The following is a 72,089-nucleotide window of genomic DNA, read 5'->3' on the forward strand; positions in this document are numbered from 1 at the left end:
AAACCAAGTGCTGGATCGATCCGTGGATCGATCCAGGATGTGGATCGATCAGTGGATCGATCCAGATTCTTCCCAGCGAACAGAAAGCTTCTGGATCGATCCGTGGATCGATCCAGAGGTCCCGATCGATCAGCCGATCGATCAGGACGATGCTGCTTCGCGCGATAAGCGCTGGATCGATCCGTGGATCGATCCAAAGCCTCCCCGATCGATTCAGAACATTCGAATCGATCGGGATCCGACCGTTGCGTGGCGTCGGGTTTAAAGCCGCAGGCGAGCGTGGTCTTCGGCATCTCTTCACGAGCTCTTCTCAGATTCATTCCAGCTCCTCCACAGCTCTCTACAAGCACGTGATCGCCAGTTCTTGAAGGTTCTTGGAGGCTTTCCAAGTCAAGAGGCGGATCTATTGCAAGAGGAAGAAGTTAGGGTTAGGGTTTTTACTGCACATCTTGTAAGCTTTTGCTTAACTTGTATTTCCCTTTCTTCTTCTTGTATTGAGAGTGTTGTAGGGCTTCTCCGCCCTCGGTAGTTACCGAAAAGGAGTGTTTTATAGTGGAGGGTGTGTGCGTGGTGTGGATCCTTGGATTAGTCACCTCCTTTGGAGGTGGATACCAAGTAAAATCCTAGTGTTAGCGTGGTTGTATTTGTTTCTATATTTTCCGCTGCACATCCAAGAAGAAACAAGCAACGCCAAGCAACGAAGCGCACCGAGCGAACGCGACGAGCTATTCCCCCCCCCCCCCCCCCCCCCCTCTAGCTACTTTTTCTCCTAACAGTCGAATCTTTGAGAGGGGCATGAGTCCGATCCAAGCGCATCTGCAAATGAGAATCAATCGGGCTACGCAAAGGATTTGGTCAGTTTGCTAGTAAAGCATATTAAGGGTTCATCAATTCAACGACCTAATATTCCCTTTTAGCGCTTTGTGTAATTGTTGTCAAAGAAACTAAGGAATATTCCCTTTGTGTTCTTTATGAAGGAAGCTTCTACTCTATAAATCACATATAGTGAACCCATTTTCGGAAAGGTGTCAGAATGTCAGAAGTGTCAATCCTTTTTTTGGAAATGCATCGATGTTCGTGCATAGAGGAAAATTTACACTATATAAAGAGTCTTCTCCTAAAGGCGCAAGTACGCAATGCTACGCAACTTTAAGCACTCATAGCCCACTATTCATTTCTATTGTTCATTCTAGGCCATCTGTTTGACTTGAGCGTCGGAATGCCTGCGCCAAACACCTTTCCTTGACTCGGTTGCTAACGTTTATTTCTCTCTATTTCTCATTTTTGACATGCAGGGTCGCTCGGTGTGTTCTGCTTCTAGCTCATAGTCTTCGCATAGTCAACATCAGAGCCACCTATCTAGCGCATTGTCTTCCCCGATTTCAGACATGATCAAATTTAGTGTCGTCTGTAGGAACTTCTCATGAATCTAAAACGCAAAGATGTAGAACGATTCATTATAATTACTTTGTCGCAAGAAGACTTGGAGCTGCTAATCACAGCCCGAGCGTAGAAGTTAGTGCAGCAACAACAAACACCAGTCGAGTGCCCTTTGCCGAACGACCTGGCTGTATCGGTGATAGGCCTTCATACCAAGAGAGGGACCCAAGTGGAAGGGTCGATTGGGCTCCCACCGATCCCTCCTCCTTCGACTGGCTTTATGCAAGCACTTGTGTATCCGATCAGCCTGCCGCCTGTGCTGCCCTCCCTAGTCACGTATCACCGGACATTGTTCTACATGTCATTCGATAATATGGGCTAAGCATAAATACCCCAAGGATCATCATATGGAGATGCGCCCGGTTGGTTTCTTCGGAAGGGAGAAGCCCTAATGGCCAGTGACTCCCCCGAGCGGATAAGTATGTCATTCTCCTAAGAAATTTTGGAAAACAAGTTGACGAACCATTTTTTACCCTTAGCGATCGGAGAGTATGGGGGGGGGGGGGGCGACCAAGCCGAAGGATTATCGACTCAAATTTAAAAATGCAGCTACCCTTCATCAATATATGGATGACGTTAAGTGTCAAGTGTTCCTTACCACTCTCTCCAGCTTGACACAGAGATAGTTTAACCAGCTTCCTATTGAGTCCATTTGTGTTGGTTGCTACTCGGAAAACCTAGAGGTTCCACTGTACAAAAATTTTGTACAAAGGTCTGAACCTTTTCCTAGCTACCATGTGTTCTTTTAAATTAAATTTTGGATCGCATGCGGAACTTAACACGTTTGATCCAAAACTTAATCTATTTGTTCTTTTAGGTTTTGATTTGGATCTCCTGCGGAACTTAACACGTTTGATCCAAATCACCTAAGTTATTAATTCCATTAAATATTAATTTCCAAAATTGGTTCCCAGTACTGACGTGGCGAGGCACATGACCTTCTTGGATATGGGAGCAACCACCACCGACTAGGCAAAACCTTTTAAGGAAAGCTAATATTTAATTTCCTAAAATAACTTTAGGTCAACCGAAAAGAACAATCAAATCATAAGGAAAAGAAAAACAAAAGAACACTATATCGAAAACAAATTCGAAACACTAGAATTGTATGCCTCTTGTATTTAGTATTATTTCCAAAAATAACTAGTATGATGCGGAAAGAAAAATTACTAGTTATACCTTTTAGAAAGACCTCATGATCTTCTACCGTATTCCTCTTCTAACCTCGGACGTTGTGTGGGCAACGATCTTCCGAGATGAGAACCACCTAGGCACCTTCTTTCTTCTTCCTTCAAGTTTCGGCCAAGTACAAGAACTTCCAAAGGATGAAGATTTTTCCACCAACCAAGCTCCAAGGGATGCATGCTTTCTCTCCTTCTTCTCCTTCCTTGATTCGGCCACATCCTCCAAGCTCCAAGAGATGATAGATTTCGGCCACAACAAGAGGAGAGAAGAGAAAGGAAAGGGCCGGCCACCACACCAAGGAAAAGAGGGAGAAAAATAGAATAGAGTCCTTAGCCTTGAAGCCTCCTCTACCCCCTCTTTTATAATCCTTGGTCTTGGCAAATAAGGAAAAATTAATAAAAACTTCCTTAATTCTTTTGCCATTGAAAAGGAAAATTTATTTAATTAAAAATAATTTTTCTTTTCAATTTGTAATGGCCGGCCACCACATAAATTCTCCAAGCAAATAAAATTTTAAAGAAAAATTAAAACTTCCTTATTTGCTTCCATAAATTTATAAAAAATTTGTCCAATAATTTTTAATCCCTTTATGATTGGTTTATAAAAAGGAAATTTAATAAATTAAAATCTTTCTTTTAAACATGTGGATAAAAAGAAAGTTATCTCTAAAAATTAAAATCTCTTTTAATCTACAAATAAGGAAAGATATCAAATCTTTTCTTAATCTTTCGTAGAAACTTATAAAAGAGAATATTTAATTTTAAACTCTCTTTTAAATCATGAACATGGTTAAAAAGAAAAGTTTTCTTAAAATTTAAAATCCCCTTTAATCAACAAATAAGGAAAGATTTCAAATTTTAAACTCTCTTTTAAACATGTTAGATGATTTACAAATAAGGAAAGTTTTTACCAAAAATTAAAACCATCCTTTTAAACTACAAATAAGGAAAGAGATTAATCTCTTCTCTTAATCTTTTGTAGAAAGCTATAAAAGGAAATTTTTAATTTTTAAACTCTCTTTTAAAATCATGATATCCACATAAGAAATAATTTTAATAAAAATCCTTTTTAATATTCTAGTGGCCGACCACCTAAGCTTGGGACCCATGCTTTGGCCGGCCACCTACATGGCTCATCCACTTGGTCTTGGCCGGCCCTAGCTTGGGTTCCAAGCTAGCTTGGCCGGCCCCATTGGATGGGTAAGAAGGTGGGTATGCGGTGGGTATAAATCTCTATATACTAGAGGCTACGATAGGGACCGAGAGGAGGAATTGGTTTTGGTCTCCCGATAAAATTAAGCATCCCGTGCTCGCCCCGAACACACAACTTAATTTTATCAATAATAATTCATTCCACTAGAGAACTATTATTGAACTACCGCACCAATCCCAAATTACATTTTGGGCTCTTTCTTATTATGAGTGTGTTAGTCTCCCTGTGTTTAAGATAACAAAAGTCCACTAATTAAGTAAGTTACTGACAACTCACTTAATTAATATCTAGCTCCAAGAGTAGTACCACTCAACTTCATCGTCATGTCGGACTAAGTCCACCGGTTTAACATGACAATCCTTATGAGCTCCTCTTGGGGGCATTCTCAACCTAGATCACTAGGACACAGTTTCCTTCTATAATCAACAACACACACTATAAGTGATATCATTTCTCAACTTATCGGGCTTATTGATTCATCGAACTAAATCTCACCCATTGATAAATTAAAGAATTAAATATCAAATATATGTGCTTGTTATTATATTAGGATTAAGAGCACACACTTCCATAATAGCTGAGGTCTTTGTTTCTTTATAAAGTCAGTATAAAAGAAACGACCTCTAATGGTCCTACTCAATACACTCTAAGTGTACTAGTGTAATTATATAGTTAAGATAAACTAATACCTAATTACACTACGACCTTCCAATGGTTTGTTTCTTTCCATTATGGTCGTGAGCTACTGTTTATAATTTATAAGGTACTGATAACATGATCCTCTGTGTGTGACACCACACACCATGTTATCTACAATATAAATTAATTGAACAACTACATTTATCATAAATGTAGACATTTGACCAATGTGATTCTTATTTCTAGATAAATGTTTATACTAAAAGCTAGGCTTTTAGTATACACTCTAACAATTTGATGCTTCAAGGATTTTCATAGACCATTCCTCCACCACTTCGCTCATAGCCGCCGCTATTACAAAACCACGTTGAGTCTATTTTCCCTTAAACAAGGACCCAAGGAGGCATTGAGGGCGTACATCAAAAGATTCAACTAAGTAGCCATGAACGTTCCTTCGAGCACCCCAGAGATCCTAGTGAGTGCCTTCTACCAGAGGCTCATAGATGAGGACTTCTTTCAGTCCCTGATCAAAAAGCCCCTTAGAGATTTTGATCATTTGCTCGGAAGGGCAACTAAGTGCATCAATGTAGAGGAGACACAGTCCGCTCAGAAGAAGAGCATGTCGTGCTTGCTCTTGTCTCTACCCCCAAGCGTCGAGCCCCTCCCCCTCCTCTGCCACACAAAGGACCCTGATCGGGCCATCCATCATATCTCATGAGCAGAGGCTGAACGTAGTCCAACACGTAGAAGTCGAGTGAATGCGTTCCTCGTGCCCCACCGATGGACTCCGCTGTTCTACACCTACCATCGATCGGGAACCTATGAAATTGAAAACTATTATCAGACAACCAAGAGATGCGTCAAGTAACCAACCAAGGATTTCACCAACGTTCGCCATCTCCCAATCATTAACATAGTTGTCGACCGAGTGGACCCTTGAGGAGAAGCCCTGGGAATGCCGATCGGAATTAGCAGCGACCCTAACAACATAATAACCAAGCCTCGACACACGCACCTACAGAGCCGTTGCGCCAACTAGCTCATGAGGAAGAAAAACACAATAATGTCACTCGGGGAGATATAAGCATGATCGCGGGTGGCCCGACTGGTGGCGACTCAAACCAAGCAAGAAAGTCACACGACCGTCGATTGGAAATTCACGTGATCGGATGCAACTAGGAGCAAGCACAAGGGCCCGAAAATAACTTCGGTTCTAAGGACTTAAAAAGGGTGGAAGTACCGCATGATGACGCCCTAGTCATCAAGACTGTTGTAGCTAACTACAACATCCACCGAACTTTTGTGGACAAAGGGAGATCTATCAACATTATCTTCAAGAAGGCGCTCGAGTAGCTGTAAATAGAGAAGATCGAGCTTCAATGCATGACAACACCTTTATACGAATTTATCGGAAATGAGGTATAATCGATCTACAAATCCGATTGGCTATCTCTCTATGTGAGGAGCCCCTGATGAGGACTCGCCGATCGACCTTCATTATGGTAGACGCACCCCTCGACCTACAAGGTGATTTTGGGTTGATCGGCGTTGAAGACTCGCCACTTAGTTTCACCCAAGCTTCATCCTAGTCATGGATAGATCACCCAGGTTTGGGTCTATAAGAAGTGACAATCGCCCTATGAAGACTTGCTTTCGCTACGGCTCCAATGGGTTCCCTTAACCAAGGCACTGCCTATGAGTCGCCAGCTCATTCTTCAACAGGCTCACAGTCAGAAATCATATTTTCCTCCCACTTCTTGGGAGATCACGATTTCATGTTCTATTTCACTCCCTGATGGGGGTTCTTTTCACCTTTCCCTCACAGTACTACTTCGCTATCAGTCACCCAGGAGTATTTAGACTTGCAGGTGGTCCTTGCTGATTTACATGGGATTCCATGCCCCCCATGCTACTCGGGTCAGAGCATAAGCTTGGTTATATTTTCTTCATGAAATGGGGGATTGGTATTATTCTGGATATGTCAAAATGTTTTTATTTGATCTAAATTGAATAGGTATAATGTTGGATCGTAAAGACAATGAAGGGGGTAAATAGTGTTCGTTGCTTTTTCGAAAGTTGAGATTACGCAGCAGAAAAGAAACATAAAAATACAAATAATAATACAAGTAATTTTACTTAGTTCGGAGCCTTCAACGACTCCTACTCCAAGCTCCACACTCGTTGAGTGCTTTCGTTGGATAATCACTATCAGTTTGAAAATGAAAGATTATTGACAAGAAGAAAGTAGGAATAGAATTCCTTAATTATAGGTTGTCGGAGTAGCTTTTCAGGATCGTCGGAGCCTTCTTGGAGCAACGCGCAAGAACGAAAGTCATAGCAATTGTTATGTAGATGCTGCTTGGTCGAAGGATGCATTTATATCCCCGTTCGGATGCTTGGATCCCCTCCCGAGTGTCTAGATTGTGCTGACATGGCGAGTTCTCATTGAAACTTTATCTGGGCGCTTGGACCATTGACGTGGGTTCAGCCAACCGTTGTGCTCCAACTCAACTTCTGGATGAGTTTTCTAGTTCGAGCGCCTGGACCAACTCTGGGCGCTCGGACCGCCCGGGTACCTGGCCAGGCACCCGTTCGGACGAAGCTGGTCTGGGCGCTCGGATCAACCCTGGGCGCCAGGAGTTCGAGTGCCCAGATCACTTTCAGGTGCCCAAACAACTCTTTTCCAACTTCTCTTTAATTTCTACAAAAAAGAGAGTTAGTTCAGACAATCAAAATATGTTTATCTTGTAAAACAAAGTTAGCACAATAAGTTAGTAGTAGTAACTAGGTCCCGTCTCCTTGAGACTAGAATTTAGTCAAGGTCTCAGCTTTGATATTCTAAATGGACCTAAGTTAGACTGACGCCTACTGTTCCCTCATCTAAGAACGCATCCTCACTGGATCTCTCCTTCAGTTGCTTACCTTTTACTTACCAATTGCAGTCGCTTGACTTGTTTTGACCCACCAGGTCTTCCCGCCCAGTTGTCAGGTTTGTAGATCCAACTGGACTTCGACCGATTGTTAAGTCCCACGAATCCAACCAGACTTCCCGCCAGATATCGGGTCACTCTTTGACCTATCTGGACTTCATACCAGCTATCGGGTCCTGCGGACCTAGCAGAATTTTAGCTTGGTGTCAGGTCCTCCAGGTCTATCAACTTCTACACATTTGGTAAAGTAATTAGACCACAAATACTCTAACTTTAATCCACTTGTCATTCATTAAAATCTGAGTTAGATCATTAGTGCAACTTGCACCAACAATCTTCCTCAAAGCAATGACAATCTGGGTTAAAGTTAAAAAAATAATATTGAAAGACGATATACCAAATGTAAACAAATAATCTAAGTTAGTTTTGAATTTGATTTACTTGATCAGGTTTTTATTTGTTCTATTTCTACATTAACCCTTATCCTCCCCCGTTGACATTTATAAAAAAAAACAAGGTAAAAGATAGGTATAATATGGTATAAGTAATGTTAGACATTAATGCAGAAATATAACTGAAAGTATACACTTTGTATCGGACTTAGTGAGAGGTTTGAACAAAAGTTCAGTTTAGCAAAAAAAAATTGCAAATATTTTTAAGAGCATTTTCTAAGTTAAAGCTTTGTCAAAAGTGTGTTCCAAGTATGGCTTTGTTAAAGAATTTTCCAAGTAATCTTCTATAAAATTTTCTGAGTAATCTATTAGTACCCTGTGGTTGTTTTGATATGACCAATCAAGTTCAGTTAAGTCATGTTGTATTTGATCCTTGTGTTTAAGTGTACAGGAGCTTCATAACACAAGAAGTCGAGCAGAAGACGCAACTAGCAAGAAGGATGACACGGGAAAGGAGTCGACGAGCTCGGTGCATCCGAAGGATGAAATGCAGTGGAAGAGTACACTGACAGAAGAGAAAGACGTGTGCGGCGGTCCGAGGGATGAGAAGCCGGGGAGGAAGGGTTCTCGAGGAGAAGGTCAGAGTTGGGTTCGGGTGAGCTTAACTCCGGTTAGCCGGAGAATCACCCACACAAAGCAATCAGCTATTGAGCTGAGTTGCCCTGTGGAAGCCACCTTCCATGGACTGTAAGGCGCCTTCAATACCTCTTGGAAGGCGTCTTCGATGAATAATACAAGGGTGCATTCTAGCCTTTGAAGGAGCCTTCAGAAAGTCGTTAGCCGCGGATAGAGTTTTATCCACAGCGGATAAAACTTATCCGATGGAAGGCACCTTGGACCTCTTTGGAGGCGCCTTCAAGCTATGGATAAAAAGACTCCTAGACCTAGGCAATAATCATCAACTTGTGTATTAATTTCCTGGCAACTTTCTGAGTATTTAACGAGTGTAAGAGGCTTTTCCGCCTTCAACGAAGGAGTTTTTTTTGTGCTTTTATTTGTCTTGGATTAATAATCAGCTAGGATGTAATCAAGTAACTCTTTTTGCCTCTTTCCTTTAAGTTGTTAATTTATTTTGTAGTTTTTCAATTAATGTGTTATAATTATGTGATTGCTACTAATTTGAGTCGAGAGATCGGAAAAGGTTGTTTTTATTATACATGCAATTCACCCCCTCTTGCCGGCATAATCTTTTTCAAAAAACTCTAAATAAACTTTTTCAAAGATTTAAGGTTTTAAAAAATAATTGTAAGAAATTTTTTTTAAAGTAAATATTTAGTAAATACTTTCTAATAATTTTTTAAGTAAAGATTTTCATAGTAAGTTAAAAAAAATTTGCTAAGTAAGATTTTCAAAGAAATTTCTTTTTAAGAAAGATTGTTAAAGTAATTTTAAAGAAAATTTTGTAAAAAATATTGTCAAAGTAATTTTAAAGAAAACATTTCTAAGTAAGATTTTTAAAATAATTTTAAAGAAATTTTTTCTAAGCAAGATTGTCAAAATAATTTTAAAAAAAATTCGAAGCAAGATTGTCAAAGTAATTTTAAAGAAAAATTTTCCAAGTAAGGTTTTTACAATGATTTTAAAGAAAAATTTTCTATGCAAGATTTTCAAAGTAATTTTAAAGAAAATTTTCTTAAGAAAAATGCGCTCAAAATTTTTAGATAAACATTCCCCAAAAAAATTATAGTAGATGTTTTTTTAAAATTTTTTTTAAGTAAGACATATTTTTACAATAATTTTAAATTACGGATTCAAAATAATTTTTCAAGTTTTAAAAATTATCTTATTTTTTTAAAAAAATTTAAAATTATGTATTCAAAGTAAATTTTAAAATATTTTTAAGTTGTCCAAGCAAATCTTCCCCCTTAGCAAGATATTAAAAATAATAATATTTATCTAAAAATTATCCTTAAATATTTAACCATTAGTTACTAACTAAATATAAAAAAGATAGTAGTGTTCAATTGGTTAGTCAAGTTAAATAATAATATCAAGTAAGAAAGTTACTGAAAAAACACTACTTAACTTGATCAATGTATTGTTATATTTATAGCCCCAACTTATTTTGATATAATGATATAAACATTTGAAGTCCAAGCAAAAGACTTACACATCTCACGTCATTCTATGTTCTTAAATATACAATCAAGGTAGACTTAGTGTGTTTGTGAGATGCTCGTTCCCTAGATCTATATTGATCCGGCGGTAAGGAGGGGGACCCCCCTTTTAAGCAGAGTCATCGCCACGTGGAGGTTGAAAGGTAAAAGGCCAATCAGGGGTTTAACCGAGCGGATAAAGATTGGGGCGACCGACCAGACCGAACGGAAGCAAAGACAGCCCGGCGGGGAGTCGGGGGTTCCGATGCTCATGTTGAACAGGGTTGTATGGCTGAGCGGGCAGCGCGCTCGGCCGAAGGCTTAAAGTAGTAATACTGCGAACAGTCTCCGCAGAGCACACAACCGTGAATCTCCCGAGCGGACTAGTACATACGACCGACCGGACGTGAGGTGACTGCCGACCGGCCGGACGCTCGAAATAAGGTAAGAAGAGACAAAAGGACAAGGGAACATCCTCTGACAACGGGTATGCTCAACGACCAGGCCATACACAGGATCTTACGACAGAGGGTTCCGCTGTCCCATCAGAGATGTGCTCGGACTGTAGCAGTATGGTGTCAGGTAAGCTCTTCTGACAAGCCCATACTGAGATATGGTTAGTGGACACGTGTTCGCCTCGGTATACGTGCGTGAGCCTCTTCACAGCTCTATATAAGGAGCCTCACACCTCGCCGGAGGTAGGCATTCTCGCATATTCAGAGCCATTTTCTCGTTTTCCTCTTGCCTGACTTGAGCGTCGGTGGTCGTCACCGGGAACCCCCTCTCGACCCGACTTCATTGCAGGTTCGCCAGAGGTCCACGCGACCGGTCGAAGATCTACGTCAGCAGTTGGGAGAGCGCCACGTGCCTAGCGTCCGTTGATTCATCGTTCGGACATGATCATATATGATCATGCTTTTTATAGGTTCAATTCTAGACTAAGTCTAAAATAATTTTTGTAACACTAGAGAAATGAAAATTTTTTAGAAAACATAAGTAAATAATTTTCCTAAAATTTAAAAATTAGTTAAATAAATATCTTCTTCTTTAACATAAGGTCTTAGTTTTCAAGAAAAAAACTTACTTATAATTATTTTACTGATTTTGCAAATGTGATAAATTAATTACTAAGTTAGAATTATTCTTTTGTATTCATTAGTATTATTTCTTAAATTTGATTATTTAATTGGTATTACTTTAGTTAAAAGTCATTTTGAATTAATCAATTTTTAATTAAGTTTTAAATTTAAGTTAATTAAATTTCAATTGATTTATTTAATTAAGTTTAAGTTTTAATTTGGTTAATTTAATTAATTTAAGTAAACTTTAAGTTGATCTTTATTTAACTAATGTAAGTTGAATTAGTATTTTAGATCTTATTTTATGTTAGACTTAATTAATGTTTTAGTATAAGTTTTATTTAAATTTAAATTTATTTTATTTTATTTTAAATTTTAAATTTTAAATTTTAAATTAAGTTTAATTTATTTTTTAATTTAAATTTAAGTTTAATTTTATTTAAATTTAAATTGATTTAATTTTAATTTAAATTTTAATTTAAGTTTAATTTTAGTTTAAGTTTAATTTAATTTTAGCAGTGCGCAAGAACGAAATTTGTAGTAAGTGTTGTGTAGAAGCTGTTAGTTGAAGGTTGCTTTATAGCCTCGTTCAGATGCCTGGATCCTCTCCTGGGTACTTGGACTATGCTGACGTGGCGAGCACTCGTTAAAACTTGATTCTCGAAGTTTATCCACCTCCAGGCGCCCAGCCCCCCTCAGGGCAGCCAGACCGTTGACGTGGGTTCGACCAGTTGTCGCACACCAACTCAGCTTCTGGATGAGTTTTCTGGTCCGGGCACCTAGACCAACTTAGGCGTCCCGACCGCCTGGGTGCCTGGCTAGGCACTCGTTCGGGCGAAGCTAGTTTAAGTGCCCGGATCAACCCCGGGTGCTCAGACAACTCTTTTTCATCTTCTTTTTCCTGTAAAAAAAAAGTTAGTCTAGACAACCAAAATATGTTAATCATGCAAACCAAACTTAGCACAATAAGGTAGTAGCAGTAATTAGATCATGTCTCCTCGAGACTAGGATTTAGTCAAGGTCTCAGCTTAGGTTTCCCAAATGGATCTAGCTGGACCGATGTCTACTGTTCCCTCAACCAGGAAAGCGTCCTCACTAGATCTCTTTTCTAGTTGCTTACCTTTTACTTATCAATTGCAGTCACTTAACCTGCCTTTGATCCACCAGGTCTTCCTGTCAGTTATTAGGTCCGTAGATCCAACTGGATTTTGGCCGATTATCAGGTCCCGCAGACCCAACTGGACTTCCCGTCAGATATCGGGTCACTCCTGTCGAACCGTTGGCGGCCGGCTAGAGGAGGTGAATAGTCCTGATAAATAAAAAGAACCTTTCTCGAATTTATGACTTAATTAATCTAACACTTGCATAAATAAAATAAATGGCTGAAAGAAAAGAGGAACGAAAGGGTTACTTGGTTACAACTGGGGAGGTTGTTAATCCAAGGAAGTTGGAGCTCAGTAAACAATCTCTTTTAGGTGGAGAAGCCTCTTACAGCAGTTGAAGTACTCAATTACAGAACAAAACAAAACTAGAATGAATCACAAGTATTGTTCTAAACCTCTTGGTCCAGGTCTATATTTATAGCCCTGGTCGGGGCATCTGGAAGGGTTCTAGGCACCTGGAATGGGAAAAAATTCTATCCCCGACGTAATGGTTAAACGCCACGTTGATTTAGGTAAAGTTTGGATTTCAGGCGCTCGGATGGTCCGAGCACCTCAGACTGGTTTCGAGCGCCCCGACCATGTCAAGGCGCTCGAACCAGGAAAGTCAACATAGTTGAATTTTTTTGTCCGGGTCTTCCACTCCGGTTCTTCTCATCTCGGTCTGGGTCTTCCACTCAAGCTTTGCTCGCTTGGGTAATTTCGGCCATCCGAAATAGGGCTCACCCAAACCCAACTTCCGGCCTTCTCGAGCAACCTTCTGCTCCAGCTTCTCGTCCCTTAGAAATGTCACGCGCCTCCTTCTCGTCTGCCTGCATACTCTTCCGCAACACCTCATCTCTCAGATGCACCGAACCCGTCGGCTCTCTCCCGTGCTGTCCTTCTTGCTAGCTGCGTCTTTTGTTTGACTTCCTGTGATTCAAAGTTCCTGTACACTTAAACACAAGCTTAAACCCAACAAGACCTAACCTAACTTGTTTGATCACATCAAAACTACATTGGAGTTCCAACAACTCCTTGATATATCTGGATTTTATACCAGCTATCGGGTTCCATAGACCTAACTGGATTTCAACCTGATGTTAGGTCCTCTAGACCTGTTAATGGTGTTCATCTTTTTGTATGCCACGAGGCGCATCAAATTAATTAAGATTGGAAACTCACATTAACTAAAATAACACGTGTAGTAAGGAGTCCCAAGTCGTATTTTTTTCCAAGGGAAACTAATTAATATGTGAATACTCTAGAATTGATTCAAGTGAAGCTATAACATCAACAAGGTCTAAGCATGATCTAATTTCTTTCTCACAAAGTTAGTTTCAATTAAACTCGGATTTAAATGCACCATTGAATCAAGAAAATCATTCATCAACTCTTCAATTCATAACACAAATTTACTCAACAATTAAACTCATAGGCTCAAACAAAATCATATTAAATAGAGGTAACAATCAAAACTAAAGTTGATCAATCTTCATTTAAGCAAGATCACAAGTACAAAAACCAAAATCAGAGCAAAGAATTACTAACTAAATCACAAAAACCTACAACTATCAGTATCAGTAGCAGAATTCAACAGAAACTAGATCTAAGGTCGGGGTTGTAAGAAAGAAATCACAAATAGAATTACAGAAATTCAAGCAAGAATGGAATGGTAAAGACAAGAGATCAGATCTTCAGATCTGAGCAACGACATGGCAAATTCATTAACATTCAAAAAGAAAACAGAAACCCTAGCATTCCTCAATCCAAATCCGAAACAAATCTCATCAATCTGCTGTACAACAGAAATGCCATCGGAAACCTCCCCTCAAGCTTTCAACAACTAATCTCTAACCTCCAACTATTACCAGTAGGTGCTCATAGTCTTTGGAAACCTCCCCTCTAACTCCCATCCTTCTGATAATCTCACCAGCCGAAGAAAACAGAGCTTGACTATGTGAATTTTGCAAACCGGATCAAATGGCCAATTCATCCAAGTTATGCTATGGAATAGAAGTCGGAATGAGATATGAGACTCAAAGAAACCTCCCTCTGAGCTCAGTTGGATGTGAAAATCGCTGAACAAGAAACCTCCCTTGCACAGGATCGCGGCGATGAACAGAACCAAGACGCACCGAGAAACCTCCCTCCAGCACTCTCTGATCACCGGAAGATGAACGCCGACAGCTGGAGATCGTCGTCGTTGAAGAAGTTAGCTCTCGGATATGGTTTTGAGGAACGGGAGTTACGGCGCCACGGTGGAGAAGAAGACACCACTGTAGCAGAAAATCGTGACCCGAGCCCAAGTGTACACTGTAGCTTCTCAACGTTTTAAACAACTTCAGTTCTGATCGGACAGCTGAGGATTCTCGGCGCTTGATCAACGATGGAAAACATCTCAGATCTGGATCAAAAGTTACTGATCTCCATCTATGGTCCAGATGTACTCCTCATTAGGTTGGATGAGCCGGATCTTCAACGGATGGCTCAGATCTGCTTGATCTTCAATGGACGGTCCATAATGCTCCAAGGTTTGATCGCCTCATTAAGCCCTTGATTTGAGCCCAAATGTGGTCTGATTTGATCGGGTCCATGACCCTTTTGATGTCTACAAAATAATAAACAAATATTAGCATCAAATACCATGAAAATAGGCTAATTTGTAATTAGGTCCAAAATCATATGCAATTATGAAATATGGTGTAAATGTGAGATTAAGCTATGAATAGACCAATAAAAATATACATTATGATTCACAATAATATAGCCAAAATCATGGTTATCAGTCAACTCCTGCACACTTGGTAAAGTAATTAGACCATAAACACTCTAACTTTAATCCACTTGTCATTTATCAAAATCTGAGTTAGATCATTAGTGTAACTTGGACCAATGGTCTCCACCTTCTGCTAGAAGATAAAGTTCTCAGTCGACGACTTGATGGGAGAGGTAAAGGGTGATCGCTTGTAGCATGCAAGTGCTACGTATAGGTGATCAAGATCGAAGCCTATGCAGTTCGAAAGAGCCAACGAATGAAGGTTAACGTCATTCATGAAGCACCCCCAACTCTAGTTTATGAAGAGAAGGAGGAGGTGCAAATCTAGTCAGGCCGATTGAAACCTACTACTTAAATAACAACCGACCTGACCCTAGAACTCAAAGCAGAGCTTGTTCCGTGTTTAACACACAACCATGATGTATTTGCTTGGACGCCCCACGAAATCATAGGTATATCTATTGGTTGCTACTCGGAATACTGTTCTAGTTCTCCTGTATAAAAATTTGTACAAGCATAGAACTATCCTAGCTACCCATGTACTCTACTGAAGTTAAATTTGGATTGCAAACGATGCTTAATATTATTAATCCAAATTGTCCTTCAGGAGTTAAACTTGGATTGGAAACGATACTTAACATTTTTACTCCAAGTTTGATCGATGTGATCTTACTAAGTTAAACCATATTACAGAAGTTAATTAAACATCTATTTCAAAGATCGGCTTCCAGGTTAAATATGGCGAGACACTAGGCCTTCTTGGGTATGTGATCATCCACCATTTTCTAAACAAAGTCTTTCAAAGAAAACGGATATTTAACTTCTTTCAGTAAACTAGGTTTAACTACAGTGACCTCAATAGAAACACAATATCGAAACATGAAATCGAAACACAAGATTGATAACAAAAATGATAGCCTAAAATTGATAGCCTCTTGTGTTTGATTTTTCAAATTCTATACAAAGAAGATGAACTAGTTATGATGCAGAAACAAATAACTAGTTATACCTTTTTTGTAGCTTATAGACCTCTTGATCTTCTGTTGTATTCCTCCTTCTCTTGTACATTGTGTGGGCGACGATCTACCAAGATGAAATTCACCCAAGCTTTCTTCTCCTCCAAGACTTTCGAGCCACCAAGGGAATGCCAAAATAGGAAACTTCTTTTCTCTTCTTCTTCTCTTCCAAGTAGCCAGCCACCAAGGAAAAGGAACTTCTTGATGTGCCACCGGCCTTGAGAGAAAGAAACAAGAAGCAAGGGCCGACCACACAAGGATCAAGAGAGGAGACTAAGGTTATCACCTTATGAAGGCTCCCTCTCCCTCTCTTTTATAATCCTTGCTCAAGGCAAAAAAGGAAAGTTTTAAAACAAAATTAAAACTTCCTTTTAATCCTTGCTAATGACTAAAAAGGAAAGTTTTAAAACAAAAAAAATAAAACTTCCTCTTAAACAATACATGGTCGACCACACAAAAGCAAAAAAAGGAAAGATTTAAAATAATTAAAATCTCTCTCTTTTTAAATTTTCTATTGTACATGGCAATAAAAGAAATTTTTAAAATTAATCTCTCTCTTTTAAAACATGTAAACATCTACACAAAAAAAAAGAAGGAAAGATTAAAATTAAAACTTATCTTTTAAATCATGGTTACAAAAAAAAGAAAGTTTTATCAAAATTAAAATATCTCTTTTAAACATTATAGACAACTATAAATAAGGAAAGATTTTAACAAAATTAAAATCTCTCTTTAATCCTTTGTAGAAAGCTATAAAAGGAAAGATTTTAAAAATTTAAAACTCACTTTTAAACCATGTGGATGTCTATAATAGAAAATTTTAAAAATAAAATTTCTCTTTTAAATCCCTTCATGAATGACTATAAAAGGAAAGATTTTATCTTTAATAAAATCTCTTATTCTCTTCTTATCATGGCCGGCCCCATGCTTGGTTATCAAGCATGGCTTGAATGACCCTAGTCTTGGGCTCCAAGCTTGGCTTGGCCGACCCCTTGCTTGGGCTCCAAGCAAGGATGTGGCCGACCCTTAAGCTTGATAAGAAGCTGGGCTTTAGGTAGATATAAGACTTTATAAATAAGAGGCTACAACAGGGACCGAGAGGAGGAATTGATTTTGGTCTCCCAATGAGCTTGAGGTTCCCGTGTTCGCCCCGAACACCCAACTCAAGTTCATCAATAATAACTCATACCACTAAAGAGTTATTATTGCACTACCGCACCAATCCCATATTACAATATAGGCTCCTTCTTATCATGAGTGTGTTAGTCTCCCTGTGTTTAAGATATCAAATACCCACTAATTAAATGAGTTACTGACAACTCACTTAATTAATATTTAGCTCCAAGAGTAGTGCCACTCAACCTTATTATCATGTCGGACGAAGTCCACCTGCATGGTTTACATGACAATCTTTATGAGCTCCTCAAGGGGCATCATCAACGTAGATCACTATGACACAGTTTCATTCTATGATCAACAACACACCATATAAATAATATCATTTCCCAACTTATCGGGCCTATTGATTTAATGAACTCAATCTCACCCTTTGATAAATTAAAGAAATAAATATTAAGTATACGTGCTTGTTATTATATCATGATTAAGAGTACGCACTTCCATAATAACAGAGGTCCTGTTCTTTTTTACAATCAGTATAAAAAGAACAACCTCAAATGGTCCTGCTAAATACACATATAGTGTACTAGTATAATTTTATAGTTAAGATAAACTAATACTAAATTACACTATAACCACTCCAATGGTTTGTCCCATTCCATCTTGGTTGTGAGTTACTATTTATAATTTATAAGGAACTGATAATATAATCTTCTGTGTCACACCAAACACCATGTTATCTATAATATAAATTAAATAGATAACTGCATTTAACATAAATGCAGATATTTGATTAATGTGATTCTTATTTCAAAATATAAATATTCATACAAAAAGCTAAGCTTTTAGTATACATCCTAACAATATCACCAACAGTTATGGAGCACGTGCTCCACATTTGCCCAGACGCTCAGCTAGTCAAACAGAGGAAGCGAGATTTTAGAATCGAGCAGAACACAATTATCTAAATGGAGGTAGACAAGTTACTTGAGGCCAGACACATATGAGAAGTAAAGTTCCCAAGTTGGTTGGCCAATATGGTCCTTATGTCCAAGCCCGAGAAAAATGGAGCTTGTGTGTGGACTTCAAGGATCTGAACAAAGCATGCCCAAAAGACTATTATCCTTTGTCACGCATCAACCAAGTGGCAGATTCAACTTTTGACGCGAGTTGATATGCATACTGATGCATATCAGGGATACCATCAAGTCCTCTGGTCAAAGAAGACTAAGAAAAGGTTTTTTTTATTATTAAGGAAAGAACTTAGCCGTTTGTGCTGAAGAATGCAGGGGGACTCGATGAACAAGATAATGACTTCACACAATAGCCTAATGGAGTTGGGGGCTAACTATTGGAGGGGAATGTCTAAGTAGTTGCAGACTTCAGTGAAGAAAGGATGCAAAGGAAAACAAAGGCCGACTAAAAATTGATCCTTAAAGAAAGTTAGGTAGCCGGCAGGAGGGAAGTTAGGGCGACCGTGGCCAGGCGGGATTTCTATGTGGTGATTGCGGGGAAGATGGTAAGTAAGATGCATCTAGTCCACTTCCTTGTCATTGAAGTCCGAGGCGGTGGAAGTGTTCTAGAGTCGGTGGACGACAACAGGAGGAGTGGTAACCATGAGAAAGAAGAAAAATGAACGGAGGAAAGGAGGAAAATGAACTTACGATGGAGACAAGGAACTTGATCAATCATCGGCGATAACAAAAGAAGATGAGGAAGAAGGCGAAGAGGAAGACGAAGAGACAAATGCGAAAATGATAGAGTTGCGTTAAAGGATGCAAACCTTAAAAACCTAGTGGTAGCCTCTTGTAACTGTTTGCTCATAAGGGTGCAGGATAGAGATTAATTTGGAGCATTGAATTTGAACCGATAACAGTCATATCAAATCTCAACAGTCACCTGTCTTATCATATATTCTTTTCACAAGAGTATGACATGTGGTGGAAAGATACGAGCTGCATTTATTAGGGATGGGAGGCGTCAAGCACGCTTATGATAAAAAAGCGTGCTCATCATACTAAGCATTAATGATAATGATGTGCTCAATTTTCAATGTGCCAATGTGACTTCATCTTAATGTCGTACGACGAAACTAGGACCAAGCATCTGAGCGGAGAATGAGAGACACAAGAAACACAAGTGTCTAGTCAGTCAGGTTTGCAACCTCCTTCAACTATACTTGAAAAGGAGGCTTGTGATACAGCGAATAAGGTGGGGCCTCCGGAGTTAGAGTCAAAGTCAAAAAAGTCGACTGATGTGGTGGTTAAAGTCAAGGAGGGGTCAACACTAGGGGTTAGCACGGTCATGTGCCTCGGCCGAGTGGTCTAGCTGATCGGACTACTGGTTCGATGAATTCAGAGTTGAGTCATGTATCTCAACGAAGTGGTCTGGCCGAGTAGACCGAAGGTCTGATCAGACATGCTAGGCACACGGCCCGATCAGACTAGACTCTTAGGCCAAGTGGAAAGGCCGAGAGGAGGCCGAGTCCTTAAGAGTGGAGTGAGTCCGATCGGAGCGCGTCTACAAATAAGAGTTGATCGGGCTATGTAAAGGACTTGATCGACTTGCTAGTAAAGCATATTTTGGGTCCATCAATTCAATGACTTAATATTCCTTTTTGACATTTTATATAAATATTGTTAGATAAACAAAAGAATATTCCCCGTGTGTTTTTTTATAAAGGAAGCTTCTACTCTATAAATCACAGAAATTATGAGTTCATTTTTAGAAAGGTGTTAAAAGGATCGGTCCTTTTTTAAAATTGCATCGATATTTATACATAGAGAAAAATTTATATTATACATGGGGTCTTCTCCTACAGGCAAGTACACAACGCTACGCAACACAATACAACTCTAGGCTATGCAACTTTAAGCACTCATAGTTTACTGTTCATTTCTAATGTTCATTATGTTCCTTTTCTCTCTTGGCCATCTATTTAACTTGAGCGCACTCGGAGTGCCCGCTTCAGGAGAACACCTCTTGGCCCGGTTGTTGATGTTTTTTCTTCTTATTTCTCTTTTTTGATATGCGGAATCGCTCAGTGCCTTCTGCTTTCAGCTCACAGTATTCACATAATCAACATCAGAGCTACCTACCCAGCGCACCGTGTTCTCCGATTTCAAATTTCAGACCGATCAAGCGCCATCTATATAAGAATTCTAATCCTATCTCGCCATCCGATTGCCAATTGAAGAGGAATAATACATAAGCTCCCCAAATCCTCGGTGCCGGAAAGACAGTCGTTCCGGTGAAGATGCAATGGACCGGGTTAGTGCTTAACATGAGGTTGCTGTGGAAGGTTGTCGCCGGAGAAAAGCCCGCTTGGGTTGCAGATCTCGACGGCGTGGGCAAGGACGGAGAGGACGTCTAGAGCCCGTTGGCTCTCCTTGACGCCGCCGCCTTCGTCGAGCCGCTGGGGACTTGCGGCCAGAAGTTGCTTCGATCTGGTGGCTCCGCCCCCGAGGTTCGGTATGACAGCAACTTCCCAACAGGAAAAGTTCACAATTCCTCTGTTCTATTACAACAACGTAACTGATGAAGCATCAGTTTCTACCGGGTTTTCAACACAAATCTGATGCTGTATTTTAGCTGTGCTTTTGTATCTGTTCAGATTTGGTTACCCTATCATGTTGCTGTTTCTCAGAGATCATTTTTGATGTTTATGATGTTTTTTCCTTGTGTTCATCCACTTGGATTCCATTATTTTTTACTATGTTTCAGATGTTTATTCATCATTCTTGAATGGAAGAAAGGAAAACAAAACTTTCGCATTCGAGCATAATTTTGTTCTTCGATCGTGTTTTCAGAAGCTAATTTGCTAGTTTTGCTTCAAAACTAAGGTTTCTGAAACTGTTGAAGATGTTTATTCATCACTCTTGAATACAAGGAAGAAGGGGAGAAAAACTTCGGCAATTTGAGTTTAATTCTGTCAGAATCTTTGATCGAGCGAGTGGACTATGTAAGGAAATTTGAGATCGCCATGGAGCTTTAGAAATTAAGGACATTGTCGGATTAAGGTCAGTGAAGCAAACTCCTCCCCCGTTCGCAGAGCCGGTCGAGGTGGCCGACGACGGCGGCGAGGACGTGGCTCACCGTCCGGGCAGCGACGCCGACGCAGCTCTCGAGCGGGTCCCACAGACACGCACGCCAGCTCAGACAACGCCGCCACATTCTCACCACGCGGTCCCGGTGATCGCCGGCGTCCACCACCGTCGCCGCTGACTTCAGGTACGCCGACGCCGCGCGCTTCACTAGCTGGTCCCGGATGCGGATGGCCGAGGCGTCGATGAGCACCGGCCGTCTGCCGCTGCCGCTACCCCCGCCGCGGGAGTAGTGCTGGTACCGCGACGTCGACGACGTCGTCGACGTGAACATGGACGCGTAGCGGGCGAGGCCGAGGGAGCTGCGGAAGATGGGGTGGTGGCGACGGTGCCGTTGGAGGACGTCGCGGAGACTGGTGTAGCGGTGGCGGTTGCCGCCGGTGACTTTGCATACCAATTCCTCCATCTCTCGCTCTTCCATTTGGATTGATTGAGATTAACGTGTTATTGAAATTCTAGTTTAATATGCGCTTAATGATCGGTGAAATCGACGAAAAGACAGAGATGGAGACGAGGAATTGGAGGAGGAGGAACGCGGTCGGTGCTGCTTTGACGTTTGACTCGGGAAAAAAAATACATTTGACTTTCTAGATTGGTTGGAATAGAAAAAACCTATATATTTTTTAATTAGTTTTATTATCGTTATGGAGAAAAGCATTCAGTAACTGTCAATTTTTAGGTAAAAAATAAATTTTACTAATAAGTAAATTTAAATAATTTAAAAATTATTTAAATAGAAGCTACAAATAAAGCGACCACCAACCAACACTTTTTGCGACATCCATTTCAATCACTTTGCACAAACACACATCAAAAAGGTGAAAAATAAGAAAATAGGAAGAAAAAGGGTGTCTATAGATAAAAAGTCCATCATGACATTTTGAGTGTGGATGTGCATGCTTCACACTAGACTCGCCCTCACCTATCCTCCCCTATTGCAACTTGATCAACGTTGTCGGCCCAGCTCAATAATCTAAACCGGACCGGGTTCGATTCCCACTCTCACCCATCCCGAAGCGGTCCGACCAACGAACGGGGGTTCGCCACATGGGCAACAACCCAACAACGTGAAGGAGGAGATCACTTCACTAACTATGCTTCCTTCCGCCCTAGTGGACTCAGAAACAGAGCAGGGCAGGGCAGGGCAGGGCAGGGCAGTGTTCGTCGATCTCACCTCACTTGTCAGAACACACTCACACTTTAACCTTCACTCTCTGCCCTGCATTTCCTAGGACCAAGTACCAGCACTCATGTTTCCCTCCCCATTGCTATTGTAATCATACTTCCATTCAAGCAACATAGCCGAGCAGGAAACAACGCTCTCTCTCAACTCTCAAGCCAGCAGCTCTTCTTCTGCTTCCTCTCGGAGTGGATGGCTTCTTCCAAAGACTGAAATGGCTCGACAGAAGCGGGAAAGAAAAAACAGTACTTTTAAAGGGAAAAAAGCAGAAAGAACAAGAAGGGAAAAGCAGGGAGTGCGTTTTTATGATATGAAGGCGCAAAAGAAGAAGACTATCAAATCTGTTTCCATTCGGGGTGCAATGGGAAAAGCTCCAACGTCCTCCTCTCGCAATCCTCCACCACCGCCACATCCGCTCTGCTCCAGCTTCTGCACTTCCGCTTGCGACCCAAATCCACCGTCGCCTCCTTCGTCGCCATCTCTTCCTTCTGCGATCGGTTTGCAAACAATTTTCGATTCATTCGTCGTTTCGTCTTGCAATTTAGGAAGATCGAGCCACTTACTTTGAGATGGAAGGCGGCGGCGCGCTTCTGCTTCTGCCGCTCCCGGGCCTTGTGGTTCTGAAACCAGTAGAAAACGTTCTTGCCTTCGATGCGGCCGAACCGGCCCAGCTCGGCCGTTATCTGCTCGATTTGGACCGGGTTCGGCGTCCGCAAACCGCCAGCGTACAGCGCCTCCAGCAGCTTTACTTGCTCCGGCATCGGGTTCCATCGCGTCCCGCCCGAATGGACCTAAATTAAACTCGAGTCAACCCAAATCAGATCACGTGGACCGTAACTATCATCGAGTGAATGAGAAATACTAAACTTACTAAATTATAGCTAATTATTCAAGATTAACCAGTGATGACTTACTAATTCAGCAGCGATGGCGTCCGACGACGACGACGACGTTTGAACGGGGACAAGAGAACGAAGGCGCTTTGCGACAGCCGCATTGATGAAAGTCGAGGAGGAGGAAGAAGAAGGAGAAGGAGGAGACGAAGAAGAGGAGGAGGAATGTCCATCCCACAAGGTGAGTGATGGTGGTTGGATCATCTTCATGGCTTCCTTTGCTCTATGGCAAGGAGAAGGAGCAGTCGGTTTATATACATGGCATGAGATGGCTCGGTGGACAGTTGGCGGGCGGTGATTGGGTGGGGGCGTAAGTGACGGAGCTTTAGCTATTGGGAACATTTCATCATCATTTGAGTTCATTAATCATGTCTCCATTTAGACGCATTACATCAGCTGTGATGATGTAGTGCATCACAGTAATGGAAAACAATGAATGGAATATTTAAATTAATCCGAAAATTGAAAAATGAAATTGAAGTGGCAAATATTTTGAGTTGAGTGATGGAGCACGCGCAGAGTGGGAAGACCGAATGATGAGGGAGAGTTTGACTTTGCGTGTAAAAGAAAGGAAAGGAAAAAGAGAGATGGAGAAAAATAAAGGTGAGTGTTGGATTTGAATGGGAGTGACAAGCAAAAAAAATCAAAAAAAAAATGGAAAAAAAAACCCGGTCGAGTGGCGGTGGTAGGCCGTCCAATCGGTCGGGGTTTCATGATAAGGGCCTTCTTGCTTTTGGGTGGCGTTGCAATCACGAAGATTCCTCTATTCCCCAAAAAGGACTACAAAAGTGGACCAAAAGAACAGAGAAAGGAGGGAAATTAAATGAGATTCATCCGTGCGTATTTTTATGTGTGTTGGTAGGTAGGTTGATCTAAGTTTAGAATGGTAATCTTGTCCATGATCTACTCTATGCTTTTCTTCTCGGAAATTGTTTATTTTCCCTTCCTTTCCACGTTTAAATAGAAATATTAGATTACATAACGAGCTCTCAAATGGAAGGAAGCTTACACCAGATCAAACGTTCTACCAGCAAGTTAAGCCATCTTATTGCTATTTTACATGAGCTGAGCTGCACTTAGCTTGCAACCAAAGAAGAAACAAGTTCAGATCTCGTTAAGAAGGTCAATTCGAATGAAACAACAACAGCTTCCTCAGAAACCCTCCCCAGCTTCTTTTTTGCTTCTTCGGGGCGACCATAAGCATTCCTGCATCAGTCTTACACTTCAGATTGCTAACAGGAGACTTCTCCGGCTGCAGATTCATGACACTTCTTATTGAACCCTCCTTTTGTGCAGCTGTTGGTGGCGTTGGTGCTTCAGTGCATATGACTTCCTTTGTGTTTGGAGATTGGGGCTTCGTCTGATCCTCTTCTCTCATATGATCGACTAACTGAAGCCGGCGTTTCGATTTCGCAGTGCCAGGGCTCGATATGACTTTGTCGAATAGAGGTGCATCTTGTGGCGATGCCAACGCTTTCAGCTGCTTTCCCAAGTTTACGATCGTTTCCTGACAAGCTGCGAGCTTCATCGAAGCTGCAGCTATATCACAATCCTGCAAGATCATACAACAAAATGCAGCTGGAAATTAAACAATTTGACTTATTGTTAAACCATGAATCTGTATGTTTGATGGAGTAATGGGATCAAATCCTGTGTAGCACAGAATAAATGATAATATACTTACTGCCTCGATCAGCTTTTCTTCTTGCTGCAGAACATACTTTGGAGTTTCCTTGGACAATTCACTGCGATAAATATTTCAGTAAGGCAGACTTCGTTTAGAGCAAAGCTCAAAAATGGAGAATAGTCCACACCTTTCTATTTGTAGCTGCAAGTCGAGACATGTTGCCTCTAATTCCTCGCAGCAATTGTTTTTCTCTTTGATCAGTTTTCGGTTTATAATCTGGTCTTCAATGTGCCCCTTCGGCTCTTTAAGCTGCAAATTGGAGAAGTTACCTTCCAACTCTCGAAGTCGAGCCATCAATTTTTCATTCTTGGCATCTGATGCTTTCAGCACCTCTTCCAAGTCTTTCCTTTTGGTCTCCATACTCATGACCTCATGTTTTAGTTGCTCATTTTCATCTTTCAGTTTGGTCTCTACATCATCCATTCTCGACGAGAGATACACACTTTTCGACGCAGAAATCATAGCTTTGATCTCATTCTCACTGTTTGATTCATCTACCTCTGTATGTTTCCTCATTGTCGCCTTCTTGTCGATAGCATCTTGAAGCAAAAAGGAATGGTTTATAACCCAGTCCAGAGTTGAAGCTACTCCAGCAGTAAATTCTTGCAGATCAACCTTTCTGTATAACAACTCATTGCACATCGAAACAAAGTTCTGTAGAACAGCAGCAAGCTCAGCACGTTCCCAGAAGTATGCGCGCGCAAAGTATCGGTTTACCGACGGAGATTTTTGGTCTTTACTATTGGTTTCTCCATCTCCGGGTGGCACATTCAGACCATTTCTGATTCCCTCAACCAATTCCACAAGTTTGTGAACCGATTCTTCAAAGTTTGAAGGAGATTGTTGGGAACTGCTTCTGTTGTCGAGACGACTTCCCTCGGTATTGTAATTCAGGTCACCGAGAGCAGCCTTAACATCGTCGAGAATGGCACTGAAACTTTTTTGCATGATATGCTGCTTTTGCAGGATGACCCTAAGAATGTCTTGAAGCCAATTGGGTTGGTTATCAAACGTTGAGAACCTGATTCGACTCTCCTCCTTACCTGTTGCTTCTGATAAATCAAGCCCTGCACAAGAGTCTCTAGTAGTCACACAGGAATTATTGTCTCCAGAAACTGTTGCAGGTTTCTCCATTTCAACTGAATCATCCATCAAACTAAACTCTGATACTCCAGCACTTCTGCATGATGACAAGGTCCTTTTTCCACTTTTGAAGTGTTCTAGTTCAGAAATCAAAGCCGAAGCCCACGATTCGGCACAGCTAACAGCATCATCAGTGGCACCATGCTCGGAAATGGATGAAAGTGGAAGATCAGATGGCACAGGGCTGTTTCCCGTTGCTAGCTCCGAGCAGACTTGCCTTTTGGATAGTTCTTCGAGCTGTTTCTCAACCTGCGACAGCTTCGATGCGGTGTGTGCAAACATGATTCGTGATCCCTGAAGTTCATTGTTTTTGTTGGTCAGTGACTCTTTGAGAATCTTGTTTTCGTCTTCAGTGGTGCGTAGTCGATCGACGAGAGCAACAGCACCCTTGCTTGATAGATCATAGCAGTCCTCTAGAACCGTATCCTTTAAGTGGAAATCTTCACCCATGGAGCTCGAAGCTCTCTTCCTTGTTTCAATGGACTCAACCTCGCTTCGCATTTTCGCTAAAGCTGTTGGTCCCGGCAGCCTCTTCCTGACCATGATACGCAATCGTTGGCACTCTGTTTCTAGCTTAGCAATCTTCTTAATGCTCCCAAGGTGTTGTCTATGAGCAGCATTTGCTGATCGATGGCTGTATTCCCGCTCCTCGTTTCTGATCTCAATCTCCTTCTGAAGCATGCATAGCTCATACTTTAGCGAAGCAATGAGTTTCTCAGATGAATCAAGTCTACTCATCTCTTCCGTGAGCTTTGCTTCTACATTCGATTTAGACTCACACAATTCTTTGAGCAATTGTTCTTTGACCACTAGAATTCTATTCAAGTTGCTAATTTCAACCGCTGACTCGGTGAGCTTCTGATTTGTATCTGCTAACCTCTGTTCTAATGTGCGAATCTTCTCCTGCTCTCTCGATATCTTCAAGGAGGCATTGTTGACAATGAACTGCTGATCTTCCTTGGTCACATGAAGCTGTTGCATGCACTCTTTTAATGCCACATCTCTATCGGCTACTCTTTGTTCAGCAGTTCTCTTCTGAAGTAAAGCATCATCCAGTTGTTGCTTTAAAGAAAGGGCTTCGGCTTCGGCTTTTCGCCATCCTGAAAAATTGAACAAGGTGAATTAGTAATGAAGAAAAAGAGGGAAACAGCACATGTTTATGCAGTTTTAGAGGAAATGTCAAACCTGCAATTGCTTCCTCCGACACTTTTGCTTGTTTTGCCAAGAGATCATCTTTAGTATTGGACTCGATGCGAACTAATGAAAGTTGATCCTTTAACTCTTCGAGGGATCTCTCTAACTCTAGAGTCCTCTCTTTCTGAAAAAAAGTTGCAAACGGTTAAAGAACCGAGAGGGAGAATAATAAGGAAATATAAATATTAACCGACTTCTTACCTCAATGTTATTTTCTAAAGATTTCCTCTTCCACAGCCATTTCTTGTTATCCATAATTCTGGCAAGTGTATAAAAACATATAGAATCAGTAAGTCAAGAGTTTGAAGACAGCTTGATGATATAGCATTGTATAGAACACAACTAAGAGATAAGATTCATGCAATCCGTAACAAAGTCATAAGCATTGTATAAAACTCAATTTGTTTCTTGACTTAACTGTCTATTTGCTTATTGTTAGCTTGGCTTGGATTGGGTTTTTCTGATTCCTGCTAGAGGTTTTGTACAGATTGCTCATCCTGAATTCAGATTATGCAAACATTAGTAGCAGCAAGGAATTAAACTGACTTAAACGCAACTTATTTTATTTTAACCATTAATACAAATGTAACCAGAAATAAAAGAGAATTCACACAATAATATTTCTGCTTTCAACTTAGTGTTTATTCTATTTCAGCTCATCTTTCCTGTTTGATATCAATATATCTCTCTTCTTGAAACTATTAACACCTGCATAAACAAAGCTACAAACAGGTAGGAGACTTTTTTTTTTTTTTTTTGGTGGTGATTTTGAGAGAAAATTAAACTCCTCCTGACACTAGTATTATACATAACAGATTTGAATGAGTAGAAAGGTCTAGATCTAGTTTTCTTGCCACTGGACGAAGCAATCGCTAATCGTTTGTGCTAGTAGATTAATTTAGGGTTCCTCATTGCTCTGAGAAACCACCATGCTTCCCCAAATCCATGCATCTCAACCTTTTCAGCACCAAAAACATATCTAAAATAAGCTCCAAACAGTTAGGAGACTAATTTAGGCTTTCTCATTGCTCTGAACATCAACCATGCTTCTCAAACTCCATGCATGTCACCTTTTCAGTACTAGAAACAGCCTAAACTTACCTTAAAATCCAAATAATCACTCTCAAGCTGTGAGCAATCCCTAGCATCATCAGTATCAAGCAGAAAATGGAACAAAAGCGGCAAAAGATTAAAGAAATCCGACAGCAGAAGTTTCAGTTTAGGCAAAAACTACAACAAAACATTGCAGTTTACAGCACCAAGAAAGCAGCAAGTCAGAACTAAAGGAATGAAGAAAAAGAAGATGAGCAGTGAAAATGCCTACTTTATCTTGAAAGAGAGGAAAGAAGAAAGAGTTTAGGCGAGTTCAGTTCGACGCAGGAGCTCCATTCTCAGGATGAGAGAAGGAAAGGCAAAGCAGAGGATGGCCGCCATCTCCGTACCAGCACCACAACAACATGCACAGTGGAGGAACAAGACGACGACAATGCAGAGGCCAAGCCACCTCAGCTATATTCTCCTCATCTCTCTCGTTTTCTGCATTATGTATTTAATTAAATCTTTATGTTAATGTTTATTATTATTCTGTTGTGAGTATTTTGTGCATGATTTTATTTTGAAAGCAGAATTCACTATTATTTTTTTTTTTTTTTTGCATTTTACTAGGATTATAAATCTAATATGTAATTTTATTTGCGAAATTATACTAGAATTTTCATAATTTTGATCCTTAACTCTTTATTTACTTTTATTTAAAAAAGCAAAAGAAAAAAATGGGTGAATGTGAGGAAGTTACAGCTTATTTTTTTCGCTTTAATTTTAGTTTTTTTAAAATACGGGGGAGATCGAGCAAAGTGTCGGCGAGGGCCAGCCTGCGACGTTAGATCTGCTGTCTCGTACGAGGCAACGTACAGAATAGCATTGGTTTCGATTGCATTCTTATGGCGGGCCCACCTAAATGCGAACCTGATTTCGGACCGTTTCTTGGGGAGAGAGAGAATCCATGACCACGAGGAAAGGGATTCCGTGGAATGGGCTTTTTTTATTGGCTGCAGAGCCGGGCCCCTCCCCGAGAGACGCGCATGGGTTTTCCGTTGGCGACAGCTCACGTGACAGCGACCTCGTGGTGATCGTGGCGTTGCTACGGACGACAAGTCGAGTACGGGCCCACCTGTCTGTACTAGTTGCAAATCGATATTTTTTCGGGACCCATGGTTAGTACCAATGAGAAGGCCTCATTTACTGATTGGTGACGGGAGGAGACAAGTGAGCTAGGAAAGATGCCGATAACACTAGGAGCAATTACTCAAATGTGGCCTTAGAGTTGAGTTATTTCTAAATCGGTACATCAGTTCTAAAAATCTGCGATCAAAGTTAGGGCTATAAATAAACGGGCATTGATAAATAAATTTAATATTTGACTTAAAAAAATTTATTTATATTCATTCAATATATATATATATAATTAATTATATATATATATTACTAATTTATTAAAAATCTATCCTCTTTACTTATTAACTTTGGTGAAACTTAAAATAAATTTACATTAATATCCTTTTTTTCTATTCACACTAATAATAATTCTAAAGTTTATTAGTAATATTACAAGCGAATTTAGTCCCACATTTTAGAATTGACAATATTATAATCAAAGAAACTTCTATAAATATTTTAGGCCGATAATATTAAAAAATATATTTTTCTTAATTTTTTTTACTTTTCTTAGTTTTTTTTATTAAGATAAGTATAATATTAAATTAAATTATTTTTTTTCATAAGGAAGCCATAAGGGTGACACTCAAAAATCCAAACAATTTGAATTTTTAAAAATCCAAATAATTCAAATTTTCAAAAATATACTTTACCTTAATGACTCTACTTTAGTATTTTAATGCTAAAATACTTTAATTAATGTAATTTCATTATAAAATGTTGATTTTAATGTATTATATTACACAGCGACGCATGTGCACGATCACTAGTATAAATATATATATATATATTCAGCTTATTAACATTTGTAAATCATGTTCATTATCAATATGCTAAATAAATATAAAAAAAATTAAAATAAATAAATAAATTTAAATTATCAAACTCAATAACTAATTAAATAAGTAAAAATTTCAAATAATGAAATAAGTTTAAATTAAAAATCCGATAATATCTAAATGACCAAACTTAAGATAAACTTGAATAATGAACTCAATAATATCTAAATGAACTAAGCTCAAATTCATAAGAAATAAATTAAGTCAATCTTTAATAATTATTTTAAAATTGATTTCATTTTAGATTAAAACATGATGTAGATATAAGAAAATCTATAAGTTTTTTCTTTCCCCTTTGACTTATCTTTCCTCTTGTATTAATATACAAATTGTCATTATCAATATCAGTTTAATAGTTAAGAGACTCCTTAACTAATAATATTCATGACCAACACATTTAATGTAAAGAGTCACTTCACCTCATGATTTGTCTAATATATTTTATTAATTAATGTTTGACGGAGACAAATAACGAAGTTACATTTATATATAAGTTTACATTTAAGCCCCGGGAAATATTTATTCCAAAGTCAAAGTAATAATTCCTACACGTGAGAGGTGATAAATACTGCACGTGATCTCATGGTTCATAATCAATGCCATGAATACTCTTTCACAAACTTTGACATGAAATAATAAAAATTTCAAGATGCCCCCCTAAATAGTGCTGCCACACAGTTATTGCATCACCCACTTTGCTAAGTCAAGACCAAAATATATCAAACAACTAGGTGTCAGCCGAATCTAATAAGACAAGTTGAATTTTAAATAATTTATAATAACTTAAAATTATGACAAATTATAAGATCTATACATTTCAATATCCATGTTGTGGAAAACTCATTTATCTTATCCAATGTAAATAATAAAATGAATGCAAAGTATACTTAAGTGTCTAAAGATGTTGAGTAAATCCTAATTTGGTTGGAATACCATCCCTCTAACAAAGAACCAATAGATATTGTTTTCAATGATGGTCTTGTAGTGATGCTTCTTTTTGTATGTGTTTTTAATTATAAGATGTGGATCCACTAGGAGGGCAAGTGGCATAATATGTGTGAGTTAATTTATTATAGTGATGAATTCCAAGTGGTCCAAAATTGTCATCATGTGGAATAAAACCCAAACATACAAATTTTCTCAAAGGAAAAGCAACATATGCTAAACCCTAGGCATCATGATCAATAATGTCTTCTATTTTACTATATTTTTTCTTCTCTTTATTACTATAAATGAAGATACCATTAAAAGTTGTTTTTTTTTAAAATCATACTAATTGATAATCCTAATTAGTCACATTAATTATTTCTGAATGACCAATCCAGTCTCACAAAAATTTTTCATTGACCATAAGAATAAATCGAAAAACACATATAACAACTAACTTAGAAATCTAACGTTCTTTGATTATACCATCATTTGAAAAAAAAAAAATCTTATAAATACACCATAATTAAAATTCAAACTACGAATACCTGAATGATAACTTGAATATCTTACCACGATACGATGATCCCGAAAACTTTAAAATCATACCAATGCTCAAGTTAGACAGAATCATACCAATGCTCAAGTTAGACGATAATCCCGTCTAATTCATCTAACCAATAAATCTAATACATTGAGGTTTTTTAAATTGACACCTTGAAATTCAAGTAAAGTATCAAAGGCCCTTCTTTAAAAATTGTATATGAGCCCCAATCTCAATAATGGGCTCAAATTAATAGTTATGGGCCATATGACCATTCACAAATTATACATAAACCCACCATTTGTTCTAATCATTTTTCAAATCAATTATATTATTTTTGATCCCTCACTAACTTGATATTTGATGATTAATTTAATGAAAAAGAATCTTCAAATTCATGACTAGAGGACTAAAGTAGAACAAGCAATCAAATACACACAAAAAAAACACATAACTATAGCATCAATATTAACCAATTACATCTAAATTTCTTTTACGAGATTGATGTTCTTGATTTAATCTTTTTTTCTACATAAATGATGAAAAATTCTTCAGCACTGAGAAGTGGAGCTATTCATGATCAGTCACACTTTTTCATCATCTCAGTGCTAAAGAGATGTTCAAAATACAAGTCCTCTAAAATCCCAAAAACAGATGTAAATGCTTCTCTTGCTGCTGAGTCTAAATCCTATTGCCTTAAAAGCACTCAACATTAGTCAAGTCCAAGCTAAAGCATTCAATGTACTCTAGTAACTTTGATGTTCTTCCTTGGCATTGGCATCAGCACTCGGAAAAGCACCCCCAGTCCCCAAGCTGGTCGACATCACATGACACACTCAACGACATCAGCAAATGCCAAAATGTTTGTTTGTCTGTTTTTTTTTTCTTTTTCTTCTCTTATTTTGAGGAAAAGTAATGATAATTTTAATTACTTCTTCAAGGGAAGAAGGGAAGCAAAGGAAACAGAGGAAGAAAGTTTCTATTACCCTTGCAGGTGATGGATGAAACTGTCATCATTTGATAATTCTTCCAGGTGATGGTTGATGCAAATTCCTGATGTTGTTTGCCCAGTCACTTGTTCAGGATTCATGGCTGATGAACTTCTCTCAGTTTCTTTAGTATTAGAATGGAATCAGCATGATCAGGGACGCATTAACCAAGTTTAATTCTTCAATAATATTAAGAAAGTTTACCTGAGAGGTTGTGGGCATAGTGAACTGAAACTAAGTTCATGTGGGTCGATAGGTCACCGGTGAACATCGCCTTCAAAGCAAAATGGTTCATATTAAGGCTATGGAAATTATTGATTGAAACTATTGAATTTCCCTTTGTGCTTGCAAAAGAATCCTTGAGTTTTCGGAACTACTTTAGTTTATCAGCAACAGGGAAACAATACCTCACAAGATGGAGGAACTTGGAATGATCCGTGCTGGGATTGCGATGAGTTCATCCGTGGATTAGTCACATTGATGAGACCGGGCATCACGGGCAATGGCTGCGAGCATCCGTGTTGTCCAGGCACACCAAATGATGTTTGAGCAGCTGCTGAATCTTGGTTCAATGGTATCATGGTGGATTCCACTTTCGTTGCTGGATCATGATCCGAACTGAAACCGATGCTCATTTGAGAGGCTTGCAGAGATTGAAGAGCTCCGGACATATACATGGAATGGAAGTTGAGCCCATTCCGCATCGAGAGAATCTGCGAGCAACTAATATAGATTAGCCCCAAAAGCAACTAATATAGATTTCTTCATTAGGGTGCATTCAATATGGACAAGCAGAAAAGTGTCCATGGCATCCTCTTATTATACATACTTCATTAAGTAGAAGAGTTAAAAGATTTGGCACCAAGTAGAGAACACACTTTGAAAGTTTGGGGATACCAATCAGATTGAAGATCGATAGCTTAGATAGAAAGAATTGCAATATTCAACATTGACAGGCCAAAAAAAAGTGGCCATGGCATCTACCTCTTTTGCACACTTCATCAAGTAAAAAGAGTCAAAAGATGTGGCACTAAGTGAACACAAATTCAAAGTCTGAGGTACAGTGTTGCATCAGGTTCATGGGAATGCCCATCAGACTCAAGAACATGTTCAACTCTGTATGTGTTTCTGATATTGGGACACAGATGTCATGAAACTGCCTGATTCCTAATTGCGTTTGATGTAATAAACAAATGACTAATCGATACAATATCAGAATCATTCTTGAGGCTTCAGAAACAAAAATCTCCAGAGAAACATAGAAAAAGGAACAGTTGAAGAACTGAATGAAGTTTGGGTTGGAGAAAAAAAGGAGATAACAATTTTCCAAACCAGTAGGAACAAAACAGGAAAGATGTTGAAGAAACTACAGAACTTGAAGGAGGCAACAAAAAATTTCTGACCTGAACTTGGAGCTGCAATTGTTTGAGATATTCAATGGCCTCATCGAGCATGGAAGCCTTGTCTGTCTGCTCGAAAAGCACAACACACCGAAATAAAGATAGTTTCATGGCTAAAAAGAGGGGAAAACACACAAGTTGCACCTTGTTCGAGTTGGGAATAAGATTCTGCAATGCTCTCATCTTCTCATTTATTCTACTCCTCCTCCTCTGCATCCACACAATCATTCCTCAATTCAAAACTTTTTTTTTTTTAATAATCGAAAGAAAAGACTTCGAGTCACCTTCTCAGACATGTTATGAACTTCTGCAGCCCTGCTTCGCTTTGAGCCTGAGCTCCTGAGTGGAACAAGCTTCACAGGCTCCTCGAGCACCTCCAATCCCTCCTGTAACCCATAAGAACAAGAACAAGAACAACAACCCAATCAGCGAGAAACAAAGCTAAAACATGCAAAGGAGAGCAGAACCCACCTCACTTTCCCAGTCAACAGAGTCAAAGTCCTGCTCCAGTGATTTGCTTCCACCATCGACACAGGAAGAAGAGTTAGGGAATGAGGAGGAGGACGGCATCTGCTCAGGCTCAGAAGAGAGGAAGCCGACGGCACAAGTAGACGCATAAGATGACAAGTTCACTGGCAAATGGTCGAACAAGTAGGAGAGCTTCCTCTCCTCGTCTCCTTGGCAGGAAATGTAGCCACTGCTACTGCTGCTATGTTCATCCATGCCCATCACCAAGTTGGAAAGTTAAAAAAAAAAAGAAACAAAAAAAAAAGAAAGAGTGAGAGATCCTCTTTTGCTCCTCTGAATCCGATCAGCAGCAACACAAATACCCCACGAACAACTAAGAGACAGTGCTTGCTTCTTTACATGGCATTGTTTAATGGCTGGCCTCCTGCAACGAGAGTAAAGTACCAGAGGAAATCATGCTTAAGCTTGAGTTTCATCCTCTGCCCTCAGCTGACAGGTTTATATTAGCATGGCATTAATGCATATTTAATGTGGAGGAGCATTAGAAAACTAGTATTTCAGTTTCAAGTTCCCAACTGCATGTTGTTTGATGCGATGGGACTTTGTTTGCTCCACGGAACTGCTACTGATGTGAGAGGATGGCATCATCGCCATCACTGTCCATCTTCCACTTTGCCACGAAGAAGAGAGACGTATCAGGCCACCATTGATGACATCTTTCTTCTCCTTTTTACTGCGTCTGTTTTACAGCGAAAACGATGTTCAAAGTCAAGGAGCACCTTGGAATACGGTGCACTGTTTACTTTGAAGAAAAACAAACTGTGAGCACCAGAAAATATCAATAAATTTTAAACGAATGTAATAGTTTGAAGATAAAATATAATTAATACTACGAATATTATATTGATATAACAGTTCAATACAAAGAGAATAATAGCGGCGTAGCACACTATCTATCAATCAATCAAGATCATATCTATTCTACTCGTGACATTGAACCAACAAACCTGCACTGGCAATCTAATTCCCCAGATTTTGAACAATTGGAGTTGCGTAATCATTGAAAAGTAGAACGCTTTCAGTAAACAAAAATGGTTGACCGGTACGGACGGTCAATCATGACGTCACAGTTAAACATTTTGGCCCACTGCGGCCCGTGCTCAGCCCGCTGGGCCCAGTGGACTTGCATGGGCCCAACTTCAGAATGTTTAATGAAGTTCGGCGCAGTTTTTGTGATGCATTAATATTTTTTTTTTGCTAATTATTAATTGAAATGGATTCATGATAAGAAGCGTTCATTGTGGATTTATCATATTCCTTTTTTTATTTATTAAAAAATAAATAGCTTTATAATTAAGGGTATGGCTACTAGTATAACTGTAGGTCTAAATACGGAAAACAATATAATATTTAAAATATTTATATCAATTATTCTATCTAAATATTTTATCTTAAATTTAAATAGGATATCTAAAAATTTTTTTGCATGAATTATCCTATCTATTTCTTAAATTTAGATTTTATAAATAATGATTCTCTAAATTTAGGAAATTAAATCTCTATCCTGAAAGTAAAATAATAATTTTTTTAATCTTTCTCATTAGACTCATTCTTTTCAATTACTCTCCTTCCACTCATTTCATAAATATAATAATAAAAAATAATAAAAAAATCAAAGATAATAAAAATTTAGAATAGTTGATATAGTGTGTAATGAAATATGATTATTTAAATTTAATAAAATGAGTTATTTGTCCTGAATTTTAGATATAGTGATAGAAAAAATGATATGATGTTCTTACATTTTTATTGAGTAAATATAGTTGTAATTCACATTTAAAATTGTCAAATAATCAAAGATTTGATGAAATTACATAATTTTACTTATTTAACTTTAAATTCTTGTTAACTTCACATAAACATTAGAATATAATTAGCATGTTTTTTTTTACTTCAAACAACTCATCGTTTTAATCCATTTATTAAGGTCTTTTGACGAATAAGAGTTTGAATTTGTAATTATTCATTAGTAATAGCCCGGGGTCAAGAGATGTTATGAACAAATTTCAATTAAACAAATGATATTTTATCATCCAAATTTGACTTTAAGAGTGGACTTTATTATAGGTAGACGCAAATAATTGACACTCATTCATGGGCCAATAATTGTTTGACCTCCACAAGATTTTTATAAGGGTAATTTTACATGCAGTTTTTATTGTAAACAAATCTTTGTATGTAGTTTCCATCCATAAAAATTTTTGTTTTCACTCCCCAGTTAAACATCTTTACCTAATTGCCCATGATATTTTTAGGTAAAAAAGTCTAAAAATCAGTATAAATCCTCTTAAATTGAGTATATTAACTTAGAATCTAGTATATTTTTCTATCAAATTAAGTACGGTTCTTTTTTTACCTCAAAATATACTCGACTTTAGTTTAATGTGTTGAATTTAATAGGAATTATACTCATTTTTAGACTATTTGTACCGAAAAATATGAGGATTAATTTCGATAGAAAATATACTCGATCCTAGTATAGAGTACTAGATTATAGTGTAAAGTGCTGAATTTAATATGAATTATACTTATTTTTAGATTTTTTATACCTAAAAAATAAGAGGAACAATTTTGATAGAAAATATACTCGATTTTTAATATAAAGTACTGACTTTAAGATGAATTATACTTATTTTTGGACTTTTTGTACTCAATTTTGAAATTTTTGTACCTAAAAAATATGAGGGGCAATTTAGGTATCAATATTTGCATGAGGGAGTTGAAATAATTAATACTTTACATGCAGGGAGTGGAAACAAAGTTTTTTGGACATGAGGATTATATGCAAAGTTAACATTGTGATGAAGATTTTTCTCTAATTTATCGTTTTTATAATCGATTTATTTAATTATTTCACAAATTACTGCAAGAGAAAAATGTTTAATTCTCTCCAAATTACATGTTTATTAATACTTCCATAGTGTAAACATGGTCATAAGAAATTGAGATCGCAACCACAACAACACACTTATTAATGCACGATATAAGCATCGCAGTCGGCGATTATGCATGTAAACATGCTAGCTCATAAGAAATTGAGATCGCAACCACAGCAACACACTTATTAATTAATGCACGATGTAAGCATCATACTCGGCGATTACGTGTCCTGTCGGAGCACCACTTAGCAATTTGTTAATGGTGTAGCCCCTCGCCATTCGAAATTTTCCGGTGCCGCCGATGATGCTGCGCTCGGTGGGGCCCTCGAACGTCGCCCGGCCCACCACCATGAGGGAGCTACCGTTATACTCTCCGTCCGTGAAGACGAAGTCGATGAGTACGAGCCAGGCCATCTCGCTAAGCGACACCTCGGGAGCCATGCCTTGGGCCCGTCCAATGAGCTTCGAGTCAACGCTCGAGCCTTCTCGGAGTTCATCGTCGAAGATCCCGATGCTGCCGAAGCCGCCGGGGTTGCTGGTGGTGGAGTTGACGACGGTGATAGCGGTGGCGTTTGGGCTGTTAACGTTCTCGTGGATGAAGAAATGGAGGTGAGTGGTGATGGAGTGTTTCGCCTGAGAGGTTGCGATGTAGAAAAGGAGAAAGAGGAGCGAAGGCTTGAATGAACAATAATAATAAGCCATATCTATTTCTGAATAATCGATGTTGGAGGAGAAATTGTGAGGTGGGTGGTGATGAGTCTCTCGATGATTGAATATTGATAGTGGAGCAGATATTTTGAAGTAAGTGGTGGTGGAGTCTGTCGGTGACGGTGATTGAATGAACAATAATAAGAGCATTAAAGGTTTATAAAATTAAAAAACTTTAATAATTTTTTTTTTTATGACTGTATAGGTGAAGTTTGAGATTTTTATGATTTGAATTTTTAAATATTTTTTTTTCTTTCAAAGATGAAGCCAGTAATTAATTTGATTGAATCTTTCCAAATAATTATATATATATATATATATATATTTTATTTTTTTTATGAAACATTTAATTATAAATGTTTCATTTCATAAATAGTTAATAATAGTTAGTAATCATTAAAGCGGTATTTTTTTTTTGAAAAAATAAATATATTTAAGATAACTTAGAAAATATAGAAATAATTATAATTAAATTAAATTTATAAGTTAATTAAATATTAAATGAAAATTATAAATTAAATTAAATTTCTAAAATTTATTAATTATAAATAAATTAAATTAAAGATCATAATTAATTAAAATATCAAATGAAAATTATATAGAACTATTAAATGAAAAAATAATAAATAAAAATATGTGATTTATAATGTGAAAATTACAAAAAAAAACTCATTGAGAGGTTTAACCATTGGAGATACTCTAAGAAGTTTTTATACTTATAATGTGGTATTGATATGACACATTGGGAACTACAAAAAAACTTATTGAGAGGTTTGATTATTGGAGATGCCTTAAGACACGATTAAAGTTAGATAGGTACCTAGGAGTTTCGGCATATTAACGTTTTAATTAGGATTTACACGAGATAGTATACGGGAAGAAGAAGAAAATCTAATGTAAGATTTAGAAATTGGGGATCCTTTGTACTGGCCTTCTTTTAGGATTTTTATGGCTGTTTGGAGAGCATCTCCATTTAGATACTGCATATCCCTCGCTATCATCCTTGTATGAATCAGTGAGGAGATTGTTATGTTTGAAATATATCCTAAGGTAATCACCTTATGATTTGTACTATTTAATTCGATCAATAAAAATTCACTATTTGAGTTCACATTACTTATGTGTTTGAAAGATCTTAAACTCATTTACTGAATACCCGTAATACAATTCATAGTATGCATGAGAGAACTTGTGATTGGATCACTACAAGTGAGCATCTCTACATATATAATTATGAAAGTATTGAAATATTTCATAGTCAATGAATTGATACATTTGAACATTATCAATCATGTAACACTAGCACAGGTTATACTCCTTGGTCTAACCAAGTAGTTGCTACTTACTAGCTGAAGACATTATTGGGATGTCGATAGTTAAACGTGAATGCTAGTTATGATAACTAATTTATTGGAATGATCTGCTGTAAATCTTCATATGGTTCTCTACATATATGGATATGTCTGTGAAGTATTTTTTTTAGTTTGAGTGGAAGTTTCATTCGACTTAAGGTATTCAAGTCACATTGGTTATAGAGGCTTATACTTTAACATCTTAAGAAAAACATCTCCTTCGAGATGTGGACCCGAAATGATTGGATATAAGTCAAAGTGTCTGAAAGTGTTTAGATAGCTCATAGAGAATTCACCGCTCCTTATGAGGAGACATATGCCCAATGACAACTTATCAGGATTATTATTCAAAGTCTTTACAAAGTATTACATGTTAAGAGTATGAGACTTTTAGACATATGTAGGAGTAATTTGAATCCACAGGACGAGTTAATATTACTTAGGCTAAGTGTGCAATTGTCAGCCTAGTGGGATAGACATGTAAACCATATCCTAAACCAAGTGGGTAGAAGATGAATGAAAGGAACAATACATGACTCACTATAATTGCTAAAGGGTTAAGAACTAATTTTAGAATTAACTATGATTTTTCGATTAATTAGAGATCATAATGTACTACTAGGTGTTACTCATAATCGATCCATAATTAAATAGTTAATTATGGATGACCAAGATAAATCGGGAACCTATTGGGTTACACGTACTACGAGTATCTGAAAGACGTAAAACAAGTTTAAGAATTTGATTCTCAGAACAAGAGATTAAGAGATAAGATATTTGGTTGGACCAGACGAAGGTTAAATATGAAAGATATTTTATCAGAATGAAAGTACAGATGGACCACATCTCCTATGGAAGAGTTAGACGCTATTTAATTGGTTTAGTAATGAATCAAATTAGTTTGGTTTAAACCAAGTTGGTTTGGTTGTGAATTAAACTAAGAGGTTAATAGGCCAAATTTTAGTAAGGAATTTTAGGTTGGGTTTGAGTTTTCTAATCCAACTCATCAAGAAAAACTATATATTAATATAGAAGGGAGAAATGAACTAAGATAATTCATTATTCAAGAGTTTAGATTTCTGGAAAACCTAACCTCTCTCTCTCCTCTCCCTCTCTTTGTCGCTGCTGGCCACAAGAGCCAAAGGAAGATTTTCTTCCAAAGCTTTTTTCACTTCTTCTCCTTTCTCTTGGATCACATCGCCTCTATGCTTGGCTAGTATCAATCAGAGGCGAACCTCGTTGCTCACTGGAATTGTCTTGAAGAATTTAGCGTGTATACGAATAGAGGCAAGGTTCGTGAACATTGCTAAGTTGATGCTCTTTCCCCTTCGTATTATCCGTAAGGTACGCCTAGAATAAATTCGTTGTTCTTAAAAGTTTTATTTTACGATTATGTCTGCGTGATTGTATCCTGCTCGCGTGTGATGTGTATTTTGTAATAAAATAGTTTTATTATCATCTTTTTGCTTCTGCTACATGCTTTGCAAAATGTGTTAAACACACACTGCATCGGGCAAACCCCAATAGAGACCAGATTCGACAGTCGTTAGTGTTGAAAATCGTTGGGCCGGCTAGAAGGGAGTTGAATAGATATTTACCCTAATTTGGTTGTCTTCCTACAATTCATTAGTTACGTAGCGGAATAAGGAAATTACAAAGTAAGAAGACAAACCTACATGTTCTTTTAATGCGGTTCGGAGAAAAGCTCCTACTCTATGACGTGTCCGTAAGATGGGTGATCCCTATGATCCTTCGATGGATCAAGCCCCAGAACTCTAGCTAGAACAAACTCCTTCTTAGTGGAGTAAACCTCACACAATCTTGATCAATACACCGCACACCGATCATCGTTCAAGATAGACTACTAACAGGGTTTTTCGACTCATGTTTCGTCAACTGAGACTAGCCACCCCAAGCTCTATTATATAGAGCCTAGTAAAATTAGCAAACTAATTTTATCGTTATCAGTTGATTAGTCCTTGTATCAATCGATTAATGCTGACCAACTGTACTCTAACAGCTCTTTACCTGTCGATTAGTAACATCACCAGTCGACTGGTGTCTCAGCCGTCGGGCACAGAAATATTCTGTGCCCTGCCCTAGTCGACTGGTATTGTAACCAGCCGACTGGTAAAATCCTAAACCTAGGATTTCCCTTCTCGAGTACATTTCTCTCGCACTCGAACTCTCACGATTCATTTAACTTTTCCTTACAACCTTGACCTTTTGCCTTCAAGCCTCCTTTCTTTGGCTCTCGTCCCTCAGATGCATTCAAGCTCGAGGTTTGTCCCAATGTTATCCTTTGAGTATGCCTCAAAGTGCACTTCTCTCGGTTTGTCCTTGCTGCCTTGTCCACGGTCCCTCGGATGCTCTATCCTTCACCAGACTCGAAGTCATCAAGCTAAGTCATATGTATATCCTGTAGACCTACACAATTCAAATACACATATAAAATACAAGAGTAAACCTTACTTAAACTCTTTGCCTAAACATCAAAACTCATGGTCACATCAGACCATCAAGATTGCTTCCAACAAATTTTTCTTTTTTTGATGTTTGACAATATGTTTAAGTTAGGAAAAACATTATAGCAATCAACCATGCTAATGAAATATGCAACATGCATTGAAACCTATCACAAGATTCCCCTTACACCTAGGTTCCCAATTGAGTTAGGAATTTCTCACCGCAAAGGTATTTAAGGTCTTCCACTTAAACCTTACTCCTCTCACTTTGCCTAATATCAAAAAGCTTCTAACAATATTTCAATTGTTGAAACTTGATTATCCAAACTGACCCTAAACTCGTGTATCTATCCTCCAAGGATTTCATATACCTATACGAGTTGTCTCGGTTAAACTCAATGCTGAAAAATAGTTTCAAACTATATCAGTCAACTGTCATAGTCCCGAGTTGACTGTCATAATCCCAAGTCGACTGCCCTCATCGAATCAACCCCACAGTACCATTCTATGCTCGATGAACAGCGCTACCAGTCAACTAGTAACTGCATTAGTCGACTGACATCCTTTTTTCTTATCCCAAATAGTATTCTGAACTCGATTTCAGAAATATACTAAAAATTTTATACAACTCCAAAAATTCTTAAATTTTGTGGAGATGTATGTTTTACCATTGTTTATTTGGAAAAATATATTAAAAAATATATCTATCATGGATCATAAGATTAATATAAATTTTAAAACTATCTAAATGGTTCAATTAAATCTTGACCTAAAGTCCTAGTTTTAGCTTCCTCTTGATGTATTTGCTCATACTAAACTATAATGCATCCCTAGTATTAGTTTATATGACATCTATACATCTAAAATCAAATTTCATGCAATATGAACCCAATGTCATATTTCTTGCAACAGTCTAGTTGGTTTGGAAGATCAACTGGCAACAGGTAAACTCTCCTGAGTGGAGTAGGTGAGGATGCGTTCCCCAGTGAGGGAACAGTAGGCATCGGTTCGATTTAGGGTTTCCGGATGAAAATCCAAAGTCAAAACCGGACAGTCCGATGACTGTCAAATATTTATTATGTTTAACTCTGTTTTGCAGGATATATTTTATATTTTGGACTAACATATCTTGCAAAGAGTGAAAAAGATGTAAATCCTCAGATGAGCAATACTTGAGGCGCCCTCCATGGAGCTTGAAGGCGCCTCGGGTGCACTAGTTGAAGACCTCCGCGCAACAGGGCAGAGGGCATCCTCCATGGAGCTGGAGGCGCCCTAGATGCTGGGCAGAGGGCGCCCTCCATGGAGCTAAGGGCGCCCTGGATGCTGATGGAGGGCACCCTCCATGGAGCTTGGAGGCGCCCTGAGGAGGATAAACAACGATGAAGCAAGGCTTATCCACGCGTGGCTGACCCGGGGATTGGAGGTGCCCTCAATGAGGTTGAGGGCACCCTCAACAGGCTATATATGCCTGATTCGACCAGCAACAAAATATAACAATTGAAATCGTAATTCGTCTTCCTTGCGCTATTCATAGAATGATCCGATAAAGCTGGAACTCGACTCCGACGACCAAAAGCTTCAAGTTTACTAATTCCTTGTTTGTCGGTATAAGTTTTCATTTATATTGTACTTCAAATTGTAACTTCCGAATTGATAGTGATTGCCTGAAGTAAACGCTCAACGAGTGTGAGCCTTGGAGTAGGAGTTGCCACAAGCTCCGAACTAAGTAAAATCCTTGGCGTTAGCGATTGTTTTTCATTTACTTCTATTTCGCTGCATATTTATGAAACGAACGAAAGTGAAAGCCACTAGCGATATTCCTCCCCCCCTGCGCGTGCGCGCGCCGCGCTTTTGATCCTACATATAGATCCATTGAACGTTACAAATCTCACCTTGTTACAAAAGGTTTTTGTCAACAACCATGTATTGACTTCAATGATACTTTCAATCCAGTTGTCAAAATTACAACTATCAGATTGTTACTGTTTATAACTATTAGCCCTAATTGGACGATACACTAATTACATGTTTCCAATGCTTTCCTTCACGGTCAACTTGAAAAAATTGTTTTTATGGAGCAACCACCAGGTTTCATCTACCAGCAATTTTCAACCCATGTTTGTAAACTTCAAAAATCTTTATATGACATTCGACAAGCACCTTGTACGTGGTTTCATCGTCTATCTAATTGGCTTCACATTCAGGGGTTTTCTGGATAAAAAACTGGCTCTTTGTTATTCTATGAATGCAATGAAAAATTTATCATATTTTTTAATTTATGTGGATGATATTTTAATAACTGGTAATGATCAAGAATGCATCGTTTCTTTCCTCCATCTTCTTAATCAAGAGTTTCCGATTCAGGATCTCAGCAAGGCTCATTTTTTCCTTGGCATTGAGTCTCTTCCACATGTTGAAGATAGTCTTCTCTCCTAGAGCAAATATATCATTGGACCTCCTCAACAAGCTAAAATGGATGGCGTGCATCGTATCTCCACACCAATCATTGAAGGAAGTTTTAATGCTCCTTCTTCCTCTCCTTTAATGGCTGACCCCAGATCTACCGAAGTATTATTGATGCCCTATAATATATTACCATTACATGACTTGACATTATTTTTGCAGTTAATCGTGCTTGTCAATTTATGTATTCTCCCACCAAGTACCATTGGGAAGGTGTTAAGAGAATTATTCGTTATCTTAAAGGTATGATTTTACATGATCTTCTTTTATATCATCAGCCTCTACTAGAGTTGAATGCCTATAGTAATGCAGATTGAGCCAGATTTCTTGAATATAGACGTTCGACTAGTAGATATGCAATCTTTCTTGGATGAACTCTTATTTCTTGGCTCTCAAAGAAGCAACTCACAGTCTCTCGCTCAAGTACTGAAGTTGAATACAAAGTTATCGCCAATGTGACATCTGAAATTATTTGACTTCAATCTTTTCTTTCGAAATTATATTTTTCTTCACCTGCTACACTCAAAATCTGGTGTGATAATATATGAGCGACTTATCTTGCGGTAAATCTAGTCTTTTATGCTCGTACCAAATATGTGGAGATTGATTTTCATTTTATTCGCGAACGTGTGACGACTCTACAACTTTTAATTTCTTACGTCTCTACAGAAGATTAAATTACTGATGTATTCACCAAGTCATTATCTAGACAACGTTTTACCAAATTAGTAATCAAACTCAACGTTTGAACACTACCGTTGAGTTTGTCAGGGACTAATGACAACAAATAAATGTAGTTATGGAAAATAATCTCGAATTGATTTCAATTTATCATATTTGAATTCGTAATCAAATATTGACAGCAAAAAATAATATTTTTAAAGTTATTATTATTATTATTATTATATTTAATATTTAATATTTCCATTATTAGTTAGACAATTTATATAAATAAGTCTTTGCTTCATCAATAAGATCATCTAAAAATATTTATTCTCTATTTTTCTTTATTTCTATCAAGAAGGATGACATGTAAATTGAGTCGACAGGGTCGGTGCATCCGAGGGACGACAAGTTACGGAAGAGTATACTGGTAGAGTGAGAAGGACGCACGCGATATTTCCGAGGGATGAGAAGCCTAAACGAAAGACTACTTGAGGAGAAGATCGAAATTGAATTCGAATGAGTTCAATTCTAGAAAGACAAAGAATCCCTCAATCCGCCCGAAAAGAAACCAATGGCTGGAAAAGACGCCGGACCTCTCTGACCAGAGAAGACGCCGGACCTCTGGGCCTTTTTTTCTTAAGCTTTGACCATATATAATCCATGACGCCTGATAGCATCGTCCTTTTCTTGGCCTTGGTATGTCCATCCTTCATGGTCATGCATGGATGATCCTCTTCGATAAATTAAAATAATTTTTAATTGAGAACAATTTTTTATAATAATCTCCCAACAAAATTCAAAACTCAGGACCTTAACAATATTCAATTCAATCATAAAATGTTTTGTAATGACATCTAATAAATCGATGACGCAGTCGCTAGGCATAATTTTACTTATTTAACATTAAAGTCTTCTTAACTTCATTTGGGGATAGCAAAATACTCAATAATTTGCAAAGAAAAAAAATTGCTTAAATATCCACATAAATTTGCATTAGAATACTTGCATGATTTTTTGTTTTTGGTTCCTTTTTAATCCAATCCTCAAGGCCTTTGCATTATTGCATTACTCATTAAGTTATGATTTTTTTATTAAAAAAAAAGTAAAAAGTTATTTTTGAACAAATTTTAATTAGACAAGTGATTTATTTTTTACATTTCAAATTTGATATGAGTGTTGACGGACTTTAAAAAAAAAAATCGCTCCTAATTATTACATGTTTATAGCCAACCAATCCATCTTATTATTAATAATTTAAAAATGCTCGGAGATTGCAAATTAAACACAGCAACATGCCAACACACTTCACTTTGTTGTGAAAAACAAAGAGAAAGACATAATTAATTCACGATATAAGCATTGCAGTAGATTATAAAGCATCCTGTCTGGTATCACTCATGCGATAAAAAGGTAAGGTGCTCGCCTAGTCTCTTGATCAGTTTCAGGATTAATATGAAGGAGATAAATATAGATAAATGGATTTATGTCTCGTCAATCCGAGATTTAACCGTACCTCAAGGCTTCATGGGACAAATAGCCAAGTATTTACCACCTAGCTATCACCGTTGTCAAGCCTTCACTACTCTTTCTCCTTTTCTTCGTCGCAACCTCTCAGGCTAGAGACTCCATCACCACTCACCTCCATTTCTTCATCCACTTAATCCACCGTGAGCGAGCTACGTTATAAGTTGAGCTACGTTATAAGACCGCAATGTTGCCGAAGCCGCTGGAGTTGACGACGGTGATAGCGGTGGCAATGAGGCTGTTATCATTCTCGTGGATGAAGAAATGGAGGTGAGTGGTGATGAAGTTTCTCGCTTGAGAGGTTGCGATGAAGCAAAGGAGAAAGAGTAGCGAAGGCTTGAATGAACAATAATAGGCCCATTTATATGTCTGATTGATATTGGAGAAGATATTTTAAGGTGAGTGGTGATGGAGTCTCGAAGCACCTAATATAATTTTTTGGTTTTTATATATATATATATATACTATTAAATCTAAAAAAAATTAGAAATAAAAAAGTCGTACTCACGAAGCGTACCACATAGGAAGGAGATAATTGATATTGGAGGAGATATTTTGAGATGAGGGGTGATGGTGTCTCTGGATGATTGAATGAACAATAATAAGACACGATTAGGAGATGATTGATATTGGAGGAGATATTTTGAGAGAAATATATATATAAATAATATAATATTTATCTCCCGTTCGAAACAATAATTGAAGAGGGCATGCCGACTATCAATCATATATATCAAAAATCAAATAATGTCAACTGCAGTCATTCCAAGTCCCTTAATAAGGTTAAAACCGTCTAGTTAGAACGATATGATGGTTGAGATACAGAGTTATTATATTAAGTCCTAGGTGTCTTTCGTTATATTTTAGTCACTGTACCAATGATTAATAGTTATTCATAATTTATCTTTTTCATATTGACTTAGAGACAAATTGACGGAGCGCACTAATCACCTTTTGCCACGTTAATAAGTTAAAATCTCATCCATATCATATTACATCTGGGAAGCGTTTAAAAATTTTATGAACATGAACCGTCCATCAGGTATCAATCACCATTAGAAATAGTCCTATTGTAAAAATTCAATATTTGAATTAAAAATAATCAAATATATAAATATATAAATATATATATAGTCTTTATATTTTTGAAATATAATTCTAATCCGCTTATATGCTTATGTAATTGCTGTTGCATATACTATTTAGTGTCAACTTGTTAAAATTGTTAAGACCTTGCGAGTTAAAAAGGGGGTTAAAGAGCTCCAATCACTTTGCTAATTGAACTTGTACAATAAAATCTTTGATGACATGAGCAAATTAGCGCATACAAAATACTAACAATTTTGATTTACTTAGTATCCGTCTCTTAGATGACTAATTCAAGATTTACTCTTAGTGATCTTGTTTCACTCTAAACTTCTTCTTTTTAGATATCTTCCGAAGGCAAGAAATCTATTACAAACTTTTCTTACAAGAACACAATAAACAAATACAAAATACAAATACAAATGGAGAGTAAAACAACTTTACAATGAACACTTTGCTGGCTTCTTTATCATTTTGGAATGCCTTTTTGATGGTTGAAAATGTAATAGCACTTCATCTCTAATCTTTCAAAAATTGGCTCCTTCAAATCTTCATAAAATCCTCTTTTATAAGGTTACGTTTGAGCTAATTTCTGCATACTAATTGATTGGTAGACTCACCAATCGATTGCCTTGTTGGATTTGACCGTTTAAACCTATAGAATAATTATTTTTTTTACCATACCAATCTATTGGTGAGAGTCAATCAGGCCAAATGATTCGGAAGCATCTTGTTCACTGGAAATAAGCTATCAATTGATTGCTTCAATAGATTGCACTAATCGATTGGTAAGTAGTAAAAATATAGATCTCCGAACGAGCTCTGTTTCGCATCAAAAATCATCTTGTTCTAATATCATAGTCAAAAAGTTATAGCTTTCGAAAGTTTGCTCTGTCGAGGTTTCCTCGTTACCTATTATCCGATCACTTTAGACTTGTTGAGATTTTACGTCTTATGCCAACTCCTTGTTGGACTTCCAACGACTAAGTATTTGGTCAACTGTGACCCATTTAGATTTTTCTCGTGCCAATTAACTATTGGACTTCCTATCACTAAATGTCTGATCAACCGTGACCCACTTAGACTTTCTTCTTTTCATGCCAACTCTTCGTTGGACTTTTGATCGCCAAGTGTTCGGCCCACAGTGACCCACTTGGACTTCTCGTCTTCGTGTCAACTTCCTATTGATCTTTCGATCACCAAGTGTTTGTCAACCGTGAACCACCTAGACTTTTCTTGCCTCATGCCAATGCCATGTTGAACTTCCGATATCTTCAAGTATCTGATCAACCTTAACCTACTTGACTTCTCGTGCCAGCTCCATGTTGGACTTCTAATATCGTCAAGTATTCGATCAATCTTGATCTACTTGACTTCTTGTGCCAATTCTATATTGGACTTCTGACATCATCAAGTATCCAGCCAATCTTGACCTACTTGACTTCTTCTTCACTATCAAATATCTAATCAACCTTAATCTACTTGTCATCTTACTAACATATTGATCAAACATTGAAATTCAAATTCAAGTCAACTTAAACTTAGTCAACCTGATTAACCTTGACCTGAGTTATATTGCACCAATAATCTCCCCCTTTTTAATATTTGATAATATATTTAAGTTAAGCTAACTCATTAGCCCAACTTTCCTTCTTTATCATTCTTCTCATGCTAAAGCATGAATAACGGTTTTTTTATCTTAAACTCTACATTCTCCATCTTTGGCACATATCAAAATTTTTTTTCTCAAGATCCATTCATCTTAAACTTCCAACATCACAATAGGGGTTCCCTACCTTCCATTATCTTAAATGTGTAGGATCCGTGTGTAGGTTTGGATAGCATGAAATACAACCAAAATGTAAAATGTAAATGCCTTACATGGATCTCCCGATGAACTCGCTGAAGATATCGTCGAAGACGTCGCTGCTGCTGTCGACGAGAAGATCACCACTCGGAACCTACTCGAACTTTTTCACGAACCAAATCCCAGCCTCTGGACGTTCTCCAACGCTCACTAATCACCTCACAACTTCGTTGCGCTCTCTGATCACCTCCACTTCATTCGCTTCCTTTCTCATTGCTTGGATGCTCCTTTTATAGGAAGGTTGAGAAAGACGAAGGGGAAAGGATGCCCCTTCGTCTCCTTGGCATTTGCAACAACAAGACGTTTGCAACAACGAGAGAGACGAACCTCTTCGTCTCCTATAACACCCAACATCTCCCACTCGTCTAAGTCAATCCATAAGGTTATATGGTCACATAGACCATATCAGTCACATAGATTACAAGGTGATCATGTCACGAAGACCAGAGAAAAATTAGTCACAAACACCAATTAAGTCACGTAGACTTTATGAGGATCAAGTCACGAAGACCAGAGCAAAATTAATTAGTCACAAAGACCAAATAAGAACATCCATTCCATACATTAGGGAAAATGGTTCGTGCGACAGTAAGCACATTGAGCATTCAACTGCTAAGAAGATTGTCACACCTTACTTAGCTGCTCCATAGAACGAATCAGAGACATAAATGTCCATAGAACAAATTAGAGACATAAATGCCTTGCCTTTACCCCAGATTAAATTATTTACATCATTATGAACATCTCTAATCTCTCATATTGATATATGTCAAGAGCATGTTCAGCATCTCCAATCAAACAAATTATTCACAATTATATTTTATGTATTGAACTAAAAATATAACTGGTACCAGTGAATAAATGTCACAGATGTAAATCAATCTTAATCTTCCTTTTTAGCTAGAATCTATTCATTCTAATCAGTCATTTTCCTAGTTATGCTCCATAGACCAAATCATCCATATGTTGGAGTGTATACTGAAAGCCTAAGCTTTGTAAACATTCATTATGAATAAAGAATCACATTTGGTCAAATTGTCTACATTTAGTTGTAGTTGTTCAATTAATTTATATTGTAGATAACATAGTATGTGGTGTCACATGCAGAAGATAATGTTATCAGTACCTTATAAATTATAAACAGTAGCTCACGACCAAAATGGAAAGGAACAAACCATTAGAAGGTCGTAATGTAATTAGGTATTAGTTTATCTTGACTATATAATTACACTAGTACACTCAGAGTGTATTGAGTAGGACCATTTGAGGTCGTTTCTTTTATACTGACTTTATAAAGGAACAAAGACCTCAGTTATTATGGAAGTGTGTGCTCTTAATCCTAATATAATAACAAGCACATATATTTGATATTTATTTCTTTAATTTATCAATGGGTGAGATTTAGTTCGATGAATCAATAAACCCGATAAGTTGGGAAATGATATCACTTATAGTGTGTGCTGTTGATTATAGAAGGAAACTATGTCCTAGAGATACTAGGTTGATAATGTCCTCAAGAGGAGCTCATAAGGATTGTCATGTTAAATCCTGCAGGTGGACTTAGTCCGACATGATGATAAGGTTGAGTGGTACTACTCTTGGACTAAGATATTAATTAAATGAGTTGTCAGTAACTCACTTAATTAGTAGACATTCGATATCTTAAACACAAGGAGACTAACACACTCATAATAACAAGGAGCCCAAAAATGTAATTTGGGATTGGTGCGGTAGTTCAATAATAGTTCTCTAGTGGAATGAATTATTATTGATAAAATTAAGTTGTGTGTTCGGGGCGAACACGGGATGCTTAATTTTATCGGGAGACCAAAACCAATTCCTCCTCTCGGTCCCTATCGTAGCCTCTTATTTATAGAGTACTATACCCACCTATACCCACCTTCTATACCTACCCAAAGGGGGCCGGCCAAGCTAGCTTGGGAACCAAGCTAGGGCCGGCCTAGGTATAAATTGGGGTGGCCGGCCCTAGCTTGAACCCAAGCTAGTGGGGGCCGGCCAAATTAAATTAAAAAGGAATTTTAATTTTAATTTTTATTATGTGGAAGAAATAATTTATTAAAGAGAATTAAAATTAAAATATCTCTCTTGTAAAAGATCTACAAAAGATTAAAGAAAGAGATTAGATCTCTTTCCTTATTTGTAGATTGGTGAGATATTTTATTTTCTCTTTAAAATTATCCACATGTTAATAAAATTAAAATTATAGAAATTTCCTTTTATCAACCATGAAGAGATTTTTAAAGAGAAATTTTATTTTTAAAATTTCTGGAAACAAATTAGGAGGTTTTAATTTGTTGATTAAAACTTGTCTAATTTATTTCCTCTTGATGTGGCCGGCCATTAGAGTTTAATTGAGAAATTTTATTTTATTTTTCTCAATTAAATCATGTCAAGGAAATTAAGAAAATTTTATTGTAATTAAATTTCATAATTTGCCTAGGCCAAGGAATATAAAAGAAGGGGTAGGGGTGCCTTCATGAGACACAACCTCTATTATTTTCTCTCCCTCTTTTGTTCCTTGGTGTGGCCGGCCATCCTTTCCCTCTCTTCCTCTTGTGGTGGCCGAACCCCTCTCTTTCCTTGGAGCTCTTGTGGTGGCCGGATACTACTTGGAGAAGAAGAAGAAGAAGGAGAGGAAGCGAGCATCTCTTGGAGCTTGGTTAGTGTTTTGATTTTCTTCCTTGGTGAAGCTTCTTTCTTTGTGGCTGAACCTAGCTAGGAGGAGAAGAAGGTGGTTGGTGGTTTCTCATCTCGGAAGATCGTTGCCCACACAACGTCCGAGGTTAGAAGAGGAATACGGTAGAAGATCAAGAGGTTTTTCTACAAGGTATAACTAGTAATTTTTCTTTCCGCATCATACTAGTTATTTATGGAAATAATACCAAATACAAGAGGCTTACGTTCTAGAATTTCGAATATGTTTTTTGATGTTGTGTTCTTTTGTTTTTTTTTTCTTTTCCTTGTGATTTGATTGTTCTCTTCGGTTAACCTAAAGTTATTTTAGGAAATTAAATATTAGATTTCTATAAAAGGTTTTGTCTAGTCGGTGGTGGTTGCTCCTGTTAGTTAGAGCCCTAGAGCCAATCATTTGATGATTGTATGGACTCATGTATATCATATTCTTGTATATTAATAAAGACATTTGTTTGGTTATTATACTTATTTATATTAGTGCCAAATAGACTAAGTATAATAGCGTCCTTGAGTAGAAGGTTCATACCTATATCAATCGATTACTTGAATCGATAGTGAGATGATATAGGGAACACTACTCTAAATCATTCATAGTCGAGTATTAGCATTCAGGGACAATGTTAATACAATAAGACTAGCATGTAGGTCAGCTCGATGACTTGATCTCACAAGTCATGGATATAGAGATATCAAGCTGACACATGAGTATGCATTAGAGAATGTATACTGAATGACCCGCCATGAGAAAGTATCATGGATCGTTATATGAGTGTCATATACTTTCTCATGTGGCTATTAGTATGACTATTAGTCCTTAGACCTGAAGTCACCATGGATCTCTACATAAGGAGTTATGTACTTTAGTTTCGTCAAACGTCACCCGTAACTGGGTGGACTATAAAGGCGATTACTGGGTATGTAACAAATTATGCAGAGGGATGTGAGTGATGTAGATGGGATCTATCCCTCCCATATGACGGGAGCGACATCGCTATTCTTGATAGAGTGAGACCACTAAGCGCATGGCCATGCCCAAATGAGTCAACATTAGATGTTGAGCTCATTTGATCGAGTGAGTCTACTTGGAGTTCAAGATTTAGATTGATTAGAGGATGACACGGTCTATGCCTCACATTGATCAATCTAGATGTCTAGGATAGAAGGACAATGTCACATATTGTGAGGAGTCACAATTAGTAGTCACAAGGTGATGTTAGATCTCGACATTCTTGTAACTTGGGTAGTAATGTTGTGTTGCTAGATACCGCTCATTACTTATGCTCCTAAATGGGTTTAGGGCATTGCCAACGTTACAAGAACCTATAGGGTCACACACTTAGGACAATTAGATGGAGATTAGGTTCATATGATGAACCAAGAGGATTAGATTCATTTGATGAATCAAATTGGATTAAGAGTAATCCTAATTGGGCTAACTTGAGTTCGACTCAAGTTGATTCATGTATTTAATGAGTCAAATTTAAATTATGACTTATTAAATCAATTTAATTTAATGAATTAGATTCATTATATTAAGTTGGCTCGAATCAAATGGTTGGATAAGATCAACCATGGTAGAGATTGAGTCAAGTTGGACTTGACTAGAGAAGGAAGACCAAAGGTCAATTTTGACTTGACCTTTTGCCACCTCATTGGTGAGTTGGCATTAGGTGGACCAATGATGATGTTCCACATCATCATGGTGTGCCACCTCATGGAAGTTACAAAGCCATTTTCTTATTAACTTCACATTAATTGCATTTAATGGGGAGTTACACTTGATGAGAAGTGGCCGGCCACTTTTGAATTTGGATTGATTTTCATTCATTTTCATTCAAGTGTGGTGAATCTTCCTCCTTCTTCCTCTCAAGCTCTCCCTCTCCCTCTCCTCCTTGCTTGGCCGAATCTCACCAAGGTGCTAGCACACCTTTGTGTGAGGTTTTTCTCCACCTACGTGTCCGTGTGGATACTTCTAGAGGACCGGCGCTTGACGGTCTAGAGATCCAGCAACTCCTTGGACGAGCGGGATAAGCGAAAGGCATGCTTCGAAGGTATAACCCTTATCTAGTGTAGATCTAAAGGTTTTACAAACTCGTACAAGAAAAGGTTTTTCGAAAAGTTTTGTTTATGAATCTTTGCACGGATCTACGGCTTTGGGTGACTCGGGGTTTCCGCGACGCGAAAAAGCGGTTTTCGCGGCCCGAAGAACCCAACAGCTCCTATATCCAAGAAGGTCATGTGCCTCGCCACGTCAGTACTGGGAACCGATTATGGAAATTAATATTTAATGGAATTAATAACTTAAGGTGATTTGGGTCGAACGTGTTAAGTTCCGCAGGAGATCCAAGTCAAAACCTAAAAGAACAAATAGATTAGGTTTTGGATCAAACGTGTTAAGTTCCGCAGGCGATCCAAAATTTAATTTAAAAGAACACATGGTAGCTAGGAAAAGGTTCAGACCTTTGTACAAAATTTTTGTACAGTGGAACCTCTAGGTTTTCCGAGTAGCAACCAACAATTGGTATCAGAGCTAGGGTTTTGCCTCTGTGTATTTGGTATTAGGTTAATTATGCACATGTCATACATAATTTAGGCAGGTTAATAGTAGGATGTGCTAACTTTGTGGATGCAGGATCCAACTATTATGGCTTTTAGTTATTATGTGTGTGATTGGACCCTTGGACATGTCAAGGGCATTTATATATGTGTGCATGATTGTATTAAAATACAGCAGGAGCTGTATTTAGTTTTATTAGGATTTTATTTTTGATCTAGATACATGTACATTCCTTTTATGGAATATAGGATCAAAAATGTAAAATTCTATTTATGTCGCGGATCGAATCTTGCAAAGCGTGGAACCTTCTAAGGACCAGAGGCGCAGCGGAAAAAGGAGCAAGATGGATGCGACAGCTAGACCTGGTAGCGGTGGCCAAATATGGCAGCAGCTTGGGATGACAACACACGGAGGACAACTAGAGATAAAAGTCATAATAGTTGAAAATTAGATTTTCTATTTATTGCTTTTATATTATGCTGTGTGTGCATGTTAGTTTACAAGTTTAGTAGGCTAGCATAGTTAAAATTCCTCATTTATAAATAACTAAGTGGGAGAGGGATTTTTAAGTAAATCCCATGGTCTCCATTACTGGTTTGTAAGTGATGCAAACAAGCTTGCGCGTTGGCTCTGAGTGCCTTCCTCCATAACGGATGAGCTTGTTTGTGGATCACTAGAACATTCCATTTTGGATGACTATAGGAAGTTAATTAAGAGCGTGTGATCTTCCCCAACAGAAGGGGCATAATCTTATTAATGGACTTAGTGTCAAGTAATGGTATACACTTAGACACATCTAATAGTATCCTCCCCATCGGAGTCACTGCTATTATTTGTGTGACCAAATGATACCAACTATTAATTTTATTTGTCAAAAAGTTAGGTTGACAAGATAATAAAATTAATGGATTAAAACCCTCCTTTTACAAATGTTGAATTTGTATACGTCCACACTAACGTGGCATATAAAATTCACGGTGTTATGAGGTGTTGGTTAATTTAAAATAGTATTGTTTGAGGAATCAATATTATTCTAAATTTAGAGTTCTGACCAAAAGTTATTTGTGATTCTTAGGATAACTTTCAACCCACTGTCCATCATACTTCAACAGAATAGACTTACTGGACCTAATTACATAGATTGGAAAAGAAACCTAGACATTGTTCTTACTGCTGAAAGCTATAAATTTGTACTGACTGAGCAGTGCCCTGAAGCACCTACTGATGAATCTACCCAAGAGGAGATTGAATATCATAGGAAATGGGTAAAAGCAGATGAGATGGCGCGGTGTTACATTTTGGCTTCAATGTCAAATGTATTGCAACATCAACATCAACATCAAGATTTACCAACAGCCTATGATATTATGAACAATCTCAAGGAACTCTTTGGTCATCAGGATAGGGCTTCTAGGCAAGAAGCCATGAGAAAGATAATGACAACCACCATGCAAGAGGGTACTCCTGTGAGGGATCATATCCTAAAGATGATGGCTTATCTGAACGAGATACAGATCCTTGGAGGAGAAATTGATGGGGAAACCCAGATCGATATGATCCTCCAAACGCTACCTAGAAGTTTTGAGCAGTTCCGCCTGAACTATAATATGAATAAGAGGATTTATTCATTAGCGGAACTACTGACAGAACTTCAAGCAGCAGAAGGATTATTTCGTCACAATGCTCAAATTTACTATGCTGAAAATGGTTCTACTTCTAAACCGAGAGGAAAGAAGAAGAAGAAACAAGCTGGTTCAGCAAAGAAAGTGAATAAATCTCAGAGTACGGGATTTAAAGCCGGAGTGAAGAAGCCGAAGGGAAAATGCTTCATCTGCAAGCAGGCAGGACATTGGAAAGCGGACTGTCCTCGTAAGAACCAAAACAAAGGTATATCTCATGCTCTAGTTGTTGAAACATGTTTAGCGGTGTTATCTACCAGCACCTGGTGTGTAGATACGGGAGCCACTGATCATGTCTGCAATTCTCTGCAGGGGTTCCAGGAAACCCGACGACTATCTGAAGGAAAGATTACCGTCTACATGGACAATGCTACTAAGGTGGCAGCTGTTGCAGTGGGAGACGTCTACTTATCTTTTAGTAGAAATAGAAATTTGATTTTAAGAAATTGTCTTTATGTACCCAGTTTTAGAAAGAATTTAATTTCAGTTTCTAAACTATTTTTAGATGGATATTCTGTTTCTTTCAGTAACGATGTAGTTATTAAAAGAAATAATGTGATTATCTGTTCTGGTGCATTGGTTGACAATTTATATACTTTAAATCCAATTTCTTCCATAAAGTAAAACATGGAAATTTATAACTCATCTTCTAATTCTAATAAGAGAAAAGAACCTTCGGAAATGAACCAAGCATATCTTTGGCATCTAAGGCTTGGTCATATTAACTTAAGTAGGATTCAGAGGCTTATAGCCGATGGACTTTTGGGTTCATTAGAGTTGGAAAATTTTCCAACTTGTTAATCCTACTTGGAAGGTAAAATGACCAAGAGGCTGTTCAAGGCCAAGGGGTATAGAGCCAAAGAAGTGTTAGAGTTGGTTCACTCTGATTTGTGTGGTCCTATGTCTGTCCAGGCAAGAGGAGGTTTTGAATATTTTGTCTCTTTCATAGACGATTATTCAAGATATGGATACATTTACCTAATGTGCCGCAAGTCCGAGTGCTTTGATAAGTTCAAAGAGTACAAGGCTGATGTGGAGAAACGACTAGGTAAAAGTATCAAGACACTACGATCTGATCGTGGTGGCGAATACCTCTTAGGAGAGTTTAGGAATTACTTATCGAGGTCGATTCAATCCCAATTGTCACCTGGAACACCCCAAATGAATGGTGTGGCGAATCAAGGAATAAGACTCTTATGGAAATAGTTAGATCGATGATGAGTTATTGAATTACCAAATTCATTTTGGGATATGCTCTGGAAACAGTAGTATACGAACTTAGTACCTTCTAAATCAGTTTCTTCTACTCCCATAGAATTGTGGAATGGGCGAAAACCCAGTCTAAGACATATTCGGATTTGGGGTAATCCAGCACATGTGCTGAAACCAGATGCTGATAAGTTAGAATCTCGTACAGAAGTTCGAGTGTTTGTGGGATATCCCAAAGGAACGAAAGGAGGTTTATTTTATAGTCCTAAAGACCAGAAGGTCATTGTTAGCACCAATGCCCAATTTTTAGAAGAAGACTATATAATGGATCACAAGCCCAGTAGTAAAGTTGTTTTAGAAGAACTAAGAGAGGACACGTCTACTTTAGTACCAACAATACAAGATGAAGTACCACAAGAAACTGCAACACGTGTCACACATGATACACAACCACAGACAGTGCCTCGTCGCAGTGGGAGGGTTGTAAGGCAGCCTGAGAGATTCATGTTTTTGGGAGAGTCTTCGGACTTGATCCTGGGTAAACATGAATCCGATCCCCGGACATATGATGAAGCACTCCAAGATATAGATGCAGCATCTTGTCAAAAGACAATGAATTCTGAAATAGAGTCTATGTACTCTAATAAGGTCTGGGAGCTTGTAGAACCACCTAATGGTGTAAAAGCCGTTGGATGCAAGTGGATCTACAAAAGGAAAAGAGGGACAGACGGGAAGGTAGAAACTTTCAAAGCTAGGCTTGTTGCGAAAGGGTACACTCAGAAAGAGGGAATCGATTATGAGGAAACCTTTTCACCGGTAGCCATGCTTAAGTCTATCCGGATACTCTTATCCATTGCTGCTCATATGGATTATGAGATTTGGCAAATGGATGTCAAGACAGCTTTCCTTAATGGAAGTCTTGAAGAGAACATCCATATGAAGCAACCAGAAGGGTTCATTGAAAAAGGCAAAGAGCATCTAGTGTGCAAGCTCAATCGGTCCATTTATGGACTGAAGCAAGCTTCAAGGTCTTGGAACATCCGGTTTAATGAAGTAATCCAGTCATATGGATTTATTCAGTGTCCGGATGAGTCTTGTGTATACAAGAAGTGTAACGGAAACGTGGTGGTATTTCTTGTACTATACGTAGATGATATTTTGTTAATTGGCAACAATGTCAAGGTATTATCGGACGTAAGGGTATGGTTGTCCAAACAATTTGATATGAAGGACTTAGGAGATTGTGCACACATTCTTGGGATCAAAGTTATAAGGGATCGCAAGAAAAGAATGTTGTGTCTGTCCCAAGCTTCATATATAGATACAATCCTTGCTCGTTTTAGCATGCAGGATTCCAAGAAAGGTTTCTTACCTTTTAGGCAGGGAATAACTCTATCTAAAGAGATGTCTCCGAAGACATCAAAAGAGATAGAGGACATGAAAGCGGTTCTTATGCCGTAGGAAGCCTAATGTATGCAATGCTATGTACGAGACCCGATATCTGTTTTGGCTTAGCAGATATCGAGTAACCATGGACAAGGACATTGATCAGTAAAGCATATATTAAAGTACCGAGAAGGACTAGAGATTATATGCTAGTTTATCAAGCGGATGATTTGCTCCACTGGGTTACACGGATTGATTTCCAATCGATAGGGATAACAATAAGTCTACATCAAGCTATGTGTTTACTTTAGGAGGTGGAGCCATTTCATTGAGGAGTGTTAAGCGAATGCGTATCGGACTCAACCATGGAAGCTGAGTATGTAGCGACCTCTGAGGCAAAGAAGCTGTATGGCTCAGAACTTTCTAATGGACTTAGATGTGATTCTGGTTTGCCCAAAATTATCACAATTTATTGTGATAATAGCGGCGTAGTAAACTCGAAGGAACCACGAGCTCATAAGGCAAGTAAACATATAGAGCGCAAGTACCACCTGATACGAGATATCGTGAAGCGAGGAGAAGTTGTCATCGCCAAGATTGCATCAGCGGATAACCTGGCAGATCCTTTCACTAAGGCCCTTCCGGCGAAAGCTTTTGATCGGCATGTGGAGGGAATGGGAATCAGATGTATGGTAGAAGATATGACAGCTTAGTCATTAGTATAAGTGGGAGATTGTTGGAGTGTATACTGAAAGCCTAAGCTTTGTAAACATTCATTATGAATAAAGAATCACATTTGGTCAAATTGTCTACATTTAGTTGTAGTTGTTCAATTAATTTATATTGTAGATAACATAGTATGTGGTGTCACATGCAGAAGATGATGTTATCAGTACCTTATAAATTATAAACAGTAGCTCACGACCAAAATGGAAAGGAACAAACCATTAGAAGGTCGTAGTGTAATTAGGTATTAGTTTATCTTGACTATATAATTACACTAGTACACTCAGAGTGTATTGAGTAGGACCATTTGAGGTCGTTTCTTTTATACTGACTTTATAAAGGAACAAAGACCTCAGTTATTATGGAAGTGTGTGCTCTTAATCCTAATATAATAACAAGCACATATATTTGATATTTATTTCTTTAATTTATCAATGGGTGAGATTTAGTTCGATGAATCAATAAACCCGATAAGTTGGGAAATGATATCACTTATAGTGTGTGCTGTTGATTATAGAAGGAAACTATGTCCTAGAGATACTAGGTTGATAATGTCCTCAAGAGGAGCTCATAAGGATTGTCATGTTAAATCCTGCAGGTGGACTTAGTCCGACATGATGATAAGGTTGAGTGGTACTACTCTTGGACTAAGATATTAATTAAATGAGTTGTCAGTAACTCACTTAATTAGTGGACATTCGATATCTTAAACACAGGGAGACTAACACACTCATAATAAGAAGGAGCCCAAAAATGTAATTTGGGATTGGTGCGGTAGTTCAATAATAGTTCTCTAGTGGAATGAATTATTATTGATAAAATTAAGTTGTGTGTTCGGGGCGAACACGGGATGCTTAATTTTATCGGGAAACCAAAACCAATTCCTCCTCTCGGTCCCTATCGTAGTCTCTTATTTATAGAGTACTATACCCACCTATACCCACCTTCTATACCTACCAATAAGGGGCCGGCCAAGCAAGCCTAGGTATAAATTGGGTGGCCGGCCCTAGCTTGAACCCAAGCTAGTGGGGGCCGGCCAAATTAAATTAAAAAGGAATTTTAATTTTAATTTTTATTATGTGGAAGAAATAATTTATTAAAGAGAATTAAAATTAAAATATCTCTCTTGTAAAAGATCTACAAAAGATTAAAGAAAGAGATTAGATCTCTTTCCTTATTTGTAGATTGGTGAGATATTTTATTTTCTCTTTAAAATTATCCACATGTTGATAAAATTAAAATTATAGAAATTTCCTTTTATCAACCATGAAGAGATTTTTAAAGAGAAATTTTATTTTTAAAATTTCCGGAAACAAATTAGGAAGTTTTAATTTGTTGATTAAAACTTGTCTAATTTATTTCCTCTTGATGTGGCCGGCCATTAGAGTTTAATTGGGAAATTTTATTTTATTTTTCTCAATTAAATCATGTCAAGGAAATTAAGAAAATTTTATTGTAATTAAATTTCCTAATTTGCCTATGCCAAGGAATATAAAAGAAGGGGTAGGGGTGCCTTCATGAGACACAACCTCTATTATTTTCTCTCCCTCTTTTGTTCCTTGGTGTGGCCGGCCATCCTTTCCCTCTCTTCCTCTTGTGGTGGCCGAACCCCTCTCTTTCCTTGGAGCTCTTGTGGTGGCCGGATACTACTTGGAGAAGAAGAAGAAGAAGGAGAGGAAGCGAGCATCTCTTGGAGCTTGGTTAGTGTTTTGATTTTCTTCCTTGGTGAAGCTTCTTTCTTTGTGGCCGAACCTAGCTAGGAGGAGAAGAAAGTGGTTGGTGGTTTCTCATCTCGGAAGATCGTTGCCCACACAACGTCCGAGGTTAGAAGAGGGATACAGTAGAAGATCAAGAGGTTTTTCTACAAGGTATAACTAGTAATTTTTCTTTCCGCATCATACTAGTTATTTATGGAAATAATACCAAATACAAGAGGCTTACGTTCTAGAATTTCGAATATGTTTTTCGATGTTGTGTTCTTTTGTTTTTTTTCTTTTCCTTGTGATTTGATTGTTCTCTTCGGTTAACCTAAAGTTATTTTAGGAAATTAAATATTAGATTTCTATAAAAGGTTTTGTCTAGTCGGTGGTGGTTGCTCCCATATCCAAGAAGATCATGTGCCTCGCCACGTCAGTACTGGGAACCGATTATGGAAATTAATATTTAATGGAATTAATAACTTAAGGTGATTTGGGTCGAACGTGTTAAGTTCCGCAGGAGATCCAAGTCAAAACCTAAAAGAACAAATAGATTAAGTTTTGGATCAAACGTGTTAAGTTCCGCAGGCGATCCAAAATTTAATTTAAAAGAACACATGGTAGCTAGGAAAAGGTTCAGACCTTTGTACAAAATTTTTATACAGTGGAACCTTTAGGTTTTCCGAGTAGCAACCAACACCATAGCTAATAGGAAACATGCTAAAGTAGCAAACATTATTCAAAAGTTCAAGTAGACAACTAAATAATCACTTAGGGTAAGATTGAGATTAACTTATAATCTCAAGAGTCTCACATAGTAGAGAAGCAGGGATCCATTCTCCTACTACCCTTCTTGTCGCCATAGCACATGTGGTATGAATCACATTCTACGATGTTATTCTCTTTACTAAAAAGAGCGTATGTTTTTCTCAAATTTAACATCGTACAGATTTTGATCTAGACATACCTAATGTCTAATCCTGAATTCAACATATGAATTCTAATCTGGCCTTTAAGCAAATTCAGTAAATGGTGGATGCATTTACCCCAATCATTACACAAATGATCTCATCTTGACACAATTATCAAGGCGACCTTAACTTATAGGTATATCTCTATTCACAACTACATAAGTTGTCCCATAAGCAACAGTCTTACCTCTATTTGTACTTAACAAATAGAGATGATTGTCCATGTGAGTGGACCAATGTCAATCTGTCAACATGCTTATCGAGACTTTTATTTGAATGTAACAAAGACATATACACTGAATAGATCATGACACTTTTCATTTATCAAAATGTCTTTTCAATTAGTTACATTCTTCGAAGTCCCAAAGACTTCACATACCCATGAAATAACTCTTTAGTCAATGGCTTAGTAAAACGATCAACAAGCATATTTCGCGCAGGGATGTACTCAAGAATCACCTTTTTCTTGTCAATAATATCCCTTATAAAATTATACTTAATTTCTATATGCTTGCCTTTGCTGTGATATTTGGGATCCTTGGAAAAAGCTATTGTAGCTTGACTGTCACAGTACACTGTAACAGGACTCCCACTGTCATCAGCAATATTCAGATGCTTCAGGAACCTTCTTAGTCAGACAACCTCTTGGACAGCCGTTGCATAAGTCACATACTCAGCTTCCATTGTCGACAATGCTAAACAAGTCTGCTTCTTGCTGTTCCATGTGATGACACCACCATTTAGCAAGAAGGTATTCAAACAAGGCATTTAAAGAGTGTTGAGGGTGCCTCCAACCTCATCTGAGGCACTTCCAACCTCAAATCTGATTATGTAATCTTCTACCGCTTATAAGCTCTGATGCCTGCAGTTTCTATCCGTGCGAGGGTACTTCTAAGCGCTTTGAGGCACCCCTAATGCACCTCCGAGACACCTCCAGTGTACTCTAGGGTGTCTCCCCATAGCACAAACTTTATCTCTATGAGGGCGCTTTCATTTGAGCTCCAAGGAATTGATGACTAGTAATGGTGGATGCATTACTCTGCGGTGGATGCATGATAGGTGATGGATATGAAGATTTGCAAGCTCAAGTTGACATCTAATTTATGTCTAATTATGCATAGAAGAAGAGAATGAAAAGGTCAAATTATAGCAAGACTTCAAGCGTGAATTGATAAAACATAGTTTGCAACTCGAAGTTTACTGAACGGAAATTGATGAATGTCGAATTTAGATTACTATCAAAGAAATATGAGTGGATCAAATCTAGTGACATATGAGAGAAAGGACTAGGAAGAGATAGACTTATATTTGGAAAGCAATCGACAATTGTAGAGGAAAACGAACAAAGCTCAAGTTGATCTCTAATCAAATCGGGTGTGAATGTAATGTTAATACCTCTGACTAAAGATGTATATGTAAGGTCATCTAATTTTATTAGGTTGTTATAAAATTCAACACAAAGATCAAGATTGATTGTCTGATCGCAATAAATAAGTTTAGATAAGCTATAGTGATATGGGTTAGGTTTTGTGGATCCCCGGTGAGGAAGGGAAAAGAGATAGCCGAGTTGAGAAGATAGATCAATATCGACCGAGACATACCTCCGGGGAGGAAGGCCAATACCGGTCAGGATATACTTCCGGAGAGGAAGGCCAATATCGGCCAAGATATACTTCCAAGTAGATAGGCCAATATTGACCAAGATATATCTCCAAGGAGGTAGGATAATATCGGCCGGGATATACCTCAAATAAGGTAGGCCAATATCAATCGGAATATACCTCCAGAGAGGCAAGCCAATATCGGCCGGTATATGCCTCCAGGGAGGCAGACCAATATCAACCGGTATATACCTCCAAGAAGGCAGGCCAATATCGATCGAAATATACCTTCAGGGAGAAAGGCAGACCAATATCGGTCGGTATATACCTCCAAGGAGGCAGACTAATATCGGTCGGTATATACCTCCAAGGAGGCAGACCAATATCGATCGAGATATACCTTCAGGGAGGAAGGCAGGCCAATATCGACCGGTATATGCCTCTAGGGAAGCAGACCAATATCGAACAAGCTAAGATATACCTCCAAGGAGGTAGGCTAGTATCGGCTGGGATATATCTCAAAGGAGATAGGCCAATATCGATCAGGATATACTTCCAAGGAAGTAGGATAATATCAGCCAAGATATACTTCCAAGTAAGTAGGCAATATCGGTCGAGATATACCTTGAAAGAAGTAGACCAATCTAGGCTGGATAATACCTTGAAAAGGATATACCAATATTGATCAAGATTACATACTTGATAAAATATAACCCAGTACTAGCTGGGATAATAAACTTAGAGGGGTACGAATAAGTATTGCCCAAGGAGCCTCATGAGAAGTAATAATAATCGACCAAACCTAGTTTAAGTTCAGTTTCGATCGATGCAAGGAACAATGTTATATTAGGCTATCTATGATATAACAAAAACAGGAGGGGCAAGTAGGAACGATAGATACACTTTGAAATAACTTGTGAAACAGGACAGAAGTAAATATTTCAAATAAAATAGTTTAATGAAGATATGTGCGGTGCATGATTGTATAATAGGTTTTACATATTTAGTGGGAAATGTGTTTTTAGACTTTTTTGCAGGTACTAGACGACAAAGAAGGTACATCTGGGGTACAAAAAAGATCCTTAAAAGTCATTTACCACAAGTACGCAGCTTACGTCATCTAATAACAAACTCTAACAAACCGGGGTCCACTTCATGACTACGGAGGTTATATGAAGTGGTATAAAAAGGGGAATCCTCTCCGTTGGCCAGGTAAGTTCACATCATTGCGCACATTCATTACCCCAATTCTCAACTACTGTTCATCTTCTTCTTCTTCCTTCTTCCACACCGAGGGAGATCACTGACTTAAGCGTCGGAGGGCCTAGCCAGGGATTCGCACCCCAATCTTAGGTCACTTACGATAGTGTTGGTTGGTTTCTTGTGCGCAGGAAGCCTTGGAAGCTCCGGATCTGGGTTCTCTTCGGTTGGATTTCTTTATTGCCATTGGAACTTTGCATCAGAAGGACATTCCGGGGTTTCATCTTCTTGGATCCGCTTTGGGTTTCTCGGATCGGCGTTCCATAGGTATTATTCTTCACTAGCAGTAGATTTTTTCTCCCAGCTCTCCGTTTTGTCAAGCTTCTCAGACAGGATCAAATTTGGCACCGTTTGTGGGAAATCTTCACCTGAATCTGAGACTACAAGATGGAAGAGGCTGGAAAATCAAATCTACTCACCATTAGTCGTGAGGATCTGGATTTCCTCATTAACACTCATGTGCAGAAGGCCTTGCAACAACAACAGCAACAACAACAAGCTCATACTGGAGCCACTCTGCCGGTAGCTCATAATCCAGCAATTTCAACTACTGAGCACCGGAAGGGAAAAGAGTCTGAAGAGGAAGAACATGTATATTTTCCTCCATCCACGGTTTCTCCGACAAGGCGTCCACGAGCCTTTCTTCGTACTCCTATGGAACAGGGAGGACGAAGGCCTGTATTTCAAGAATCTTCTGGCGAAGCACCAGATAGAGAAAAGCGTAAAGTTAAAATGATAACCATAGCTCGCCAGAAAAAGTCATCTCTCCATTCTCTCAAAGTGTACTGGATGATCAGTTTCCTAAGCGGTATCAAAATCTTCAGATCGACGAGTATACTGGGACTACAGATCCAGAGGATCATCTATTGAAATTTGAGAATGTAGAATTATTACAACAATTCTCTGATGGGGTAAAATACCGGATGTTCCTTACTACACTCGGGGTAGCGACACAACGTTGGTTCAAAAGCTTGCCAGAAAAATCTATCCGAAAATTTAAGGATTTCAAGAAAGTTTTTCTGCACCACTTTTCCAGTAACAAGAGGTATCATAAGACTCCTTGGAGCCTATTTTCAATTAAACAAGCGTCCAAAGAGTCCATCCGAGCCTACATCAAGAGATTCAATCAGGTAGCTATCGATGTACCCAATGCTACTACTGAAATCTTAGTGAGCGCTGTCTCTCAAGGTTTAAATGATAATGATTTCTTTAAAGATCTAGTGAGAAACCCTCCTGCCAATTTTGATTCCTTAATTGAACGTGTCACTGAATTTATTAATGTGGAAGAAGCTCAAGCTACTCGCAGAAAGGAGGGCACTACTTCTTCTCCTACTCTGGTTAAGGAGAAAGCTCCTACTCCTGTTCCTCCACCAAGGGGGCCGCGGGCAATTCATCCACCTCATCGTCATCCGGAATATCGTCCGCAAGCAGTACAACATGTGGAGATACAACCAGAGGCACCCAGGAGATGGTGCACCTATCATAAAACTAGCAGTCATCATACTGAAGACTGTTTTGTTTTGAAAAATAAAAGAGCAAACAAGGAGCGCTACCAAAGGCAAAACTATTATCGACAGCAGTACCCTAGGCAGCAAAGTCCGCTCAAATTGAAATATCGCCCGGTCGAGCCTCGGCAGGATGCATTACCTACCCCGGGCGGTACAAGTCAGGTGTCAGAGAAGACTCCGTCTGAAGCCATGACAGCCCGACAAGAAGAAAACAGGAGTAATGCCGCCCGGGGCAATATCAGTATGATCGCGGGCGGGCCCACTGATGGGGATTCTAATAGGGCCAGAAAAGCACATGCACGAAGACTTGAGATTCATGCTGTGGGATGCAGCATGGAACGAGCAGCTGGTCCTGAGATAAGTTTTGGACCAAGAGATCTTGAGGGGGTAGAAATACTCCATGATGATGCATTAATAATCAAGGCCGTGATAGCCAACTATACTATTTCTCGTACCTTTATAGACACTGGTAGTTCTGTCAATATTATCTTTAAGAATGCTTTTGATCAATTACAGATCGACCCGAGCGAACTTCAACATATGGTAACTCCTCTATATGGATTCACGGGTAATGAAGTACAACCGCTCGGTCAAATAAAGTTGGTCATATCTCTAGGGGAGGAGTCCCTAATGAGAACAAGAAGATCTTATTTCATGGTGGTGGATGCCCCGTCCTCTTATAATGTGATACTGGGTTGACCGACCTTAAACGAGTTTAGGGCGGTCGTTTCTACTTTCTGTCAAAAAATTAAATTTCGGCTGAAGTGCGAGGTGATCAGAAGACAACTCGAAAATGTTATGTAGAGATTGTTCGGGCTGAAGCTAATGCTACCCGAAAAATTCAAAGAATGGAAGTCAATGCCATTCAGGAAAAGCCGCCTGTTCTGGTTTATGAAGAAAAGGAAGAAGTCCAGATTCAGGCCGGTCCACCTGAAGCTACTACATATGTTGCGGCTGATCTTGATCCCACTCTGAAAGCCAAACTGGTGCAATGCCTGAAGAAGAATAATGATGTGTTTGCTTGGACGCCCAAAGAGGTCTCGGGTGTTTCTCCTGCAGTAATGGAACATTCTTTGCATGTCTTTCCAAATGCTCGGCCGGTCATGCAAAGGAAAAGAAATTTTAGCGCAGAGCAGAACCAAATCATCAAGGAAGAAATAACTAAACTCATGGAGGCTGGCTACATCAGGGAGGTACAATTTCCTAGCTGGCTAGCTAATGTGGTCTTAGTCTTTAAGCCAGGAAACAAATGGCGGGTATGCATTAATTTCCGGGATCTCAACAAAGCTTGCCCAAAATATTATTATCCGTTACCTCAGATCGATCAACTAGTAGACTCTACTGCTGGGTGCAAATACATCTCTATGCTAGACGCTTATCAGGGCTATCGTCAGGTCCCCCTAGCTAAGGAGGATCAAGAAAATGTAAGTTTTATAACATCTGAAGGTACTTATTGTTACAATATTATGCCCTTCGGACTAAAAAATGCAGGAGCAACTTATCAAAGGCTTATGAATAAGGTCTTCCAGAGGCAGATTGGAAGAAATATGGAAGTATATGTCGATGATATCTTAATTAAGTCTCTTCAAGCTGTTGATTTGTGCAGGGATGTAGAGGAGACTTGCAAGACATTGAAGCAATATGTGCTCAAGCTGAACCCAAGCAAATGTTTATTCAGAGCAAAAGGGGGAAAGTTCCTGGGGTATATGGTGTCCGAGCGAGGAATAGAGGCCAACCCGAGCAAAGTCAAGGCACTTCAGAACATGGAGCCGCCGCGCAACATGAGGGAAGCTCAAAGACTTACCGGCCGGATTACAACCTTGTCTAGGTTCATTTCCAGGTCGGCCGATCGTAGCTTCCACTTCTTTAAAATATTTTGGAAGGCAAACAAATTTCAGTGGAACGAGGAATGTGACAAGGCCTTCCAAGAATTAAAAGATTACTTGTCTACCCTTCCTGTATTAGCTAAGCCTATAGTAGGAGAGACCCTCTGGATGTATTTGTCAGCTAACGAGAATGTTGTAGGCTTTGTATTAGTTAGGCAGGAAGGGAAAGAACAACAACCTGTATATTTTTCCAGCCATTTATTAAAAGGAGCTGAGTGTAGATATACTACATTAGAGAAGTTGGCTTATGCATTAGTGTTGACTGCTCGGAGGTTGCGCCCATATTTCTTAGTACATGAAATTGTTGTATTGACCAACAGTACGCTCGGACGGGTGCTACTCAACCCAGAGGGGCATCAGGCCGACTGATCAAATAGACAACTGAACTTAGTGAATATGACATACAGTATCAACCTCGCTCAGCCATTAAGGCACAAGCTCTAGCAGATTTCATTATAGAAGTTCAAGGCCCCGAGGAAGAAAATATTTGGAAAGTTTATGTGGATGGCTCCTCAACCAGACAAGGCAGCAGAATTGGTGTTCTTCTTATATCTCCAAGGGAAGACAGACTCCAACTTTCTATCAGGTTGAATTATAGAGCCACCAACAATGAGGCAGAATATGAAGCATTAATAGCTGGATTGCAGGCCGCTCGGCATATAGGAGCAGCTCGGGTCCTCATCTATTCTGATTCTCAATTAGCAGCCCAACAACTATCAGGTAACTTTGAAATTAATAACGACAGGCTCAAGTTATATGCCGAGGCATTTGATAAGTTGAAGTCTCAGTTTCAAGAAGTGAATATACAAAAAGTTCCTCGATCTGAAAATCAGGTAGCAGATGAATTAGCTAAGTTGGCCTCCGCTATAACACCATGAAATTTGGATCGGCCAGTGGAACAGACTCTGTTAATATCTTGTATTGAAATACAAGCTGACGTAGAAATACAGGGCGACTGGAGGGCACAAATCATATTGTATTTACAGCAAGGCATTCTTCCCAGAGATGCAGAACATGCAAGGATATTTAAGAAGAGAGCTGCTCAGTATACTATGATAGGGGAGCAGTTATATAAGAGAGCTTTCTCCAGACCTTTGCTAAAGTGTGTTGGCACAAAAGATATACAATTTATTTTACAGGAGGTTCATCAAGGCTCGTGTGGTAGTCATATAGGAGGAAGATCCTTAGCTCGCAAAATTTTATTAGCAGGATATTTCTGGCCTACTCTACACGAGGATGCTAACAAATTGATAAGAATTTGTATTTCTTGTCAGAAACATCAAAATATTCTGCATCATCCTACGCAGTTATTGAGGACCTCTATAGTCTTCTGTCCCTTTGATCAGTGGGGCATGGATATAGTGGGCTCATTTCCTATGACAGCTGCACAAAGAAGGTTTATATTAGTAGCAGTAGATTATTTCTCTAAATGGGTAGAAGCGGAACCACTTGCTCGGATTACTGAAGATGCAGTTATTAAATTCCTATGAAAAAATATCATATGCAGATTCGGTATCCCTCATAAGTTAGTTTCTGATAATGGAAGGCAATTTCAAGGAGATAGAATCCTAGACTAGTGCAAAAGTTATGGCATTATTCAGGCATTCACCTCCGTGGCGTATTCGCAAAGTAATGGTCAAGTAGAAGTAACCAATAGAGAAATCATAAGGGGTTTAAAAACCAAACTGGATCATGTTGGAGGTAGCTGGGTAGATGAATTACCTAGTGTTCTTTGGGCCTATCGTACTACACCTCGAGAAGCAACAGGAATTACTCCTTTTCAATTAGTTTACGGGGGAGAAACAATAATTCCCATCGAAGTGGGAGTAGAATCTGATAGAAAACAATTATACGATGAGGACAATGCTGGTCGACGACTCATGGAACTAGACCTAATAGAAGAAATTAGAGACAAGGTTGCAGCTCGTCTCACTTCATATCGACAACGAATGAGGTAAAATTATAACAGAAGAGTTATCCCGAGATTTTTCTAAGTATCTGGTATAGAAATGTGTTAAACCCGTTGGGGATGTCAGCAAGTTAGCACCACAATGGGAAGGACCTTACAAAGTGATAGAAAAACTCGCATTGGGTTCATATTATCTCCAGGATATTGAAGGAAGAATGTTGGACCCCGTGGTAGTTTTGATGTGATCAACCAAGTTGGTTAGGTCCTGCTGTGTTTGATCCCTGTGTCTGAGTGTGCAGGAGCTTAGGAACACAGGAAGTCGAGCGGAAGACGCAGCTCGCGAGAAGGACGGCATGGGAAGGGAGCCAACGGGCTCGGTGCGTCTGAAGGACGAGAGAGCTGCGGAAGAGTACTCCGGTGGGCGTGAAGAGCGTGCGCGGCGTTCGAGGGACATTAAGCCGGGACGGAAGGCTGCTCAAGGAGAAGGCCGGGAATTGAGTTCGGGTGAGCCCTATTCCGGTTGGCCGCAATCACCCAAAAGAACGGAGCGTCGGAAGCTGGAAAAACCAAGCTGGAAACTGTGCTGCCAGCTTGGAGGCGCCTCCATCATGAAGGCGCCTTCAACCCTGTTGAAGGCGCCTTCAACAGGTCAGTTTTGATCGTTTGCGTTGCGGATAAAGTTTTATCCGTTGACCGAGCTGGAGGCGCCTTGAACCTTGTTGGAGGCGCCTTGGACCCTCGGGATAGACTTTCCAGGAGCTATATAAAGGCCCCTGGAGCTAGGAATTCAATAACAACTCAAGCAATCAATCTGTAAGCAATTCCTAAGCAACTAGTGAGCTTCAAAAGTGTAAAAGACTTCTCCGCCTTCAGAGAAGGAGATTTTTCTTACTGCGCTCTTTTCTACTGTCCTGGATTAACAACCTCCTTGGTTGTAACCAGGTTAAATCCCCGAGTCTTTTCTGTTCCTATTTCTTTTTCTGTTTCATTAATTTAGTTGCTGTTATTTTTATTGCTGATTTAATTCTGAGTTGAAATCCGAGGAGGGTAGTTTTTATTTTCTTGTTTTCAGCAATTCACCCCCTCTTGCCTGTCTCCGCTGCACCAACAAGTGGTATCAGAGCCTGATCGCCTCAGAAGGACTAACCGCCAATGAAGCACTACGATCAAGACGATGGCCAGAGCGAACATTCATCCCCCGAAGTTCGACGGAGACTTCGCCACATGGAAGCGCAAAATGGAGGTATT

The 72,089-nt window shown here is 38.5% G+C and overlaps 5 protein-coding genes across 5 annotated transcripts; all 5 read right to left on the reverse strand.

The window, feature by feature from the left end:
• Positions 1-20,922: 20,922 nt before the first annotated feature.
• On the reverse strand, positions 20,923-21,625 carry LOC122049700. The gene has a single exon (XM_042611057.1). It carries the CDS (start codon positions 21,608-21,610, stop codon positions 21,107-21,109), a length of 504 nt encoding a protein of 167 aa, XP_042466991.1. The 5' UTR covers positions 21,611-21,625; the 3' UTR covers positions 20,923-21,106.
• A 398-nt stretch (positions 21,626-22,023) lies between these two features.
• LOC122049702 (WUSCHEL-related homeobox 4-like) lies at positions 22,024-23,525 on the reverse strand. The gene is made up of 3 exons (XM_042611058.1): positions 23,284-23,525; positions 22,933-23,160; positions 22,024-22,857 (listed from the first exon to the last, which is right to left on the reverse strand). The coding sequence occupies exons 1-3, from the start codon at positions 23,470-23,472 to the stop codon at positions 22,705-22,707; spliced, it is 570 nt and encodes a 189-aa protein (XP_042466992.1). The 5' UTR covers positions 23,473-23,525; the 3' UTR covers positions 22,024-22,704.
• Positions 23,526-24,181: 656 nt separating this feature from the next.
• On the reverse strand, positions 24,182-28,796 carry LOC122048017 (filament-like plant protein 7). The gene is made up of 7 exons (XM_042609610.1): positions 28,611-28,796; positions 27,705-27,783; positions 27,488-27,545; positions 27,278-27,410; positions 25,077-27,192; positions 24,947-25,007; positions 24,182-24,814 (listed from the first exon to the last, which is right to left on the reverse strand). The coding sequence occupies exons 3-7, from the start codon at positions 27,539-27,541 to the stop codon at positions 24,386-24,388; spliced, it is 2,793 nt and encodes a 930-aa protein (XP_042465544.1). The 5' UTR covers positions 27,542-27,545; positions 27,705-27,783; positions 28,611-28,796; the 3' UTR covers positions 24,182-24,385.
• Positions 28,797-32,254: 3,458 nt separating this feature from the next.
• On the reverse strand, positions 32,255-35,364 carry LOC122048018 (transcription factor LRL1-like). Its single transcript, XM_042609611.1, has 8 exons — positions 34,671-35,364; positions 34,484-34,585; positions 34,344-34,409; positions 34,203-34,268; positions 33,207-33,512; positions 33,004-33,073; positions 32,797-32,923; positions 32,255-32,623 (listed from the first exon to the last, which is right to left on the reverse strand). Exons 1-8 carry the CDS (start codon positions 34,926-34,928, stop codon positions 32,557-32,559), a joined length of 1,062 nt encoding a protein of 353 aa, XP_042465545.1. The 5' UTR covers positions 34,929-35,364; the 3' UTR covers positions 32,255-32,556.
• A 2,223-nt stretch (positions 35,365-37,587) lies between these two features.
• Positions 37,588-38,430, reverse strand: LOC122049703 (pterocarpan synthase 1-like). Its single transcript, XM_042611059.1, has one exon. It carries the CDS (start codon positions 38,306-38,308, stop codon positions 37,796-37,798), a length of 513 nt encoding a protein of 170 aa, XP_042466993.1. The 5' UTR covers positions 38,309-38,430; the 3' UTR covers positions 37,588-37,795.
• Between the last annotated feature and the right edge of the window lie 33,659 nt (positions 38,431-72,089).

This window comes from Zingiber officinale, chromosome 2B, assembly GCF_018446385.1.
Source record: "Zingiber officinale cultivar Zhangliang chromosome 2B, Zo_v1.1, whole genome shotgun sequence".
Lineage (NCBI taxonomy): Eukaryota > Viridiplantae > Streptophyta > Magnoliopsida > Zingiberales > Zingiberaceae > Zingiber > Zingiber officinale.

What these genes read in the sequence shown, in the direction of transcription:
- LOC122049700 (XM_042611057.1), bottom strand. Translation starts at nt 21,610, where the DNA reads ATGGAAGAGCGAGAGATGGAGGAATTGGTATGCAAAGTCACCGGCGGC.
- LOC122049702 (XM_042611058.1), bottom strand. Translation starts at nt 23,472, where the DNA reads ATGAAGATGATCCAACCACCATCACTCACCTTGTGGGATGGACATTCC. An exon ending in ACGCCATCGCTGCTGAATTA is followed by an intron (nt 23,161 to 23,283) that starts GTAAGTCATCAC and finishes AGTTTAATTTAG; the next exon opens with GTCCATTCGGGCGGGACGCG. An exon ending in CCGCCGCCTTCCATCTCAAA is followed by an intron (nt 22,858 to 22,932) that starts GTAAGTGGCTCG and finishes AACCGATCGCAG; the next exon opens with AAGGAAGAGATGGCGACGAA.
- LOC122048017 (XM_042609610.1), bottom strand. Translation starts at nt 27,541, where the DNA reads ATGGATAACAAGAAATGGCTGTGGAAGAGGAAATCTTTAGAAAATAAC. An exon ending in GTCGGAGGAAGCAATTGCAG is followed by an intron (nt 27,193 to 27,277) that starts GTTTGACATTTC and finishes TCAATTTTTCAG; the next exon opens with GATGGCGAAAAGCCGAAGCC. An exon ending in AAGAAAAGCTGATCGAGGCA is followed by an intron (nt 24,815 to 24,946) that starts GTAAGTATATTA and finishes ATGATCTTGCAG; the next exon opens with GATTGTGATATAGCTGCAGC.
- LOC122048018 (XM_042609611.1), bottom strand. Translation starts at nt 34,928, where the DNA reads ATGGGCATGGATGAACATAGCAGCAGTAGCAGTGGCTACATTTCCTGC. An exon ending in AATTGCAGCTCCAAGTTCAG is followed by an intron (nt 33,513 to 34,202) that starts GTCAGAAATTTT and finishes AGTTGCTCGCAG; the next exon opens with ATTCTCTCGATGCGGAATGG. An exon ending in CTATGCCCACAACCTCTCAG is followed by an intron (nt 32,924 to 33,003) that starts GTAAACTTTCTT and finishes CTAATACTAAAG; the next exon opens with AAACTGAGAGAAGTTCATCA.
- LOC122049703 (XM_042611059.1), bottom strand. Translation starts at nt 38,308, where the DNA reads ATGGCTTATTATTATTGTTCATTCAAGCCTTCGCTCCTCTTTCTCCTT.